The 72,089-nt window shown below is 38.9% G+C and overlaps 1 protein-coding gene across 1 annotated transcript; it reads left to right on the top strand.

The window, feature by feature from the left end:
* The first annotated feature begins 29,984 nt into the window (after positions 1–29,984).
* TRIQK (triple QxxK/R motif containing) lies at positions 29,985–67,573 on the top strand. The gene is made up of 4 exons (XM_008148548.3): positions 29,985–30,109; positions 49,986–50,067; positions 58,567–58,652; positions 66,592–67,573. The coding sequence occupies exons 2-4, from the start codon at positions 50,007–50,009 to the stop codon at positions 66,703–66,705; spliced, it is 261 nt and encodes an 86-aa protein (XP_008146770.1). The 5' UTR covers positions 29,985–30,109; positions 49,986–50,006; the 3' UTR covers positions 66,706–67,573.
* The last annotated feature ends 4,516 nt before the right edge of the window (positions 67,574–72,089 follow it).

Raw genomic sequence — 72,089 nt, 5'->3', positions numbered from 1 at the left:
ATTTTCTCAGTCTTAGAGTAGGTTGTTATTTGAGTCTGCCTCCGCAATAACTTAAAATAAGAAAAAAATTCCTGTCTAGGAGGCTCCTTACTGCGACTGCTCAGAAAATTTTAGAGGTTTTCATAAGTTGTTTTTGACAAAAATCAAAGAAAAAAAATAAGTTAATCATGCAATCCAATAAGGGTTATTATACCGTATTTTTTACTTCATTTCCTAAAGAAAAACAATAATTTTCTATCATCAAGGAGGACTTTATTCTGTCTTTCTGCTTTAAAATGTTGATTACACTCTGGTGTTACCAAAGTTGGGGTGCCTTCTGTTAAGGTTGACCTCATTGAAATCTACTAGGACCTCAACATGGTAAGTGGGATGGGGTCTAATAAAGAGTTGTAGTGGACACTTTAGGATACGGTCAGATGGCCCCTTTAATATATTTTATTGATTTTTTACAGAGAGGAAGGGAGAGGGACAGAGAGTTAGAAACATCGATGAGAGAGAAACAGCCATCAGCTGCCTCCTGTACCTCCCCCCCCCCTACTGGGCATGTGCCCACAACCAAGGTACATGCCCTTGACCGGAATCGAACCTGGGACCCTTCAGTCCGCAGGCTGACGCTCTATCCACTGAGCCAAACCGGTTAGGGCCAGATGGCCCCTTTAGGACTCAGACACTCATTCCCCCTGATGTCAGGGGTGTTGGCCTGAGCTGACAGGTCTCAGCTGATTCTCTCTCCGAATATTGTCCTGAGCAGAAGATCATCTCTCTGTCCAAGGTCACTGCTCCTGCCTGAGGACAGATCACATCCAATGACGGATCTCGGGGTGAGGCGTAAAGGCCCTGTCACCTCGCTGCAGAGCCAGACACCCCTGCAGGACCACCTTGGCTCTAGGGCAGTCCCCGTGGGGTTGGTGGGGGCCTTGGTTGTGAGCGGAGGGCAGTTCAGATGTTTCCTCTGTCCAGCCCGACCCCTCTCACTGCACCGCGGGCGTGGGCCTGAGGAGCACACCCTAGTCAGCTTCTGACATGCAAGTCTCCCTCTCAGAGTTGGTGCTGAAGAGCCAACCTCGAAGGCAACAGTGCCCCGTGTTTGATTTGTAGGATTTGATTCGTCCTAACAGACTACGCACACAGGAGCAACAATAGAAAACTGTGGAGGCATGGGGCATCTATTGAAAAACAAGCAACCATAGATAGGTTTGGAATGCCTGAGATCTTCGGAGCTCAGCCTTTGTAATAGTGACCTCTGGAATCCTCTCCTCCATTCTCTCTCCTGCCACCGACAGAATCTCTCCCTGCCCCCGGTTTGCCCCAATTCCAGCTCAAGCATTCTCCTCACGGCTGGCGAGATGATCTTTCGAAAACGCAGACTTGATATTAGAACTCCCCTGTTTAAAAACCTCTCATGCTTCCCCGTTGTTACAGTTTAAACAGGGTGCTTTATCCCTGAAAACCCTTCTCCTGGCGTTTATGTCACTTCACTGCCTGTAACGTCCCTCCTCTAGTGACTGATCCCGGAGTGCCTAGTATAACCTTTTCACCTGTGTTACAGAGTCTTTGAATGTTTCACTATTTCCAACATACAGCATGTCTTTCTGTGATTCAGTATGTGCTGTTGATCCTTAATACCTTTTCTCTATCCCCTTGTCTTGTTCCATTGACCCTGCAAGACTCCTCAAATCTTCATGATCTACTTAATTGTTCTCTGATTCTTCAATCAAAAAACAGCTGTTTTCCAATTTTATGTGAGAATTCATCTAACACAAAAGCTATGTTGTATTATAATGATCATGTTTACATTTCTTTGTATTTCCACTAACGGGTGCATTTTTCAAGGGCAATGAGATACCATTTAATTTGCACTCCAGTGCCCAGCTCTGCTCATATTAACTAGAGAAATAAGGACATGGGCATGTCTTAACTTAGGTTTCCCCAAAGCTGCACCTAAAACAAGGGCTTGGGTGTAGTTTATGTGAGAAGTGAATTTAACAAGCAAGAGTGAGTGAGAAGGGGGAATGAGACAAGGAGGAGGAGGGCAATTCAGTAATGAGTTGACCAGTTTTTGAGACGGTCACCACTGTGGATAGGGGTCAGAAGCTCTGGGAACTGCCTAAATTCAGTACGGAAAGTATGTCCAAATTGTCACTATGAAAGACAAGATGGTGGAGGCATTTGCCCACTCACTCCATTAGTTATTGGTTGCCCAGGCAATATGAACTCCCCCTCTCTTCCAGATTGTTCCTGTTCCATGGCTGGGTGAGACCTGGGCTTTGGAAACAGTCTGAAGGAGAGATATTAACGATTCTGCAGTGTGTACATAAATGCCCACTGTAGCTGCAGATGAAACCACAGGCAGGCTAAACAGACGTAGTCCAGGGCACCAAAGCATATGCTACAGGGCGTTCTAGAGCTAACGTTTTGAGATTATTAATTTTAAGGAAGCAGTGTTGGATCTGATCAGGTACTCTAATCTAAAGTGGAAAATGTAACTAAATACATTTTCAGTGCAACTAAATATAAACCAACATTTATATTTATGTCAAGGGTTCTTATTCCCTTTAAAGAGTTTTCCTTAGTTAAACCTGGCTTTTTTTCCTTTATCTTCTTTGTTATCTCTTCCATAGATAATGGGGCATATATTAACATGACAATTTAAGCTCTCTGAGCCTCAGTTTTCTTATAGATAATGAGAGTATAAGAATCTGTTTCACAGAATTATTTTTTTTGTCTATCCGTTCACTTATTCATGATACAAATACCTCTTGAGCATCTACTATATGTCAGTCACTATTGTTCTTAGGACTATGGATCTAATGGAGAGTAAAAACAAGACAAAAACAATACAAAGATTCAAATGAACAAATTATTTACCAGTCTTTGACAAAATAAATCTGGTGAAGGAGAGACACTGAACCAAAAATGACACAAATATGTATAACATTAAAAAAAATATTAGTTAATGCCAGAAAAGAAAAGCATAATTTACAGTTTTCACAAGGGTGTATAGTAGGGGTGCAGACTTTACTCAGTGGCCTCAGACTGTCCATCTGTCAAACTAAGAACTGCCTGAAGATTGATCAGGAGTTTGTGAGCTGAGGAGCAGGACATGAAGACTATGAGCACTAAGTGAAGGCTATGACACATGACTTATGCTAATGGAGATGAGGTTTTTCAAAAAAAGTGGAAAAAGTAGAGAGAGTCAGCAAAAAGCCAGGCTGGAGAAGTAAGCAGGGACAAGAACATTTGGGAGGCTGTAGGCCCACCAGTCACCATGAGTGGGAAGCGAAAGGAAGACTGTGAAAGACTTTGAGCGGAAGGGGGATGTGGTATAACATACTTGTAGAAGTTTGCTCTTCCTGGTAGGCATGGATTGAATGTGTGTTGGGGTGCAGGCAGTGTAAATGGTTAGGACCGACCATAGTGCTATTGAAAGGTGACTGACTTTGTAAAGCATCACCTGTGCTGGGCTTATTTAGGACCTACATAAAGTTGATAGGACTTGGTGGCTTTCCGCTTTTATTATCTTCCATTCTTCTTTCTTTGTTTCTTATTCCCTTAATTTCCCCCCTTCTATCCTAATAACTTATTCTTAGCATCTCAAAGAGAACTTCAGGAAGAAAATGAAGTTATGCCATTCATAAGCAATGGCCCATCACACATTTCTTTTCCTGCTCCTGGGTGATTTGTGCTACTGAAAAGGGCAAAAGGGGATATCGAGCCATACTACTCAGGATTTATGGGGCGAGGAGAAGGAGTCACGGTCTTCATGGTGTTGTTAGAAGTGAAGCAAAAGATGTTAGGAATCATTTGGCCGATAAAATTATGCGCAAAGAGAGGTCAAGGGTGTTGGGTAAACGAGAAGTGAATTAGAGGTGTGAGTATCAGAGATATGGTAAGAGACATCTGGACATATTCAGTTCCAAAGAAGCATAATGCAATCCTTTCATGATAGAAAAAGGGAAATGTGAAGAAATTTAGGTAACAAGTATGATGGTAATTTTTGGTATGTTAAACTGGTATATCTATGAATGTATATATAACGTGAGTTTTAATTCTTATAAATAATTTTAATGATAATGAATTACAAATATTTTAAAAGCTTCCAAATAAAAATTAAATATAGTGAATTTATGTTTGATGAGAAATAGCACAGAATCAAGGAAGTTGCTAGGCACAAATGTATACAGGAAACATTACCTAGATTCTTTTTTTTTAAATAATTTTTTATTGTTGAAAGTATCCGTTTTCCCCCATTCACCCCCTCCAGGCAGCCCCCTCCCTCTCCCTGCCCCAGGCCTTTAGCACCCTATTGTCTGTGTCCATGGGTTATGCATCTATGCATACAAGGTCTTTGGTTGATTACCTCCCTCCCACCCACTCTTCCCTGCCTTCCCTCTGAGGTTCTGCACTCTGTTCCACGCTTCCATGCCTCTGGTTTCACTCCATTCATCAGTTTTTTTTGTTACTTAGATTCCACATATGAGTGCGATCATGTGATACTTGTCTTACCCAGATTCTTTATAGAAAAATCGAAGAGCATCTTTCCTTTAGAATATTAAATCTGAGCTTATTAATCATGATGATATCACTTCGTATTTTGTTTTGGTTTTGCAACTGTTTTTTAAAAAATATATTTTATTGATTTTTTACAGAGAGGAAGAGAGAGGGATAGAGAGTTAGAGACATCGATCAGCTGCCTCCTGCACACCCTCCCACTGGGGATGTGCTCGCAACCAATGTACATGCCCTTGACCGGAATCGAACCTGGGACCCTTGAGTTCGCAGGCCGACGCTCTATCCACTGAGCCAAACCAGTTAGGGCGGTTTTGCAACTGTTTTGATGCACACTAAGTTTCACATGCCTGAAGTGTGTATTTTGATGGTTGTGACATATATACATCTGTGGAAACATCACCATAATCAAGCTAACATACAATTCCATCAGCCCCCAAAGTTTGCTCGTGCCCTCTTAATATACTACTTTCTTCCCTGAACCACTCCCATCCCCAGGCAAGCACTGATGTGCTTTCTGGCACTATACATTAGTTTGCATTTCCTACAATTTTATAGAAGCGAAATCATACAGTATAATTCTGAGTTCTTCTACCCAGCATAATTATCTCGAGATTCATCATACTGTTGTATGTATCCTCATTTCATTCTATTCTATTGCTTAGTAGTAGTACATTGTATGAATATACTACAAATTATTCATCAATTTGCCTATTAATAGACAGGTGAGTTATTTCCATGTTCTATCTTTTATCAAGAAAGATCCTATGAATATTGGTGTACAAGTATTAGCGTGGGCATGTGCTTTTATTTCTCTTGAGTAAATACTTAAGAATGTAATGGCCAGATGTATATTTAACTTCAAATACTCTTTCAAGTTGTTTCCCAAAATAGGAGAGCCAGGCAAGATGGTGGAGTAGGTGAATGCTGTACCCACCTCCTCCCATGAGTACTTCGAAATTACAAATAAATTATAGAACAATCAACCTGGATAAACATCTGAAGACTAGTTGATCAGAAGTCTATTATTTTTTATTTTTCTGTTAATCCTCACCCAATTATATTTTGTCATTGATTTTTAGGGAGAGTGGGAGAGAGAGGGAGAGACAAAAATAAACATCGATGTGAGAGAAACACATCGATTGACCCTGGACCTGAATCAAAATTGGGACCCTTTGGTCAGCAGACCGACACTCTATCCACCGAGCCAAACCAGCTAGGGTGCAGAAGTCCTATTATTATGTAAGGAAGAAGCCAGTTGAGACTGGTAGGAAGAGGAGAGATGTGAAACAGGTTGGCTTCACACCCAGGTGTGGTGGTTGAGAATCAGGAGGTATATCCCAGTTGTAGGGGTCTCCCCTGAGAAGCAAGGTGTCCCAGCCCCACACCAGGCCCCCAGGTTGGAGCACCAGGGCCAGGAAGAGAAACTCCCACAACATCTGGCTGTGACAATCAGCAGGGATTTTATCTGTCAGTGTGAGATGGATGGCATCTGGAAACCCAGACATTCTCTTGAAGGGCACGCACATAGACAGACTTGCTCACAGGCTCTCACCCTGAGCTCCAGAAGCGGGGCAGTGGCTGGTGGGTGAGGTGCCAGAGACATACAGGGAGAAACCGAGTTGTGCGCCGTGAGGGAGACCATAGGAGGAACAGCTACCATTGTCCGTGTGGCAAGCCCTCCTCGCACACAGCCAGCAGGTGGGCACCATCTTTTCTGTGTTGAGCCCTCCCCCTGTGACCAAAGCTGAATCTGCATTAGCCTGGAGCAGACCACTTGCCTCCACCCTAATGAAATGCTTACAACCGCCCCACCCAACTCTTATGGGCAACTGGCAGGCAACCGTGCATGAGGGGTTCCTTTTCTCCACACCCTTGCCAACATTTGTTGTTTGTTGATTTATTGGTGATAGCTATTCTGACAGGTGTGAGGTGATATCTCATTTGCATGTCTCTGATGATTAGTGATGTCGAGCAGCCTTCCATAGGTCTATTGGCTATCTGTATGTCCTTTTTAGAGGAGTGTCTATTCAGGTCCTTTGTCCCTTTCTTTTTTCTTTTTCTTTTTTTTCTTCATTGTTCAAAGATTTACATATATCTCCTCCTTCCCCGATTGACACCCGCCCCCCCCCCCCCCCTCAGCCATTCCCACCCCAGGCAAGCCCCCACTGCCCTAGTGTCTGTGTCCATTGGTATGCTAATATGCATGCACACAAGTCCTTTGGTTGCTCTCTAACCACCCCCCCCCCACCTCCCCTGCCATTTGTCTCTGGATCTACCTTTGCCCCTTTCTTAATTAGATTGTTTGTTTGTTTATTTGTTTGGTCTTGTCTCTTCATTTTGTTGATACAGATAATATATTATAGAAATGTATACCTGAAACCTATATAATTTTATTAACCAATGTCACCCTGATAAATTAAGTAATAAATAAATTTAAAAAAAAAGAGCATTCTTGGGATAAGTGGAGAAATTTGAATAATGTCTAAATTAGAAAAAAATATTGTATTATGTTAAATTTCAGGATGTCCTTAGAAAATATACTCTGAAGTGTTTAGAGGTAAAGAGAAAAAAAGAATGATTAAATACGTAAGACAAATGGTCACATTTAAATGGCAAAATTGGGTGATGGGTATCAAAGGGTTCTTTGTAATAGCCCTGTGAAATTTTCTGTAAAATTCAAAGAATTGCATAATAAAACAGTAAAAATAAAAACTAACTAACTAACTAACTAAAATATACAACACGTACAAACACCAAGCATAAGTCTTTCTTGGTGGGACATATGGGCAAACCAAAAAGAGAAAGGTTACCAAAGCAATCATTTCTGGTAATTAGAAAAATAAGATTAAAATGAGGGACAGAAGGAATTTTTTAGTTATCTCGATCACAAATTAAATATGTAAAATATTCATGGAGTACTGGGGAAATAACATGGCAAATTTGACATTTGGAGATTTATTCATTTTTTATTCATTCATTTACTCACTCATTCATTAATTGTTCCATCAGCATTTCTTGAACATTTACTGTCCATTGACTTTATGATTGTACCTTGGATAAAACAGTTGTTTCAAAATATAATCCTTGTCTTTGAAACTAGTAGGCCACAGAAACACGTAAGTTATTACAATACGATTTGGTGAGTGCTCTGTTAAAGGTTTATGCAGTCAGCTTAGAATGCAGAGAGGGAGGCCCCAAACCCATTCTGAGCAGGGAGGAAGAGAGGTCAAAAAGCTGTCCAGAAAACTTTTTTTTCTTTAAATTTAAATAATAATTATAGTAATCTAGAGTGTCAAAGACCAGAATACTTCCTTATCATGAGCACTGCATCGGTTACAATTACCCATTATTTGCACATGCTCACATGCCTTTCCCTTGACTATGTCATCAGTCATATAAAAAAAATGGGGGTCACCACCTTTTCAGACCATTTCCAGAAATGCTCGCCTCCTTCTCCCTTCTCGTGGCCAGTGGGGTTTTCCAGGAATAAATGATGACATGGTCTCATATACTTAATATATGAAACTGAGGGACTATTCCTGGAAATACTGCATTCAGGTATTGACATATAACCAGAAGCCTGAACAGGCAAAAATTTGACTTGTTCTATTCGGACCCCTGAAAATGATCTTTTAAAGCAGACACGGTCTGTGGAGGGAACTTGACCAGACTTCCACAGAGAAGAAATATTTCAACTAGTTTATAGGGTACAGTTGATTGCTACAGTGATTTCCACCTAAAGAGTGGATGAGCATCAATAAAGGCTCATTCACGCTGAACTTTCAGTAATTGACTCATAAGGAGCTTAAATGTAATTTGTTCTTATATAATGCAGGCTCATAAAATGCATCATTTTTCTCACCCAGTGGAAGATTTATCATTAAGAGGTTTTATTCAAGGCTAGACTCTTAAAAAAAAACCTGAACTTCCCCCCCACCCCCATTCTAGCAAAATCCTCCAGTTAAAGAACTGAAGTGCTTCAAGCACCCTAGTAATGGTACAGTAAATTACATTTTCTCATTTGGAACATTGTAAAAGATTTCTCTGCAGAGTGATTTATCACGCAACAATTAGGAACCCAAGGGAATTAGATGACCATTTTAAATTTTATCAGCTTGTTTCAATAAACTGTTAATGTGACCCTAATGTTTGGGAAGCACTTTAATATAATCAGATTTTGGTTGTTCAGTCTACTGACATTAATGGCTACCTCATTAATCATAGCATTCTCACTGAGACCTTGGAGCCTGAGCTAAGTTCAGGGAGCCAATTCTTGCAATAATAAAAACAAGCAATTTTTGATAGGGAAATATTCTCACTTTACCCATGAAATGCATTTTGTTATTTCTTTGGAACTGACAGGGGTAGCTGGAAACTCTAAAAGCTTACAAAATAACAATTAAAAACACTTTAGGCTTAATTCCCAAATTGGTCCATCAAATCAAGGCCTCTTCTAATCATTACCTGCAAAGATTTTCTATTATTGAAAAAGTATAGAGCTTATATAGCAAGACCTAACAACTCCTATCTAATAAAGAGGGAATATGCAAATTGACCATCACACCATCACAAAGATGCCGGCGCCCATAGGATGGTGGCGCCCAGTCCCCACAGTCCTGCTGGAGTCCCCCAGTCCTTTCAGCCCTGCCAGGGGCGGGGGGATGGCAGGCGCCCAGTGTGGCCGGACCTGCCCTCAACCCCCCAGCCACCCAGGGCGGGCCTGAGGTGCAGGCAAGCCTTGGATGGTGGCTGCCCAGCCGCCCAGGGCCAGCCTGAGGCTCAGGTAACCAGGGCCAGCTGAGGCTTGCGCTGCCGTCAGTGGCAGCAGCAGAGGTGTGATTGGGGCGTCGCCTTCCCCTGATCGCCGGGTCACCTCCTGCCCCCGAGGCCTCCCAGACTGTGAGAGGGGTCAGGCCAGGCTGAGGGATCCCCCCTCCAGTGCATGAATTTTCATGCAGCGGGCCTCTAATACATAATAAATGTCCATCTCCCAAGCTTGGGTAGCATCTGATGGTTTGCACAAATCCCGCAGAGCCTTCAGCTTTTAAAACCCTGGAGTTGATTCCTCAGTGGCTTTTCCAGAGAGGTGTGAAAAAAGGTACCGTGGCGTGATTTATAAGATTTCAGGAAGTTCTGTGTAAAAGTAGAGCTTGATTTTAGCACTCCTGGCTTTTTCACATTGTGATTACAGACACTCTCTCAGTCTCTTAAAAGTCTGTAGAAGTGAAAGAAATAAGATTTTTTTAAACCACAGTATCACTAGTTTCCTGCTTGGGTTACTACCATAAAATGCCTTTGTATTATATGTCATGACTGGAAAAGAGGACCAGTGCCATCTGTTTCTCAAGTTATGGTTTTGTTTTATTAATTCTTCTTAGTAAACTTCATATAATATGATCTTACTAGAAACAGAGTGTATAAAACCATACAGGTAGCTGGAAACAGAAAAATCAGATGGGTTTCAGTCAAGCTAAAAAGCCCCCGTGCTTTAAAAATATTTCATTTTGGGGTTCAAGGAAATCTCATTATTAAGCGAGTGGTTTGTATTCTGGGTTTTAGATTATCCTCAAAGATTAAACTATAGAAAATAGAGCCTTAAAATCAAATTTGAAAATTCATAAAAATGCAACCAAACATTTCTTCCCAGAGTAGATTTCTTTTGGGGGGGAAATGTAACATGACTGAATCACTGTTCATAACTATTTCAGTTCCCAATTTGTTATAAACTTAAAATACATGATTTTAAATAAGGATGCTAAGGTAGCAATTATAGGTCATTGTATTGAAAAGGGAGTATGAGACCGCTGAAAAACCGTTCTGGTACAATGTGCCTTCTCAAGGTGACTGAATCGCATCGCACACAATGGTGCCAGTTCGCCCATTTGGTCACCAAACACTTGTGGAGCGTTTTCTAGTAGATGGGATTTTGAAATTAATTTGCTGAGCGCATATTCCGTGCATGAGAATACGTTCAGGGTTGGGAAGAAATCGTGTCTGCTTTGCCTTGCATTCAGTAAGCACTTCCTTCATTACTTTATGATCACCGGATAGATAAACATATTACGAGAATGACCAATTTTGCAAAATGTGAACGACATAATTCTCCATGCAGTCAGAAGGTCCCTCAGTGGAAGGCTCCCTGTTCAGGACAGATTCCTTAACAGGGAGAGATTATGCTGTGACAGCAAAGATAAAGACGCATTTATTTTTTTCAGGTTAATGCAGTCATAAGGGAAGGTAATGTCTGCCAGGGTAGGATTTTTAACAGTTCTCCCCCAATGAAGGGTTTTCCTGTTTGGAAAGTGTGGCAACTAGGAAACACACTGCTCATATCTGCTGCCTGCTGAGGGCGCAGAGCTGACCGACAGCCCCAGCTGGTGCCCCTGGGAACCTATAACCCGTGCGCACCCAGAGCGCTCTTCCTCCAGGCCGCCCCCAGGTGGTAACGTGCAGGGATTGGCGGGGACTAGGACTCCACTGGCTGGCATCTTTGGCTTAGGGACTCCATGGGACTGGCCACAATTTTCTTCAGATTGCATCCCAGTCTGAGGACTTTCTACCTGTCTCCTTTTTTTAAAAAAAAAAGTTATTTAATTTTTTTTATTGATTTCAGAGAGGAAGGGAGAGGGGAGAGAGAGAAACATCAATGATGCGAGAGAGTCATTGATCAGTTGCCTCCTACAGCCACCTACTGGGGATTGAGCCCGCAACCGAGGCATGTGCCCTTGACCGGAATGGAACCCGGGACCTTTCAGTCCACAGAACTACGCTGTTCCATTCACTGAGCAAAACCAGCCGGGGCTACCCGTCTCCTTTCTAGCTCTGTGGTGTGCAGGCTCTCCCTTCCTAGTCCTGCTTCCTGCCCTCATCCTTCACACCAGCTTCCCTCATTAACTCCCTTGTACATCCAATCCTTCCTTGGCTTCTACTTCTCAGAGGACCCAAACAAAGAAAATGTGTTCAGTAATCCTTGCAAGCTCTTTTAACATTTATGACAGGAAACCGGGCACTTATTTTATTTGAAAGAGTATTAGCTGCTACTGGAAGGTTACAGTCATAATGACTGCTCTCTCTCTTCAAACATGTAGAATCTTTTTAAAAGGCCTACCTTAGACCTTTGTATCCGATTTTTATTGGTGCGAGGCATTTTTTACTATAAGCAACCAGTAAATTAATAGCTTGTGTCACGTCACAAGCTTTGACTCTGTGGCTTGGTTTCAACTTATGGATGGGTAATATACATAAGATGCCATGTTTGTAAAACCATGTACTCTTGCATAGTCTGTGGTGCAGATTATGCCTTAAATTATTCCTTAAATTCATCTTGCAGAATGCTGTAAACAGATGAAAGTTTATTCTCAGTAAACACTGCCTTATATTCTGCTAATGCTTTAGTACAGAGATTTTCAAACCCTTTTAAGTATGGATCAAAAGCATAACAACAAATACTTATCCATTAAGCAAATAAAAATGTTAGTATACACTGAGTGGCCAGATTATTATGATCTCTGAATGCATAATAATCTGGCACTGAGTATATACATATATTAGAGGCCAGGTGCATGAATTCATGCATGGGTGGGGTCCGGCCAGCCTGGCCAGGGGGAGGGGACATGGGCCGTTGGCCGGCCTGCCTGCTGGTCGAACTCCTGGTTGAGGGGACAATTTGCATATTAGCCTTTTATTATATAGGATATACACTGAGTGGTCAGATTATTATGCGTTCAGAGATCATCATAATCTGGCCACTCAGTGTATAAGGGCCCAGAGACCCAACTGTTTAACCTCTCTTCCCCAGAGACTCCTAGAATTCTACCTTGAATTTTGAAAACCATCATGCAGATTATTCCAATCTCTGGGATCACAAACTAAATTTATAGCCCCACAAGCTTTAGGAAGGTAGTCACAGATCTTGTTCCATATGGTGTCTTTTTTTATTTTTTTCAACTGTGACAGAACTTTCTATGAATGACAGGGAAAATTACATAGCGGAAGCAGGTGAAAAATTCATCTCAGCTGGCACCAACATTTTTCCTGGGAGATAATCGTCCTTGTTTAGTACAATACTTAGGTATGCCTTTTAGATTTGCACCTGAGACCTTCCAGTCATGAGCTTTGAAGACAAATTTTAAAATGATAACTAAACTGCTCCGCTGAACAAATGTGCAGGAAACAGAGGGCTGGAAAAGAATGAAACGGAAGAATTGGGGGGCGGGGGGAGAAGCAATGAGAGTCAGGCAAGACAGTCAGGGACAGACTCCTGAGTTATATTTTTTAAAAGCCAAAATGTATAACTATATCCCATTATAATTTTTTATTTGTTAATCCTCACCCGATGATATTTTCCCATTGATTTTTAGAAAGGGTGGAAGGGAGAGGGAAAGACAGAGAAACATTGATGTGAGAGAGACACATCAACTGGTTGCTTCCCAAATGCTCCAACCAGGACCAGGGATTGAGCCTGCAACTATAGATGCCCTTGACCAGAATCAAACCCAGGACCCTTCAGTCTGCAGGCTCTATCTATTGAGCCAAACCAGCTAAGACATAGATCCCATTATAGTTTTAATTATCCTCTATAATAAAATGCTAATATGCAAATAGACCGAACAGCAGAACAACTGGAACAACGGAACAACTGAAAAACCGGTCGCTATGATATGCGCTGACCACCAGGGGCCGTGTGCGGAACATGGCAGGCGTTAGCTGCGGCGGGATGGTGGAGCAGGTGAGCCGGGGTGCCAGACCAAGGCGGGGCACTGGTCACTGTCATTGGGGCGAGCCTCAGGCAGTTACTGAAAATTCTTTGCTCCCACGCGTGACAGTCCGCCTGGTGCTTGTACCTGCTGCTGGCGCTGGAGCTGCTGCTCACACCCTCTGCTGGCGCCTGGTGCCGGCCCCGATCACTCAGTGCTGTCAGCGGGTGCGAGCAGTGGCTGCTGGCCTCTATTGCCCCTCAGGGCTTCTCCACCTCCCCCTGCTCCTGAGGGGTGATCGGGGCCGGCAGCTGCCTCTCGCACCTGCTGTCGGCGACAGCCCCGCTTGCACCCGCTGCTGGTGCCAGAGCCGCCGCTTGCACCTGCTGCTGGTACCCGGCACCAGCCCCAATCACTCAGTGCCATCAGCGGGTGCGAGCGGCGGCTGCCAGCCCCCATCGCTCCTCAGGGCTTCTCCACCTCCTCCTGCTCCTGTGGGGCAGCAGCCGCCACTTTCATCCGCTAATGGCGCCAGCCCCGCTTGTACCCACTGTTGGCGCCGGCCCCAATCGCTCTGCGCTAGCAGCAGGTGTGAGTGGGGCTGGCACCATCAGTGCATGGGAGCGGCAGCGGGGACCAGGGGTGCAGAGGACAGGCCGAGACCCACCCCTGTGCCCACTGCAGCCTCGCGGCCCACAGTTCCTTTCAAGGTGCACGAATTCGTGCACTGGGCCCCTAGTATATTATAACTATGTATTGCTCCCACTTTATGGAGCATCAGTTATTGCTACAGATGTTTAGATGCTTTATCTGTTTTGTTTCTAATCCACATAAATCTTCTGTAATGCACAGGATGTTCCCACTTTACGGACAGGGTATTCATTCCATCAGGCAAATACTTATTGACAGCTTACTGGTGGATACACACCATGTTAGAGTCTGTGGTATAGTCGAGAACAACGGAGGTTGGCCTTCGTGGTCTCAGGGAGTTTCACTTATCTGCTTTATGCTGGTGCTGAAAGATCCAATCCCAAGTATATTTTTAAAAATAGAATGCACTCTGGTAAGTCAAGCTCTTTAAACAAGTTAATAATCTTGGCTTTTCCAGTTCTTTGTGTTTTGTAACAGGTCCAAAATGGAGAGATAAACTACTAGAACTACACACCTTACCATGTGTTATTGATTGCTGTAGGCACCTTTCATAGCTACTCACAGGTCTTGGAACAGTACTTGGAATTTAAAATGTCGTCTTCTGTGCTCGATGTGCTTAATTATGTCAGCACCAGCTGGATGGAGACATTGACAAGAGAGTACAACACGGCTGCATTCCCTCCATAACTCAAGTTCCGTGGCAGGCTTCCACCGCGGTCTCCCCTCCCACCTCCATCTGCATAAAGAAGCTTGAGCCTAGTGCTCCATATTTAAATACACACAAAGAAGTGCATGCAGAGACAGGTGTTGCTATGGTTTCAATCTTCAGTATCAAAGGTCTCTAATACAAAAATTACCGTCAATAATTAAATTGCTAATAGCCACAGGAAGTGCATACCATGTTAGGTCCCAAATGATGTTTTAACGCCTTATTAACTTGTTCTCTGGTGACAAATTTTGGTCAACTTCTTTCTCCTTCGAGGGGTTAAACCGCAAAATATCCCATCTGCTTTCATCACCTTTGGAGCGTAATGGCCTTATAAGTCTAATAATAATGTAGGTAGATATTCAGTGGAGGTATTTGGTTTCTGCCATAAGCTTAGAAGGAAATGTATCATTTGCAGTCCTTTAAAAGGTGTTTTTTTTCCCCCTACTTATGTAATTGTACAAATATTTATTGAATGACTGCTATGTGCCTGATGATGGAGCTATAAGATACAGAAGATACAGTTCTTCTCTAGAAGTTTATCAGTTAGCAACGGACACTGGCAAGCAGGCAAGAATTCAATAGATAGAAATTCATAGAATACTCGGGAGGACAACCAGTATTATAGTGGCTTATTTTGCTATTTAAAAATAAAAGGTTTACATACTCTCCATATAGGAAAATCATCAATACCTAGAAAATAATTTTAAGTAAATGAACAAAAACTCAATCCGTGACTGCCTAATGCAACGTGTAAAATACACTGAGTGGCCAGATTATGATGATTTCTGAACGCATAATAATCTGGCCACTCAGTGTACTTCTCTTGAGTACCTCATTTACTTGATCTCAAAGATACTATAAATCGTGCACCTGATCAGTTTTCCCCTTTGCACTGGCTGATAGAAAGCTCAGGGCAAATAGGTGGTTGATCTCCAGCAAAAGTCTAGAATACTTTTGGTACCCATTTGAGATACAAATACACTGAGTGGCCAGATTATTATGCGTTCAGAAATCATAATAATCTGGCCACTCAGTGTATATATTTTATAATAGCTGAGGAGACTAATCACTTTTTTATAAGTTAAAGCACAATAGATTTTTTCAGAAATTCTATATCCTTAAAATTCTATAATATGAACAATGTAAATAAAATAGTCATATTTTAAAATCCTATATAATAAAACCCTAATATGCAAATCAACTGAACAGTAGAACAACCGATTGCTATGATGCGTACTGACCACCAGGGGGCAGACGCTCAACGCAGGAGCTGCCCCCGGGTGGTCAGTGTGCTCCCACAGGGGGAGCACCGCTCAGGCAGAAGCCTGGCTCACAGCAGCGCTAAGGACCCCTCGGTGGATGTCCGACTGCCCCGCAAGAAGGTACAGGCTGAGGGACACCCCCCTCTCAGTGCATGAATGTCGTGCACTGGGCCTGTAGTATGACTATAATAATGATTGTAATATTGCTATATAAAATGAATATAAGTAGCTAATTTGTTATATCTTATATAAATGCTTAAAATATGGACCAATTAGGAAATATACTCAGAAATTCCTCCATGAAAAGCAAACAAAAAGATTTCGCTATAATATGTAAAGGATTGCCTAGTATTAAAATACTGTAAATGAATTTTTTTCCATAATTGATCATAGGTACACAAATAAATCTCACTAGTGTGATGCATATGTTAAGTCTCAAAGTTAACCACTTTTAGTGTTCTGTTTGTTCTTACGTAGGTTTTTTTATTTATAAGGAACAGAGATTTATTCAGGTTTCCTCATACAGGGAATCCTATAAAAATAAGAAAAACTGGAATTTTAGCCAATCATCAAGGAAAGCCAATCAACCAACCAACCAACCAACAACAAACAAACAAACAAACTGTTTTAAGTAAGAACAAGAAACCATGAACAGCCAGGCCTTGTGGCAAAGGGGATTCAGCCTTTGAGAGCCAATGCAATCCTCAAGTTACCTCATTGCCTTCTCCCTGTGCAGGCCCCATTCTCCCTCAGTCAGCATCTAATTTCCAGCTATCGGGGCTTCCCTTGCTGTGTTTTCACTTCTGCTCCCGCCACCCATGAGCTATTCTACGCGCCTCCCAATCCAATCCCACCCGGGAGGAAGATCTGATTAGTGGGGGTATCAGTATCGTGACTATGTGGGTATCAATATGTCACGCATGCTCTCTCAGGAGCCGGTGGATGCCTTGGAGTTCGCTGCCCTCCCCAGTGAAATCGCTGTGGCCAAGACGGCAGGGTCCGGTGGTGGATAACTCGACCACCTACGACTGAGCTGCCACCTGGAGACCTCTGGAAAGACGTTCACTAAAGGAATAGCACTTGCTTCTGATACGTGCAGTGTGTGACACAGCTGCTCTGCCGCATGCTGACATGAGCACTCTTCCTGCGACAAGCTGGATTCTCCTCAAAGTGCTTCAGTTTTCTCTAGAAACACGAGAAGCATGTAGACCCATGGTCAGCAAACTGCGGCTCCCGAGCCACATGCGGCTCTTTGGCCCCTTGAGTGTGGCTCTTCCACAAAATACCACGGCCTGGGCGAGTCTGTTTTGAAGAAGTGGCGTTAGAAAGAAGTTTAAGTTTAAAAAATGTGTCTCTCAAAAGAAATTTCAATCGTTGTACTGTTGATATTTGGGTCTGTTGACTAATGAGTTTGCTGACCACTGATGTAGACAAAATGGAACACCAGAAGCACGTGTGTTATTTTGCAGTAGACAAGAAAATTTGAAACAATCCTCAGCATCGGGCATGATAGAAAGTAGATGAAATACAAATAGGACTTAAGGAGCTAGGGATGTTCCAGGTGAAGCTTTATCAAGACAAAATAAAACAGTTAGTGGCCTGACTGAGTTAACTAGAAGCGGAGGTCAAGAACCGTGCACTCAAATCATCGTTTCCATCATTCCCATGTGTTTTGATTTTACATACCTATCACGTAGAATAGATATGCCATAAGGGTGCAGAGTCATGTCGCTTCCTATTAATAATTTAAAATGTTACCCGCCCGTTTGTTAACAGTTATTAACTGCTTATTATGTGTTACCTACAAAATAATGTATCAAGTTATTTTGATAAGGTAACTTGTCAAACAATAACCCAACCCAGTGATTTAACAAATCTCAATTCATCCTGGAAATGGACTTCAGGCTCATCAAGTTCAAAAGCGGTGTGTCTTCCATCAATTTTTGTCATGTGTCCCACCTACATTGTACCACCTACAAGGTATTCCAGTGGCTGAGATCTGTTCCTAGCCTACCTTCACCGCTAAGATTATGTCTAGCCTCATGCTTTGTGTACAGATATATTCTAAACTTAAAGAAAAATAAAGCAAGTCACACTGAAGAATTTTTCATTAGGATGGAATTATGTGTACTGACATAAAATCTCTCAATGAAATCAATACTGCAGGATACAGTGGAAAGCAAGACATTTGTCTTTTTGAATTCTCAAGTGGACAGTATTTTGTCTTAAATTTAGAAGGGACATTGCTTTGTAAAGTGTATTATGTTTGTTTGTTGTGTACTTTGTTTACTTAAACTCTAGTTTAAATTATTTATGGTGATGCTTTATACCTGATTTTATAGTCTGAATAAAAGGAGGCCACACTGATGTTCTTTGCTATTAACTCTTTGCTAAGAAGCATTCATGATCACTATTATCAGAGAGGCTTTCCAGAATAAGTAAAAGAATTAGCATGCTTTTAGCATACATTATACATACTGAATTCAGTGCTAAGGAATATGAATCTCTATGCATAGCCCATGGAAGTTTTGTTTTATTTTGTTATTTTATTCTTTGAGAAACAATGTTTTTGTTTTCTGATGCACAAGGTGTTTTGTGGATAACGCTCATTAGGGTTAATGGCGTTAAGATGCAAAAATCTCCCCTGCTTTGTGAGAAGAGCAGGCCCCATAATATTTCCAGGAGGAATACTCTGAAACCTTCATAAAACATTTATATCATTTGGATAAAAAAAAAAATAAAAGAACAGAGAAACCTCCTTTAATAAAACATTTGCCCCTATTACACTATGCTGCCATGAGCATTTTACTGAAGAATCATACAATACATTTACATTACATGTACATTTTGCAAACAATGCGAGCACACCAATACCTTCATGTTAAAGAAAATTGCCTCTGCACAATGAAAGTGAGGATTTTGGTAAAAACTTGCATGTTTCTCCATTGTCCTGATTTATGTGTATGCCATTCCTAGTTTGGGTTCTAAAACCGATGTTAAGCTATGAATCTCCAATGAACATGATAAAGAAGAAGAGAAAGCTTATTTTTATTTAATTTTCTGAGTGCAGGGGAAGTAAAACTATAAAACTAAAAATTTATAATGGGTAGAAAGCAAAACACTCACAGAATAACCACACACTAAATTTATTTTGCAGTATGATTTTTATTATATGTTAAATGTGACTTAGCTGAAATTTAAGCGATATGAAAAGAATTTTCAAATAATATTACGTACTTTTTGGAGTCTCTAAATAAAAAAATAAAATTTAAAATATTACAACACACTTTATGTATTACTGCATATACATATATGCATAATTTCATAAATTCTAACAAAATATTTCTGGTCAGTTTTGAGTAGAAGAGTATTCAGTTAATATTTATATACCTTGAGTGAAATATTTCACTCTTCTTGAGGAAATGTTAAAGTGTTAAACATCTATGTTCTCCACAAGTAAATAACACATTATATGGTTACATTATGACCAGATTATATCTATTAGTTACTGCTGTGTACCATGTAAATCTCTAGACTCCCCTGGGAAATGAGAAAATCACTTCAGACTTCAATAACTAACCATCAGTTATTGCTCTGGGCAATAATAAAGCTGAATGCAATTACCTAAAGTGAAGTTAGCAGTGTAACAAATGAAACACAGATTTTTCTTCCCCTCAAAATAAATGTGGCATCTCCTCACCCCACACTATTGTGCATTATAATAGGATCTTCTAAACAGTGCATTATCCGAATAGTCTATTTGATATTTGAAATATATGGCATTAAAATTATTAAACTACTTTTCATGGCATCAGTGGATTGGTGCTCAAAACAGCAACAGAATCACCAATAAATAAACAAACAAATAAATAAATAAATAATAGCCAGTGAGTTCCACAAAATTGCAAAATGTAAAACATTTCTTTTACATAATAGACTCGTGTCTTTAAAAATATTGAATTTTCCCAATAAAAATGTTAAGACTTTTTACTGGTCTGTTTACGTAGCACAGTGACTAGGATGACAAATGATAAAATCATTTTCAGAGCTAGCTATACATGGGCTTCCACGGTTAAAGTGTTTATTGAAACGAACGTTAAAAAGAAAGAAGTGGTTCAGAATAATTGCTAATTTATAAATTTTACTCAGACTTTATTTTTTTCTATAGCACCATTTATCCAAAATTGATTTTTAATTTATTATTTGTATGTATTTCCTATTTGTCACAACAGAATGCAATTATACTGAAAGAGATTTCCCAGTAGAAAGTTAATCGTGCTGTTTCACATTTTGTTTAACCATTTTTTATGGATAATTGTAGTCTGTGTTTTGGCATAGACCATTCCGAAACAGTAGAGGTCCTGGCAATTTGGCTGTTAGCATACATTTGGTGGTGAATATAGCCTTTCATTAGCTCTGTATTCAAATAGCACTGCCAAAGTATTTTTCATGTTCTTTGCTCATTTCTGTTTATAATAAATCCTTGGAAGCTTGAAGCTGACATCTGTTTTCTGAAGTAATCCTTTCTCTTTCCTCTATATGGGCACATACTAACTTATTATTGTAGGGCTGTTTATTAGAGTTGGGCTGCTAGCAATTATTATTATTAAAGAAAAATGGATTGTTTTGTGGGGGGAAAACACACAGGAAAACTGCATGAATACTGTTACAAAAGGATATGTAAAAATTGGCACCTACACACACTGACAGCATCTGCTTAACTGCATATTTATATTCTGTAGTTTTATTATATGTTGAGTAATTTGAGGGATGTTTAATTTCATGGACCACACACGATTTGAGAATAAAATTCATGTAACAGAGTAAAATCTTTATTGAATTTGCTTGTCTGAAAACCCTCTGTTAATTCCTTTATCTCATTCAAATTGGTTCCTCTTTCTCTCCCTCCTTCCCAATCTCTCTTCCTCGGGTCCTTCTTCCTATCATCAACATGTATTGACCACATACTGTACTGTGCTCCAGACTCTGTAAGCTGACAAAGGCAGTTCAAAGGTCAGTAAGACATGGTCCCTAACCACAAGAAGCTCACCATCTACACACACACACACACACACACACACACACACACACACACACACACACACACAGATGGTAATCATTTTAATGCGTGAAGTTCAAATGATCTTTACCCTCTCACCAAATTCTTGACTCAAGATGTACAGGATATGATCCAATTACAAGAGTCCAAAATCAGTCTATATTTCCTCCCACTCATTCTTCCTCTTTTTTTAATTGATTTGAGAGAGAGAGAGAGAGAGAGAGAGAGAGAGAGAGAGAGAGAGAGAGGTCGATTTGTTGTCCCACTTATTTATGCATTCATTGCTTGATTCTTGTATGTGCCCTGACCAGGGATTGAACCTGCCAACTTGGTGTATCCAGATGATACTCCAACCAACTGAGCTACCTGGCCAGGGCCCTCCCACTCATTTCTGATTCCTATCTCATTCCCCTGGCTTAGAATAAAATTCTTGCCTTCATAATAGTTCTGCAGTAGATAGTTACTTGGTCCCTCTCCAGATACTTTTCTGAAGGCTTACAAATACTTCCTCTTTCTCCTCCTCAACTTTCCATTGTACACTTTTCTCTTCTGCTCTTAGCATTTTCCTGTATTTGGTTTGGATGTATTTGTAGTGTCAAGTAGAAGGATAGTTGGAAGAGAATGGGCTTTCTATTCAGATTAAATTTGAATCCTATCCCTTCTAATTAGTAGTGTGCTACTTGAGTCAAGCTTTCTAACCTCTCAGTTCTCAGTTGCTTCATCTATACATAGGGTTATTTCCCACTATACAGTTTTGGGATAATGGTTCAATGATCCATGTTTGTAAAGTACAGCCCAGTGTTAGGCACATAGTAAATGCTTAATTGATGATGTTGCTCTTTCTTCTCTTCTCTCCCACAACTTGTGTCCACACTAGACCTACATTGCTAGAATCTCCACTACCCCATCCCTTCCACTGTACTTATATACTTACTAGAGGCTCAGTGCACGGATTCGTGCACCAGTGGGGTCCCTTGGCCTGACCTGTGCCCTCTCACAATCCGGGACCCCTTGGGGGATGTTAGAGAGCTGGTTTCGGTTTGATCCCTACAGGCCAGGCTGAAGGACCCCACTGGTGCACGAATCTGTGCACCGGGCCTCTAGTATGCATATAAGATCTTTGGTTAATCTCTTCCCGCCCTCCCCCTTCCTCCCTTCCCTCTGAGATTCATCAGTCTGTTCCATGTTCCCAGGCCTGTGTTTTCTGCTCCTGTGTCTGCCCCCTGGTGGTCAGTGCATGTCATAGCTACCGGCCGGTTGACCAGTCGCTTAGGCTTTTATATACATAGATTTACAACTCATCTTATGTTACACATAAAATACCTGCCCGTTTCACAAAATAAAGATTTTTTAATCTTATAGTAGTTCTCAAGTTTCTTGACAGTTTTTGATGAATTATCAAGAACAGAAGTTTAAAAAGTATTGATCTAGTTTTATTTTCTACCTTCCTACTGTGCTAACACTAACTCCTTAGAACTTTCCCAGTCTCTATCAGTAGAATGCCTTCTTATCCAACAACCTTATCCACCAATTGTCTTTCTTAAACTACATATAAATACTCACAATGAAGCTTAAAACTATTTCTCTTTCTCACAACATTTTTATTATAACACTAAAAAATTAATAGAGAGATTAAAATTAATATGGAAAGGGAATTACAATATATCAATATTAAGTAGGATAAATATTTAATATTTGATTACATAATGTAATTATTAATCATTCATTCTTTATCTTACAAACTCCAATTTTTAACTGTGCTGAAGAGCTTTATTCAGTATCAAAGCATATCAGAGGCAAAAAGCAAACTAGTCTTCTGGTTTCTATATTGAAATATATTGCTGTAATACATTCTTTAAATACGACAAAAGATAGATGGGCCCACAAAAGATTTGTTTTCAATTATTCTTATTTATAACTAGAGGCCCGATGCACGAAATTCGTGCAGGAGTAGGCCTTCCTTCCCCAGGCTGCCAGCACTGACTTCCCTCTGGCACTTGGGAACCGGCTTCCCTTGCAGCCCCAGCTTCGGACATCTTGTCTAATTAGCATGTTACACTTTTATTATTATAAATTATTTTCCATCATATCTTCCTAGTGTTGACATATACAAGATAGTTGGCCAGGAGAGAGGGTAGGGATGATAACACAATGTTCAAAAATCAAAATAAAAAGACTAAAATCACGAATAATATTCTTTGTTAAAATAAATGTTTATTTTTAAATTAGAGTTAATATACAATATTACTTTTAGGTGTACATCATTGTGATTAGACATTTATATAACTTATGAAGTGATTACCCCAATAAATCTGTTACCCATCTGACACCATACATAGTTATTACAATATTATTGGCTTTATTCTACATGTTATATTTTACATCTCCATGACTATTTTGTAACTGCCAATTTGTACTTCTTAACCCATTCCACTTTTTTACCCAGCCCCTCAACCCCCCTCTCATGTGGTAAACATCAAAATGTTCTCTGTGTCTATGGTTGTTTCTGTTTCATTTATTTATTTTGGTTTATAGATTCCACATATAAGTGAACTTGGTACTCGTCTTTCTCTCCTTATTTCACTAAGCACAATACCCTCTAGGTCCATCTATGTTGTTGTACGTGGCAAGATTTCATCCTTTGGATGGCTGAGTCATATTCCATTGTATATATGCACCACTTCTTCCTTAACCATCTATCTACTGATGGGCACATAGGTTGCTTCCATAACTTGGCTATCCTATATAATAAAAGGCTAATATGCAAATAGACTGAAGGGTGGAACAACCGGTCGCTATGATGTGTGCTGACCATCAGGGGGTACACACGGAACATGGCAGGCATCGGCCGTAGTGGGATGGTGGAGCAGGTGAGCGGGGGCACCAGACCAAGGTGGGGCACCAGTTGCTGTCATCGGGGCGAGCCTCTGATGGTTACTGAAAATTCTTTGCTCCCACGTGCCATGGTCCTGCCCGATGCTCACGCCTGTTGCTGGCACTGGCCCTGCTTGCACTCGCTGCCAGCGCCTGACACCAGCCCCGATCATTCGGCGTCATCAGTGAGTGCAAGCAGCAGCTGCTGGCCCCAGTTGCTCCTCAGGGCTTCTCCACCTCCTCCTGCTCCTGAGGGGCAATCGGGACCAGCAGCTGCCTCTTGTACCCACTGCCAGCGACGGTCCCACTCACACCCGCTGCTGGTGCCAGCCCCAATCGCTTTGCACCGTCAGCAGGTGCGAGTGGGGCCGGTGCCATCAGCACATGGGAGCAGTGGTGGCGGGAGCGGGGCTGCTGCTAGACAGGGGCCTGCGGCCACGGAGGGAGGGGCCAGGCAGGGGTGTGGAGGATGGGCCAAGACCCACCTCTGTGCCCACCACAGCCTCGTGGCCCACAGTTCCTTTGAAGGTGCACGAATTCGTGCACTGGGCCCCTAGTAAGAAAATAATATAGGGTATAATCAATGGACCAGGAATTTTAAAGAATTTTGGTAGAATCCTATATAATAAAAGCCTAATATGCAAATTGTCCCCTCGACCAGGAGTTCAACCGGAAGTTCGACCACTCACTATGACATGCACTGACCACCAGGGGGCGGTGCGGAACCTGGCAGGTGTTGGCGATGCGGTGCTGGCAGCAGGCGGCAGTGGAGGTGCTGCTGGCCCTGATGGGCCCTGATGAGAGTGGGACCATGGCGGGATGGTGGAGCAGGTGAGTAGGCAGCACCAGGCAAAGGCATGGGTGAGTGGAGCTAATCGGCCCACTGATCGCCCTACAGATGGCAACCAGCGGCGGCAGTGGGGGGGTGGGGCTGCCGCCCGGCTCCCAGACAGTGAGGGAGCTGGGCAGGGGCTGATGACTCAGGCGGAGGGGGGCATGCAGGGGTCCGGGGGCCCAGGTGCTGCCCAGGGCCCAGAGGTCAGCTGGGACCTGCCCTTCCACACCAGATGCTCACACTTCAATCACCAGCCAGGCCTAGGGACTGCACCTGTGCATGAATTTCATGCACCGGGCCTCTAGTAGAAAAATAGAACAGGAAGACAAAGTACAGGCATGGTACACACTAAGGCTGGGGAAGTAGACAGCACCTAAATCAGGCAAACTCTGCAGGCTATGGAAAGGACTTCATATTTAGTTCCAAGTGCAATGGAAAGTCATTGAACAATTTTAATCAGGGAAGTGATATAATCTGATTTATATTGTTATAAGCTCATTCAGGGAGATTCTTGGAAAATGACATTCTGAACTCAAGTTCAGGACACCCGCATTCCCAATATCCTACCAACTAAATGCTTTCTAAAATGCAGGAAACAGGACAAGTAGCTCAACAGAGTGGCAACACTATGTGTCTGTTCAAACACTTGTTCAAAACTTTTGGAGGAGGAAATATGTGAAATCCTACAGGTGGGAGTAGGGCCACACAATTCAGGATCTTCCTGGACCCAGAAGTACTGCAAAGAAAGACACACAGATGAACTAAGATAATTCTTATGCCCAAGACTGGAATTGCATTAAGACTTTGAACTGAACATAGATCGGAGAACCCTCCTTCTGGTGCCTCCTCACAGTTGATAGTTACACATCACCTGTTCACGGGAAGCCAATCTGTGTACCTACTATTTAGATTTTCAATCACATGAATAATTCAGGAAGCCTGGCCTCGCCGGCAGAGTTGAATAAAGACATGCGTAGGTGAGGGAACACATGTGTGCTCTCAGAGACCAAACAGAACCTTTAAAGTAGATGGGCCCTATGAACTAAAATGGCAACATGTAAATATTAGGACTTCTAAATTAACAAAGGCAAAAACAGGAATAAGTGATCTAGGAAAAAAATAAGAAAAAGGAAAGAAAAGAAGCAATCAAGTAAGCATTTATTCTTCTAAATACCAGCCTGGGAAGAAAAAGATGTTTTGTAATTATTTTATATGAAACAATAGAAACAAAGGGATTGAAAAAAAAGGTGAAAACAAAGGAGTGAGCAAATAGATACCAGGGATATATAGACACAGCAAGGGCAGTCACGCCTACAAGAGACTCAGTTGAGATCCAAGGACACAAAATGTTTGAAAGGGAAAGATTGGGGAAAATGTTTATTGCTTTAAAAACCTTTAAATATGAAAAAAATTAAATAAGAATAAAGGAACATTCATCTCAGTAAATTAGAAAAAATAAGACTGAAATGAGAAAACTGTAGGCAGAGATTAATAATTTAAAAAATTGAAAGCAAGTTATACAGAAAGACCACTAAAATAGCTAAACCCCTAATGAGCCTGATTTAAAAAGTTATCAGAGTGAAAATACATATGATTTGAATATTAAAAACAGCATCTGAGATATGTAAGCAATCAAAGATTTAAAAGAAAAAAATTGCAATTTTTGGCAACAAATTAGAGAAATTAGAAGAAATGCATGTTTTTCTAGCAAAATTTAAGTTAATAATATCAACCCAAGAGTTAGAAAGTATCAGTAGACCAGTGACAATGAAATAAATTGGAAACCATATATAAAAGGGCATCACACTCAAAAGAACTTCAATATGCTATGTAACTTTTATGTGCTTATGTTTTCTCATCCGTAAAATATGGGTAATTATGTGTCTCTTATAGAGTTGCTGTGATAATTAAGTTAATATACATAAAGTGCTTATAACAGTCTGTAATATATTACTCTTCATATAAATGTTGGCTACTCCTGTATTAAAGATATAATCTAAAGCTATTTAAATGATTCATGCTTTAGATTAAGAAAAAAGATGGAAAACTCTTCATTGAAGTAATTCTTAAATTTGATCACTATAAGACAAACAAAAATGTAGGTCAATTTTACTCATAAATAAAGCTATAATTCAAGAATATTAGCAAATTGAGTATAGCAAATTAAAAATAATCACACATTATTACAAAATATAGTTTGTCAGGAAAGTTAGGATGAACTTATATCCATAAATTAATTTCATTAATGAATTAAACGAGGAAATCCTTATGAATATATAATTACATGCTTTAAAAAATTTGATCAAATTTAGCTGCCCTTCTTAATTTTTAAAAACTAAAGTTGAAAGAAAATAAATATAAAAAAGGAAAACTTACTTCCAGCAACAACTAATATTCATTCTAAATAGTGAGAATCTATATTCTAAAATGAGTAATAAAATAGGTATTCTCCTTGTTATCATTCTTTTTAGCTACCAACAGCATTGTCCATGAACCTCTATGTTTTATTTTTATCATCAGCACTTAAAACTGTATAGCACTAGCTCTGGCCAGTGTGCTCAGTGGTTAGAGCGTTGGCCAGTGCACCAAAGGATTTCGGGTTCAATTCCTGGTCAAGGGCATATACCTGGGTTGCAGGTTTGATCCCTGGCCACCTAGTTGGGGCTCATGCTGGAGACAACCAATTGATGTGTCTCTCTCATATCAGTGTTTCTCTCTCCCCTCCCCTCTCCCGTCCTTCCTTCCACTCTCTCTAAAAATCAATGGAAAAATATAGTGGGGTGATGATTAACAACAACACTAAAAGAAACTATATAGCACCCTGTATATTTTTCTTTTTTTTTTTTGTTTTTTTTTTGTTTATTGTCTGTCATATTGACTTCCAAAATCTAAACTCCATTAGAAGAAATTTTTTCTTGTTCTCTGCTAACTCCTCTGAGCCTTGTACAGTGCCTGGCATAAGAATTAAGTAAGCAGAAGAATTAAATAAATTTGAAATTTAATTTAAGTAATTTATTTCATTATACTTTTGAGGTAATAACTAATGCAATAAGAAAACTGGGTTAGCATTCTTAGAGACACAGATGTTCTGGTTAATTTAATTTTGTTATTGACAAATATAAGAGAAGTTTCCAACATTTGAGAAAATCTTTATGAAATATATTTCATTTTATTGTTTTAATAAGCAATGTAAAAAGCATAATATCTGGTTTCTTTAGTAATTCCAGCATTGTTTCAATCTTACCACATTTTGACCAATATTGAATATTGTTATACCAATATTCTATTTTTAACCTATGTTAATTTAAACATTATTTTTTGGAGTGTAATTATTTAGAAAGATGCAGGAAGACTACTTTGCAATACTCATATTCCTATGACTAGCTGGCTAGTGTCCATTTTACAGATCAGTAAACTGTTTTCAGAACAACTTGCTAGGACAAGCTATTTCATAAGGATCTGTTCAGTGGCAGAAATCCATTATTCACTATTTTCAGCTTGGTTTTTTTCTTCCACTCTTGATAGAGTTTTAGGATGTATTCCTGTGCATATTCAGCACAGTATTTTCTACTGGATGATTAACCAGATACCAAGGTGTCGAGTTCCAGAATTCTGAATGTATGCTTCAAACATCTGGAGCTATACATATGGGAATGTACAGCTGTGTTTATTTCAATGATTATGCATTTACATGACTATAATACATTTATTTAAGTGTATAATCTCATATATGTGAGAATATTCAAACAAATGTATTTGATGTACTTATTTAATATGCAGTTGAAAAATAATTCAAATAAATAATTCACTTTTATTTAATCTTACAGTATTTATTTATATAATGTACTTCTTAATATATATTATAGCTTTTTATTTTTAGTATAAAGCCAAATATTTTTTAAAGAAACAATGGGGTTACAAGTCATACAAATAAAAAAAAATTTCGGATAGAGGTATTCATAGTTAGCAAGCTTTCAGAAGAATTTGGAATGTTTCTTTTACTCCAATAATTTTATAGTATGGTTAATATTTAAATCTCAAAGCAATTCTCCAAAGGTATTTTTTGTTTTTCTTTCTTTCTTACTACCACTGTATCTAACAAGGTAAACACTTTTGGGTATTGGTTTAATATAGTTGGAAAAGGGTTTTACTATTTTAACTCCACACCCCCCAATCTGGTGATCACTAAGATGATCTCATTTAACTGTACCTTTATTTCTGTGAGAGGAACTGGAGACCAGCAAATGATTTAAAAGGAGAGAAGATAAACCTCTTACTCGGATTCAATTCCTGGCCTTGATTTCAGAGAACCTTCTAGTTAGTCTATTTGTTCTTTTGTATAGTATTTCCTTTCTTAAGGCATTTTTTTTTTTTTAAAGCTATACTGGACTGGCCTAAAGGAAAGTGACATTTGAGCGAGAGAAAAATTAAATTGGAAATTGTATAAGTTTTTGAAATAATTTTAAATTCAATGTACCACAAGTATGACTACAGGCACTTTTTCGTTAGTTAAATTATTGAATACATGTGACTTTTCTGAACCTCAATTTCATCATTTGTAGCCTGTGGATAATAATATGTCTCGTTGGGTGTTGTGAGGAGGACATGAGTAAAACGTATAAATTATTCAATTGTCACATGTTTTCCAACTGATTTTGTAAATGTCAAACTGGACTCCTGGACCTTCCTGCAAACCTCAGCTGTTGGTCATGTTTCAGGAATCACCTTTCCTCTGGTGATGCATCTTTATGGCTTGGACTGGCAAACAACATCGTTTCCCGAGAGTGTGCATATTTGCATCCAGGATATTGGTTTAATATAGTTGGAAAAGGGCTTTACTATTTTAAAAGGGCTCCTTGGAGACAGTGGATAGGTTCTGTGTGTGGTAACAAGCGTCCAATAATTGAAGGAACGGTACTTTCGTGTTTTATATTTATAAAACAAGTAGGTGTCCTTATTTTATTTTGTAAATTATATTTTTATTGATTTCAGAGAGGAAGAGAGAGTGAGAGAGAGAGAGAGAGGGAAACATCAATGATGAGAGAGAATCATGGATTGGCTGCTTCCTGCACGCCACACCCTGGGGATGGAGCCCGCAACCCAGGCACGTGCCCTGACCGGGAATCCATGGTGACCGCCTGGTTCATAGGTCGATGCCTAACCACTGAGCTACACGGGCTGGGCGGTGTCCTTATTTTAAATGTCTTATTTCCAGGTAGGAATCTGAACCTAGGGGTTCAAGTCCAAGGTAAGTTCAGGCCTCAGGGAAGATGCATTGGCGTCCTCCAGGTCATCCCGGAGGCGGGAGAGAGACCGGCCAATCGGAACTCGGGCTGAGGCCTGGCCCCGCCCCTTCCCTGGAGCCCCGCCCCCTTCCGTCCCGCTCTCTGGGGTTGGAAGTGTGCCGGCCGGCCGCCCGCTCGTCCAGCCACTGCCTCGCAGTGACAGGCCCCTGTGCACCGTTTGCAGCCGGCCCCGAAGTTTGTCGGCCCTCGCCTCGGCCGAGCTGAGGTGTGTGTGTGTCCGGCGAGGGCGACGCTGGGAGGCGGGGAGGCCCTGCCCGGAAGCTCGGGATCCGGGACTGCAGGCGGGCGCACCCCCAAAGCGTCTTCGAGACCATCTCTCCGCTCCTGGGGGCGGCGCTGGGGCGGGCTGGGCTGAGGGGGGCTCTGGGAGAGGAGGAACCCGGGCCTCGGGACACCCCGTGGGCATGGCAGCGACTTAGGGACCGCGGGTGGGAATAGCCGGCGCGGACTTGGGGCTGAGGTGGGCGTGGCCGCCACGGTTGCTAAGGAACGCGCGGTTTCCGCTCTGCCTGCGTGGAGGGGCGGGGCCTGCCGGGCTCTGGAAGCTGGCCCCGCCCACCTCCCCAGACAGGCAGGCAGGCAGGCTGGCTCCTTTGTGCTGTCTGGGAATTGGCGTCGGTTTCTTTTATTTTTCAGCTCTCTGCGTTCCGTAGTTCAAGCTCAGGCCTTGATTTGCCATTTTACGTCCCCTCCACACTCTCCCCCCGCCTTCCTTTCTTAATCAACAAGTATCTGCAGACCAAGACATGTGCAGAGAAGAGCTGTAGGGTGGTTTTATTAGGGGGTGGTGGTGGTGATGGGGGGGCGGGGGGGGGAGGGCGGTCTGTTCCCGGTGCTGGATGAACCCCTGAGCCCACAAGGTGTTGGTGTCCACGTGGGTGACTAGGAGTAGGAGCAGAGGAGATCTGGTTTCTACTCTCCCGAATTCTCTCTCTTGCTGCTGCCCCTTTGTCTCAGAGAGCTTTTCAGGAAGTTGAGGCAATGCATTATTGGACAATATATGTGTGATCTCCCCCTTTCAGTTCCTACGGTGGGGAGGGGGGATAGTAGCGTTTGACTCCCCCCCCCCTTTTCTTTTTGTTTTGCTTCATTGGCCCATATTAAATAATTAACTCTGAGATGGTAACCACAAATAACGATCTCTTCTTTGCGCACATCACCTGGTCCCCCGTGATTCGGCAGAATAAACATTCCCCGAGAGAAAACGAAGGCGCTGAAAGTCTGCTTCTACTTCCTTCTGCGAGGCTTACTGTCTGCATGGCCAAGAAGGAAGCTTTTCCAGCGTGTTAACACTGGGAAGGACTGGGGCCTAGAAATCAGGAAACGGGCAGGGTTAGGGAATGTTGGTCCTTGGGCAATACGCCGCATGATGGTTATCTATAAAGTGAGGATGCTGACGTGCCCTTTGTTCCTAGGTAAGGAGGAGGATTGGTTGTGAAAGTAGTTTTAAAGCAATCATCTCCACAGATGTCAAGTGTTACTGATTACACTTTTAACCTCTCCTTTTGTCTATATGATCTGAATTTGCAAACACACGTGATTATGATCCATCTGCTTATAGTTATTTTTTCAAACTTCATCTGCGAGTTATTTAGAAATGGGGAAGAAACCCATTCATCAATGGGTTAGTTCTGGTTAGGTAGCACCAGAAATGTTCTGCATGATACCTTTTCCCCCCTTGACATCACTAGTTTTTTTATTCAAGAATATACATACCCTGAAAGTATTGGAACAGAGTACTTTGCAATCCAATGATGAATGATCTTTTTAGTATCATATGTACCACTTGGAGATGCCAAGGAAAGCTATTGACTCTACTCTTAGAAAAAGACACAGTCCTCTTAGAAAAAGACACAATTTGAACAGTAAGTGGAAGCTAGATTAAGAACATGTGTTTTCTATCAACTTCTGAAAACATAAGGAAATTACTCTTTCCTTAACCCCACAGAGAGGCTGGGTAACTTATATCCAAAGCTACATAGCCAGGAGCAGAATTGGGTATTTTTTTTCTCTACCATAGTTTACCTTAGTTCAAGGTCTTCAGCCAATCCCCAGTCTGTTTTCTTTTTTTAAATCTTTTAACAGCCCTAGCTGGTTTGGCTCAGTGGATAGAGTTTAGGCTCCTCCCCGGCCCAGGCCCTGGTCAGGGCTCTTGCAGGAGGCAACCAATCAATGTGTTTCTCTCACATTGATATTTCTCTCTGTCTCTCCCTCTCTCTCCACTCTCTCTAAAAATGAATGGAAAAATATCCTTGGGTGAGGACTAAAAAACAAACAAGACAAAAAAAAAAAAAAACATTTAACAAACAGGAACTACCAATGTTCAATAAATTGTTACTGTCTTTCAAAACCATGTCAGCTGTATTTTATCCCAAATGCCCTTTGATCATTCTCTTAAACCATATTTCTATATTTAAGGAAGTGAAGAGAGAATTTATCAAATATTTTGGGAAAAGATTAAATTGTATTTTTGAAGTAAACATTAAATACATAAATTTTTCTCTTTAATCAAAGTCCATTCTGGACAAAGGAAAGTTGGTTACATTTAGTATTTGCCACTGGAATATCATTACCTGACTCCTAAACCTCTTTTCTTAAATTTAAGTGAACAATCTTCTATAACATTTTGATTTCCTGTGCCTAAAAACATATTAGGGATGGTTCCATTGTGGCTCTTTTCCTGATTTCTGTTTTAAAATAAAAGGCTAAAAATAGTTTTTTTTTTCTTTGCTCCAAGTTCCTTTATCCAGCTTTATCAATAAAAGTGGGCATCAGTAAACATGTCATTAAATATTGTTTCTTTAACACGTAATTTTATTCAAACTGTTAAGTTCGTTAAAAGATAAACTGAGAAATACTGAAAATTTTGAGAGTTTATTTGAACAAAAATTGGTTTGACTTGGGCAGCATTCAGTCTAGCTGCTCAGAGGGGTTGTACAAAATGAGAAGCTTCTAAGTAGAAGGGAGTGGGAAGAAGGAATTTATACAGGCCAAAACGTGGGTTGGTTATTGCAAGTTACTTTCCTCTAGGTCTGATTCTCAACCTTCCCTAATGCCGCGACCCTTTATACAGTTCCTCATGTTGTGGTGACCCCCAACCATAAAATTATTTTCGTTGCTACTTCATAACTGTAATTTTGCTATTGTTAATGAATCATAATGTAAATATCTGTGTTTTCCGATGGTCTTAGGCGACCCTGCTAGCCGTTCTCAACCTGTGGGTCTCGACCCCTTTCACAGGGTGGAGGCATTAGGAAGGTTGAGAACCCCTGGGAGATGGCAGGGGCCTAAGAGGCAGATTACCTAACTAGTTAGTGCTGATCAGGTGATTCCTGATAAGGGTGGTTTAAGATTCCATTTCTGGGAGAGCTGAAATTGTATTTGTCTTGGTTTGGTGATGTGGATCCTAGCATGAGCAACCGAATTTTGGGCCTGTTGTCTTGTTTTTAACAAGTATTTAACTATTCCTTTCTTTACTCCATTTCTGGTGGAGAAATTGGAATAGGGACAAATAGATTAGAGAATTACAGTTTTCAGGGGATTAGTAAATAATAGCTCTTTTCTTCTCTTGGGTTTGTGAACGAACAGGTGGAGTTTGCCATATCAATTTTGTTAGCAAAGAGCTGATTGGGCATATTGTTGTAGATGGGAGACCAGAAGTGAGAACTAGTAACTCCTGCCCTCTACTGCTTCCAGTCCCTTTCTCAGGACCTAGACTTTAGTGCAGCTGAGAGAAAATGTCATTGTGCAGAACAGATACACTTACCTAGAGTTTTGCTCTGAATGGTCGGGGGGTGGGGGTGGGAGGGTGGGCGGGGAGGGTGGGGGGAAGAGAGAGAGAGAGAGACAAAGACAGAGAGAGAGCAAATGAGAGAGCAAACCTTTAGTGTTTGCAGGTTTATATTAGGTTATCTCTACCTATTGGAATAATATGGACCAGTGGATTTCTGCCATCAATCTGATAATTCTTATTGGGAAGCAGTGAATAAGGAGTGGAAGGCCAGGACTGCTAATCTGGTGCTCCAGTTTGCCATCCTGGGTGATACCTCTGGGCCATTCGAAATATATGGAGGTGATCTTAAATGACAACAATGTCTTCAAAAAACTTTACTGGCTTTGAGACCCTACAGTTTAGGGATGCTACATATTTATGTAGAGATCCACCAGCTCAAAGACTTTCCTTCTACTTCAAGGCCAAAAACATCTCCATTAAGGACCACAATTCTAGTGGAATTCACGTAGAAACACAAAGCAAATCTTTCGCCCTAGTCTGTCTGTCTGTCTCTGTCTCTGTCTCTCTGTCTCTCTGTCTCTCTCTCTCTCTCTCTCTCTCTCTCTCTCTCTCTCTCTATATATATATATATATATATATATATCTATATATATATATATATATCCATGTTTTTGATATCAGTAGACTTGGCTCTAAGTGTGAAGGTCTTAGTGAACATTCTGCTTAGAATATAGTTATTTTTATTCTTTCAGAATGGCTAAAATGATAATTGAAAATAGTGATACACATTTTATCGTATTTGATATCCTCAGGACACTTTTTACTTAACAGATAAGGATCATAGAGCCTTAGAGCCAAGTTTTTAAATACAGAGTACATACATTTAATCCTCTTGTATACGATAGAAATGTTAAGTCTGTTTACAACAATAGAGTGAGATAGATGTATGTTTTCATGAAAAAGAAAAGGTGATTTCTTAGCTTACCTCTTACTTTTGAAATGTTAAGCTGCAATAATAGAAAGGTAATACTCTGTACTGGGAGGTTTAACTAATACTGTTTTGTTGAATCAGAAGGTGGAAACCGTTTGATAAATGATAGGATCTTGTCAGTTTTATGGTTTTCAAGCCACTGAACATGTAGGGTGATGGTAAGAATAAAAAGTTTGGTTCTTCTGTAGTAGTATTATGTAGTGACATAGCTGCAAAAATAGCAGACCAATTAAGTGGAACAACTTAAAATGTAGGCAAAGACAAAAGGAAGATCGTTTAATCCAAAGAACATTTTTTTACATACTTTTAATATTAAAAAATTTAAATATCAGAGGATGTAGAATAGTAAATTATATGAATACTTGTAGCAAAATCCTTATTGTGTATTACAGTTTATAACCTACTCCAGGTAGAAAGGACACTGGATTGAAAGTTTTAGACTTGGCTCCAGTGTAGATGTGTCTTTTTTTTTTTTTTTTTTTATGGACCCATGTTTCCATTTCTCTTGGGTATATATATAGGATGGAGTTGCTAGGTTATATGGTCATTCTATTAGTATTTTTTTGAGGAACTGCCATTTTCTAAAATGGCTCTTCCATTTTACTTTCCCACCAGTCATGTATGAAGATTCCAGTTTCTTCACAGCTTCACCAACCACTTCTTATATTGTATGTCTAGTGGATGTGAATTGGTTTCTCACAGAGGTTTTGATTTTAATTTCTAATGACTAATGATATCGAGCATCTTTTCATCTGCTTATTGGCAATTCATGTTTCTTTTTTGAAGAAATGTTTGTTTAGATTCTTTGCCCATCTTTTCATTGGATTTCGTAGTATTTTTACTATTGTGTTGTAAGAGTTCTTCATATATTCTGAGTACCCTTATCAGATCTATGATTTGCAAATATTTTCTCCCATTCTGTGGCATGTCTTTTCCTTTCTGTTAAATCATGTACAGTAGAGCACAAAAGTGTCCCCCCCACACTTTGATGAAGTTCATTTTATCTATTTTTCACTTTTGTTGCTTGTGCTTTAGGTGTTGTGTCTAATAAACTGTTGCCTAACCTAAGGTCATGACATTTTATACTCTGTTTGCTTCTAAGCCTTTAATATGTTCAGCCTTTGGATCTAGGTCTCTGATTTTCTTTTTTGAGTTGATATTTTGTGCTAAATTTTGTAGATGCTGTGAAATAGGAGTTCAACTTCATTCTTTTGCAGCACATTTTAAAAGAAAACTATGCTTTTATATTCTGATGCTTGACCTGGATTATTATCACTATTTAACATTAGTCTACAAAAGATAAGCTATTATTTAATGATACGATTAGAATGAGTAAAACTTGTGCTTTCAAATATTTGGGGTCATGTTTTGAGTTGGTATTACCATTATTACATAGTGTTTGGAACCATTTAAATTTGATATTCAACTATATGAGAGCAGATGTAGCATAAACAAGAGATAATTTCAGTGGCTGGCACATGATCGTTACTTAGTCAATATTCATTGAACAAAAATGAGTAAATCATACATTATTTGATTAATTTCCTTGTTGCTCTTTAAATGAACATTTAGTTTAAAAATTAACATATACTGAAAAGTTTTTGTTTGAATAAATATAGTTATTTTTATAGCTCAACTCTGTACACATTGCAATACAGAAAATAAATTTGTATCGATCTCTTTACATTCATATTCACCTTTAAAATACTGTGGAAGCATCTTTCTCTACCTTTCAGATATTTGCTATACAATGTACCATTCGTAAAGTATAGTGTGAAAAAATAACATTACTATTTATTACAGTAGAATCACTTAAATAAATTTGGGGCACACTGGATTACGTAAATTTAAATAGGGTTTTCTCTTCTTGCACTTCTCAAAGCCTTTTTATGAAAGCGTGTCTTGTGAAAAAAGGGGCATATTATGCAGCATTTTCCAAGTATATTTGGCCGTAGTAACTTAATTCAATTGAACATGGATCAGAATTAGCACACCTTAAAAGAGCTTTTGGAAAATGCTACCATGGTGATTTTATTTTGTGGACAATTAGGGAACTGCAGATGATCCGTTTAATGTTCATATTATATTTTGAATTCCAGTAAGAGAAGGCAGCTAAGAGTAGTAACATTGGTATCTGGAAGTGAATTTGCGAGGAATGGGAGCGCAGCTTCCTCCGTAGAAATCCTGCCTCTGGAAACACCTCACCCCTTGGCAGCTTCCCGCAGCTCAGACCTGGCAGTGTCAACAGCACAACGCAAGGTGTGTTTGTTTGATTTACGTTTGGCAAAAGGTCTTTGGACTTGTGGTTTGTTTTACTTGACTTCGTTTTTCTTGTTTTGGTTTGTTTGCTTCTGGCAATGAACCTGGGTTCAGAATGTTGTTGTTTTCTTATGAAAAGCAGTATAACAATGTGAAAATGATTTTACTTGTATTATTTTGTGGTCTTTGGCCATAAGAAAAGATGAAATACTGCCATTTGTGACAACATAGATGGATCTTGAGAATATCATGCTAAGCAAAATAAATCAGAACAAAAGCGTAAGAACCATCAAATTTCACTCCTGTGGATATAAACCTGAGAGCAACAAATGAGTAAACAAGAAAAACAAACAAAAGCTCATGGACACAGACAGTATGGTGGTTGCCAGAGGGAAAGGAAGTGGGTGTAGTAAAGGGTAAAGGGGGTCGAATATATGATAACAGAAGATGATTTGACTTTGGGTGGTGGGCACACAATGCAGTATTCATATTATTATCAGAAATGTATTATAGAAACCTATGTAATCTTATTAACCAATGTTACCCCAATAAATTTAATTAAAAAAAAATAAAAAATAAAAAGTGACAGAACCAGAGAGGAAAAGAGTTAATTAGGCTTATATTCTCATAAAAGCAAGTTTATGGTAATATATTAAAACTAAAATTGTTCTTATTTTTTACTAGAGGCCCGGTGCACGAAAATTCGTGCCCTTGGAGGGGTCTCTCAGCCCAGCCTGCGCCCTCACGCAGTCTGGGATCCCTCAGGGGATGTCTACCTGCTGGCTCAGGCCCATCCCCAGGGGATCGGGCCTAAGCTGGCAGTCAGAAATCCCTCTGGGAGCCCTGGGGGGGATGTCTAACAGCTTGGGAGCCTGGGAGCCCTCAGGGGATGTCCACCTGCTGGCTCAGGCCCGCTCCTCCTAAAGGGAGCGGGCCTAAGCCATTAGTCGCACATCCTTAGTGCTGCCGCGGAGGCGGGAGAGGCTCCCACCACTGTCGCTGCACTGGCCAGTCATGAACAGGCTTCTGACTGAGCGGCGCTCCCCCTGTGGAAGCACACTGACCACCAGGAGGCAGCTTCTGCATTGAGCATCTGCCCCCTGGTGGTCTGTGCACGTCATAGCTACCGGTCGTTCCTGGTCATTCCACATTAGGATCAATTTGCACATTACCCTTTTATTATATAGGATAATAATTAAGCATAACATGGATGTTTAAGTTAACATAACTGTCTTAAGGAGAATATTTACTTAAAATTGAGTATCCTACCTAATAATAGACAAATATGCAAATTGACCACACCATCGCTACGCCCAAGCCACGCCCACCAGCCAAGCCACGCCCAGCAACCCAATCAGGATGGGTATGCAAATTACCCCAACAAAGATGGCAGCTAATTTGCATATCAAGACAGCGTAGAAAGAAGCCAAGAGCTGCAGAAGGGAGCAAAGCTGCAGAGAAGCAAGCAAGCCGGGGGGAGGAGAAGGGAGGAGCGGAGGCGGGGCCGGGGGAGAAGGGAAAAGCAGGCTGGCTGGTGGAGAAGGCGGGGCGGGGGAGAAGGGAGGAGCAGAGGCGGGGCCGGGGGAGAAGGGAAAAGCAGGCGGGCTGGCGGAGAAGGCGGGGCGGGGGAGAAGGGAGGAGCACAGGTGGGGCCGGGGGAGAAGGGAGGAGCGGAGGTGGGGCCAGGGGAGAAGGAAGGAGAGCGGGCTGGTGGAGAGGGGAGAAAAGCAGGGGGGCTGTCGGAGAAGGCGGGGGGGGGGACAAGGGAGGAGAGCAGGCGGGGCGGGGTAGAGTGCAGCAGGAAACCCTATTGCAGGATTTTTCCTGCAACGGGAACGCTACTCTACTATATACTGTATTGCTTGGATTTTTCAGTGAATGAAACAAAGATCCCCGCTCTTGTGTTACTACACTCTAGTGGAGGGAAGTTAGAAAATAAACAGTAGACTTAATGTGATACGAAAAAAGCCTTTTACTTTTAAACTAATAGTTGATAGGTCTAAGGTAAAATAGCTTTTCTATTGTAACACCGATAACCTAACTCTTCAGTCATTTGTAGTGCCTACATCAAATTACAAAAAAATATGAAATATTGATTGCTGTAAAATGGTTATTTTAAATAATTAATTTGAGATTAAATATTATTGACCATTACATTGAAGAAATCTCCTTCTTTCCTCCCTCACACCCTGAAGTTTCAGCATTCCAAGAAAGCAATTAAATGTCATTTATCATTTGTAAAATAACATATATATAATTACAGGCCTAGGTGGTCCATAGTTAAAACAGAATGAAATTGAATTTAAAACATGTCTTAGGACATATTTTTCCTATGAAGGACACACTGAAGTGCGGCCTTAGCACTTTAAAATAACTGCAAATGCTCATGATTAAGTGATTTGATTGTTTTGTTTTGTTTGTTAGTTTGCAATATAGAGGTGTGTCTTTGTGTGTGAGTGGGAAAAAGCGGCAGGGGGAGAAGGAGGAGGAAATAGTCCGGGCTCCCTACGTGCCTTTGTTTCAGGAGCTTTTCAGAGTCCTGCCCCTGGAATTGAGAACATGGACTAAACATTTTCATGTATTTTAAACATAGAGGATGTTATTTTTCTCTACCGTATGCTTCTTCTCCTTTCTTTAAGCTATCCAAGTGTTACCACACTGGATATTCCTTTATGTAGGCATAGCTAGTATACTAGTCGGAACACCTCTTCTTGGATAACCCATCTCGCATTAATCCATTTTTTTTTTGTGTGGTTTTTTTTTTTTGGTGAATGCTTTTAGGAGTTAAATAATGAATATGGTTTTGGACTTAATTATTGAAGTAGTAATGATGTGGTAGAGAAAAAATTAAAATGTTCACTCACAAGGTCGTTAACAAAGAATGAAAAATAATTAAGGGCAAAAGAAGAAAGAAGGTTTTAAGATAAAATCCACACTCGAGTATTAGAACCCACTTTGTTGAGTGAGGCATAGGAATGATTTTTGCAGAGGATAGAATCTGTATGAACGGAAGAGTCCAGTTCTGTTAGTAACATTTTTTTGTACTAAATACAGTGACATGAACATATTTGAGTGGGCTGTAATAAAATTTTGGAAAAAGTAGATATAAGAAAAGTCACACAATTGTAGTTAAAACATCAACAGTGGTGTGCATGGCACATGACAGAGAAGACTCTTTTTGGTCTTTGTTCATTACTTCAGGCAGGTTTTTCATGGAATTAAGAGTTGTTTACTTTCATGAAACCCATTTTCTGATTTGAGGTAAACAGGACAGTTTTAAAGACAGGGCCTCAGAGTCATTCATAGCCTTTTTACTGCATTCATTTTTAAATGCCTTATTTCAAGCAATGTTCTGGTTTATGATTTTCATATGTTTTCCCTTTTAAAAAGAGGCAGATGGCATGAAAACTGGACTCCCTTATTTAAAGGGAGTGTTGATATTTATAACAGGCTTATCTCCAACAAGATTTATTTTTTTGCAGCTGTTTTAGGTTGGAAAGAAATATTGCATTAAAGCCATGGCTTGTTTTTCTTTCTGTAGTTGGGGAGGTGGGGATTGTCAGAATGCGAAAGAGTGATGTTTGATTTTTAATGTGAATACAGTGTAAACAGTTTTTTCCTTTGCTTCTGTGTGTGAGTTTTTCTGTTTGTATGCTGTTTTCTCACTGAGCTATTTCCTAGATATATCACACTTGAGAAATAATTTACTCATCATTTTCATTTTATCAGTGTATTCTAGGTATTGCAGGAGATTTTCATTAAGAGTCAGCCTATGTTATTAAATAAACCACTTCCTAATTTTCCATTTTGATAACTTAGACATTTTCATTCTCCCCTGAGCATCTGTTTCATTGGGAAATTAACTTTTTCTGTTCTCTTATATAATTACATTATTTACTATAAGATATAATTTTCTTCTTTTTATTTTCTGTTCTTTGCCTCTATTTTTATTTTTATCACAAATGATGCTATTTTTCTCTGGATATATTTTAGAAACTTTATTTTATTATTTAATTGAAAATTAATTATACTTTATGCTCTAAACTTAATGCATGGAGCTATTTCTTTGGGCACAAGATAACACTAGGATGAATATCACACATACTATCTTTGTACTTGTATGTTCTGTATATGTACTTACACATAAAAAATTTTCCAGAGTATTTTTATAATAAATATATTGATTTATTGTGAATAAATGTGATTATGGATTTATGTAGAGATAACTTTTATAGCTTGCTTATCAAATTAAATAAAGTTTCACTATTTACATAGACATTACCTTCCTGAATATGAAATATGATTATGTCAGACTTGTATATTTTTCCTTTTTAATAATTGAAACCAAAAAACTATTATTTAAAAGTTTGTATTGCTTTTTAGCACTCACATCTAAATTATTTACAGTATCATCATGAAGACCAGAATATTGCTTAAATCTGTGAAACCTACCATTAGGTTTCAGGTGTGTATTAGCTTCTATTGCTGCATAACAAATTACCATAAACTTAGTGGCTTACAACAACAACCACTTATTAAGCTCACAGTTTTATAGATCAGCAGGCCAACATAATGTCTTCTGCTCAGGGTCTTACAGACCTGAAATCAAATGCCAACCAGGCTGTTCACGGCTCTCTGGAAGAATCCACTTCTAAGCTCATGTAGGTTGGAGGCTGGATTTATTTCCTTGTGGTTGTACGACTGGTGTCCTCATTTTCTCCTTGTCTGACTAACCTTTTCCAGGCCACACACATTTCTGGCAGTGTGGCCCCAATCAGCAGTAGAGAATTTCTTGTGCATCATATCCCTTTCACTTTGAATTTCTCTGACTTCTCTGACTCTGACCTCTAGATTTAAAGTGCTGATATTAGATCAGTCCCACTTGGATAATATCCCTATTTTATTTTATTTCTTTAAATATGTTCTCTTTCCCACACTTACTATTGTTTAATTTCTTAAAATTTTTATTGGATTTATTGGGGTAACATTGGTAAATAAAATTATATAGGTTTCAGGTATACAGTTCTATAATACATTATGTGTATACTAGGGGCCCAGTGCATGGATTCGTGTACCTTTAAAGGAACTGTGGTCCACGAGGCTGTGGTGGGCACAGGGGCGGGTCTCGGCCCATCCTCTGTGCCCCCGCATGGCCCCCAGTCCTGTCTGCCGGCAGCGGGTGCGATTGGGGCTGGCGCCTGCAGCAGGTGCAAGCAGGGCTGGCGCCAGCAGCAGGTGCAAGCGGCGGCTGTTGCCCCGATCGCCCCTCAGGAGCAGGAGGAGGTGGAGAAGCCCTGAGGGGCAATCAGGGCCAGCAGCCGCCACTTGCACCTGCTGATGGCGCTGAGCGATCGGAGAGCAGCGCCGGCAGCAGGTGTGAGCGCTGGGCGGGACCGCGGCATGTGGGAGAATTTTCAAAAACCACCAGCGGCTTGCCCCGATGACAGTGACCAGCACCCTGCCTTGGTCTGGCACCCCTCCCCCCCCCACCTGCTCCACCATCCTGCTGCAGTCAACACCTGCCATGTTCCGCACGTGCCCCCTGGTGGTCAGTACACGTCATAGCAACCAGTTGTTTGGTTGTTCCTCTGTTTGGTCTATTTGCATATTAGGGTTTTATATATATAGATATAGATTGTATTGTATATTCACCACCCAAAGTCAAGTCTCCTTCCATCACCATTTATATCCCCTTTACCCTCTGCTACCTCCTTACCACCTTTCCCTCTGGTAATCCCTGTACTGTTGTCCATGTCTAGGAGGATTTTTTTTTTTTTTTGCTTAATCTCTACCTTTTCACCTAACCCCCCAAACTCCCTTCTGAAAGCTGTCAGACTATTCTCTGTATTTATGAGTCTGTTTCTATTTTGTTTGTTTATTTTGCTCATTAGATGCCACATATAAGTGAAATCATATGGTATTTGTCTTTCTCTGACTGGCTTATTTCACTTAGCATAATACCCTACAGGTCCATCCATGCTGTCGCAAAAGGTAAGATTTTCTTCTTTTTTATGGCTGAGTAGAATTCTGTTGTCTAAATGTACCACAGCTTTTTTATCAACTCATCTGATGGGCACTTGGGCTGCTTCCAAATCTTGACTATTGTAAATAATGCTGCAGTGAACATAGGGGTGCATATGTTCTTTTGAATCAGTGCTTCTGGTTTCTTTGGATCTATTCCCAGAAATGGAATCTCTGGGTCATAGGAAATTTCATTTTTTAATTTTTTCTTTTCTTTTATTATTTTTTAAAATAATGTATCAGAGTTTCAGTTGTTTTACATCCTTCCAATTATTTTGTGTCTAGTTAATCTTTATTTGGACCATTCTAGTGGGTGTGTAGTGGTACCTAAATTTTAATTTTAATTTGCATTTTGCTGATTACCAATGGTGTTAACAACTTTTTAATGTGCAAAACCAGTTTAAGAAAGGGTATTAAAAACAAAAACACTTTCTTTTATTCCTCAACCGAGGACATGTTTATGGATTTATTTTGAGAAAGAGAGAGAAACATTGATGCAAGAGAGAAATATCATTTACCTCCCATATTTGCCCCATCAGGGGAGTAAACATACAACCTCTTGGTGTTTGGGATGATACTCCAAAAAACTGAACATCTAAATGATACTCTAAAATACTGAACCACCCAGCCAGGGCAAAACAAAAACACTTTTTAATCTTAAAAGTTCTAAAGAGTAGGAAGTTTTAATTACATAAGAAATTATGATTGTATTTTAATATGCAATTTTAGATATTAAATAAAATTGGTATCTCCTTCCTTAATAATGTGTTAAGTTTCAAAAATGTTAAAATCTCTGATGATTTAATCAAATTATTCCTACAGCAAAGTCCATAAATAATAAATACTTTCTTATTCATATTTTAGTCGTTTTAGGCATCAGAGCAAGTTAGTTCCTCAGGGAATGTAGTGTTCTTTGTAAAAGAAGGTGATGAGATGTCCTCTCCCAGGAATCAGATTGTGAAAGCAATCTTGGTATTGTACATGCTAATATAAATCTGTTATTCCCTTTCCACATCTATCAGAGCACATTTTAAATTGTGCTGATGCTGTATGCAAATAGATGTCTTATTAGAAACTGGGGCTGTATGTGCTAATGTCTCCCTGGATTTCTTGGGAGTTTGCTATCTAACCATCAAAGCAATAGAAAAGAATGGTGATTACTGTAAGGCTTTGAAGAACAAAGAAAAGTCAGAATATTTTAGAGGTTGTAGATGTCTGAGGCACTGACAGTTGTCACCATACACATGAATGGGTATCTCTTTAGATCATTTAAAATAGCCTCAGTGTTTTTATTAGGAAAGTAAAATATTTTCTAACTTCTTGTGTTTGTTGTAGCTAATAAATTGTGAATCCTTTGTGCATGCCTGCATTCTCTAGGCACTTTCGTCTTAAAATTTGGTAGAATGTCATTTTGCTCAAAGAATCCATAATAATAAAAGCGAAATATGCTAATTAGACTGGACAGCCAAACCACCTTCTGGACGTCATTCCGGACGTCCTTGTGGATGAAGCCATGGCAGCAGGGGCCAAAGCAGAGGTGGCTGCCACGGCAGATGGGGGACGAGGCAGAGGCGGTTAGGGGTGATCAGGCAGGCAGGGGAGCTGTTAGGGGTGACCAGGCAGGCAGAATGGATAGGAGCGATTAGGCAGGCAGGGGAGCAGTTAGGGTCGATCAGGCAGGCAGGCCAGCGGTTAGGGGCGATGAGTCAGGCAGGCGAGTGGTTAAGGGCAATGAGGTAGGTAGGCAGGCAGGCAGGCAAAAGTGGTTAGGAGCCAGTGGTCCCAGATTGTGAGAGGGTGCAGGTCGGGCTGAAGGGACCGCCCCCCCCCCCCCCCCCCCTTTTCGTGCATGAATTTCTTCCACCGGGCCCCTAGTAGACTATAATAATTTCAAAGACAAGATGAAGATTTTACATTTTTGACATTTTGATTAGGGATTACCAACCACTAAAAAAATAGGAACAAAAATTTAAAATTTGTTTCTCTTGAATTAATTTCCTAGGTTGAAATTCTTTTAAAGTTTTAATATTCACATAATATAAAATGTGTTTGTTCATAAATGATATGTCCTTATAAAAATTTAGGTTCTTGAGATTTTTTCTGTATAATTTTTAAAGTGCATTTTAAAATAAATAAAACTCAGTTTACTTTGATGAAAAGATATTGTCTGTGGGTCCCTTATTTTATTGTTTATTATGTGTAATGAATCAATAAAATAGCGGCCTCTAAATGTTATCTCTGGTAGGAATGTTGGTTTAAATGACCAGGTAGGAATCGGAGGAAAAATAGTGAGTGACTGTTTTAGTAGATAGTGTGAGTAATTATTAAAAATTTAAGTTATTCTATAAAGGTGAAAAGCAAAACTAAATTGAAGAGGAAGTAATGTTTTCTGTGTTTTATTAATTTATCCTAACTTTTAAAATGAAGTGATATATTTTTTAGCCCCACACAATTAAAATAAAAATAACTTGACTCCTCTTTACAATTAAGAAATACAAAACACTATGCAAATAGTTTCTATATGAAATAAATATATATTTTGATATTTTTATGGTTTTTATATTAACAGTATTAATTTTTAATGTTCTGAATTATTAAAAGTGAGACTATAGGGTTAGGTGATGTCCTGGTTTCATTTCTGGAATTTTAAGGATGTGTTAGCTTATATTTAATAACTACATGGTTTATGAGGAATGAAAATGTAATTTATTTGACTTTTGTCTTCCTTTGTATATTCTTAAATATTACCATAATATTAAATCTGAAGATTTTATGAATAGAAAATGGATTTTTGCTGAGTTTATAATTTTCTTAACACACATGTAAAAATTATTAATTTGGGGATGCCTTTTACTGTACTAGGTGGGATCATTGTTAACATTGCTCTTTGTGACCATATACATATGTGAACAGTACAGTTTGGTCTGAACGTATTCAAATTCATTTGGCATTTGAGAACCTTAATACTTATTAGTAGAACTATACCTTGACAATTATATCAGTTTATATGGAGACATCTAAACGTAATTGTTTTAATTAGGGTGATACTACTTACTATAATTAATAGATACAAAAAAGGACAGAGGCCCATATGCTACAATTTATTTCTTGTTCTCATGTCAGCATGAAAGAGGAAAACAAGTTGGTTGAATAGCCCTTTTTTATGCAGTCACTCCGGAGCCAGGATGTAATGTCTGCCATCTTCATCACATTTTTTTCAGTGTCACTCTGGAGGCCACCTCCATTTTAGCCAGATGAATGAGTAACATATGGAAAGTTCTTATAGGTTAGTTCTAGAAGTTGCAGACATTAATTTACTCATATTTCATTGGCTGAAACTCAGTCACATGCCCACAGCTAGCCTCAAAAGAGGCTGGAAAATGTGGTCCAGTGTGCTCAGTAAACAAAAGAGAGAACATGTGCTTCATTGAGAAGCCAACAGTTTTCCCTATACTCCATCTTTCTTGTCATGAAATAGCCATGCACATCATCCTTCCTGCCTTCCCAGAAGGGAAATCCTGAAGTTCCCATCTGTTGCATCCAGTAGAAAGTCAAGGATCTAAAGCCAATGCAGTCTCCCCTCTCAAACTGGAATGCGGTTCCTTGAAGTTTACAGACTATGAAATTTACCTACTCTTTTCCACTCTCACCAATCTATCTATATAAAAGGCTAATATGCTAAGTGTCCTCCCCTCCATCCGGGTAATGACATCACATAGCAACGCCCGGCTTCCTCTCCCTAGCAACAACTAGCCTCCTTGCAGTTTCTTCATAGCCAAGTGCAAACATTTCACACTTGAACCAAATGTCTGTGAAGCGTTTTTCATACCTCATTTCATTTGATCCTCACAGAAGTCCTGGAGTAGGGAGATAGGAGGCTCGGTGGAATCCTATTTTCTTTTCATTAGCCGGAAAACCGAGATTTAAAAAGCTTAGAAACTTGACCTGACTGAGAAGAATTAAGAAACGGTGGACCTTGAAAATGACTTCAGGTTTCTCACTGCCCAGAATGTAGTCAAACACTGCTGCAGTTAAATATTTTACCCTTTGTTCTCCCTGCGTGATCTACAATAATAATCTGCTTTGTGTTGATATTTACTGCTGTGTTGCTGACAATTACCTAAAGAGAAGTTGTGGTGCTTCACTGGGCTGGAAAAGTTTAGCTACATCATAAAGCAGGTCTAATTAAGCAAGTTTATCTCTCTCTCTCTCTCTCTCTATATCTATATATATATATATATATATGCACATATATAAAAGTCTAAGTTGACTCGTGCATGTGCGATACATATAAAGCTCTCGCTAGTGCCAGTCGCACGCATGTCTTTCCATCTGTCATTGTTGATGGTGAATTTGGTTGACACTTCTATTATAGAGAAAGGGCGAGTAGCAATATTAAAATATTTCTTTTAATTAATTTCCTGGCAATGTGCATGAATCCATGCACCAGGCCACTAGTCCCCTAACAAACAATGGTAAAGCAGAGGATAACTGCATCTTACCTCCAATAATTACTGCTGTTTTGAAAGAGAAGAATGGGAAACACACAGGAGTCCTTGATCCATCATGATGCTGAAACCTGCTGTACAGGAGACCACTAAGAAGGCCCATTATACTGACAGTAGAAGTTATTTGCTTGTGTTACGGAACAGAGAGTTTGCCTACTCAGCACTACAAGAGCCAAACACTAGACATGGAGAATTTCAGTGGAGAAATTAGAGTCACTTTATTTGCAGAGCTCTAAGCAAGGAGAATGGGAAAGCTAGGGCTCAAAAGCCTGAGCTTCCCAGTCAGGCATTCAAGTGAGTTTCTAGGGGGTTAAGGGGAACAGGTATGTGGAAGTGCTGGTGGGGTAGGGGGGAGGTTTTTGTTTTGTTTTTATCCTAACCCAAAGATATGCTTTTATTGATTTTTATAGAAAGGAGTGCGGAGAGAGATAGAGAGAATCAATGTGAGAGAGAAACATCCACTGGTTGCTTCCTGTATGTGCCCTGACCAAGGATTGAATCTGCAATATAGGTTTGTGCCCAGACCGGGGAATCGAACCCACAACCTTTTGGTATAGGGGATGACGCTCCAACGAGTCACCTGGACAGGGCTGGTGGGACAGACTTTAATTGGGAGGACCTTGGAGCTGAGCCATTTATGGTAAAGGCGCATCAGCACCTGTCTTCCTGGAAAATGGACCCTTTGCTTCTGAAAGGGTTCCGGTGTTGTGGGGTGGGGAGGAGATTGGGTGAGACTTTGGTTCCGCGTGTAGCTGGAGGTCAGAGTTCTCTCCTCTGTTTATGCCTCGGCTGCATGACCTGTGGTTTGGGTCTGTTGTCTGAAAAGCTACTCAGTGTCTTGTTAAGTAAGATAGGACCATTTTGAGCTGGTTCTGTGTTTACACTTAGACCCTAATTCTGTGTGTGTGTTTTTTAGAGAAATTTTCTTGTCTGTTCTTCTCCATGGCTCTGCCTTCTGGATGGTTCTCCTTCCTCGTCAGGTGTGAAGTGGATGCTACAGATGTGCAATGTTTGCCTTGTTTGAGGGCTGCACTTGGCTGCTCTAAGTTTAGAGGCCCAAGGATTGGTTTTTCACTCACAGAGATTTTTAGACAGAATTTCTGGTTTCCTTGTAAATACAGTTTCCTCAGATTTTAGTAGCCTTCTTGGCCTTTCTCCTTAGTTCCATGTACCAGTAGTCACACTGCAATATCTCTCCTAGACACGGTTCTCTTGTCTTCTTCCTTTCTGTACTTCAGGACTTCTGTTCTTTTCTCCTTCCACCCAGCAGTGGCTGCCTCCAGGTGATCTGAAAGGATAGGATAAGGTGAGAGAGGAATATCCTTAATCTACTCTTTGTCTCTCTGTCTCTTTCTTTTTTTAACTAAGAAGTCTTAATAGGCCTTTGTTCTTCAACACCTTTTTCACTTTTATTTCCTAGTATTTGGCTTTTAGAAGTTGGCTTTTCCAGCCTTGTTAGTCTCCAAATTATTTGGCTCTGTATTCCCTTGCTTAAATACAGGTCAGTTATTGTCAGACCTCATCTTTATCTAGAAGCAGCACAACAACCTACAGGCCACTCGGGAACTCTTAGGTCTGTAATAAGATCCCACCAATGTACATAATATGCTCAACCGTAATAGAAGTCCATTCCGTTTTCAGCAGAGCACCATGATGGTAAGCAAGTTAGAACTGCCCTCCAGCCCAGGCGGACCCAGGTCCTCTGTTCCTGTAAATGTACCCTTAGGGTTTTTCTGGGGATCATTTCCATTCTAGCTAATTAGATGGGGAAGGAAAACTCAGGACTCAACAAAGGTGATCTTTAATGCTCACGTCTGCAAGTGACACATCACTTCCATTTATACTCTATTAACAACAACTCAGTTACGTGTTTGAACGGAGGTTAGGAAGTACAGTTAACTCTGTGCCAGGAAGAAAAGGAGAATATGGATTTTGGTGAGTAGCTTGTCTCTGCCACAATATTTAAACTCAATAAAAATAATAGGATTTGAAAGATGTGTGGTAGATTGAATCAAACAGGGCTTATAATGTACTAAGGATAAGAATATTAGTAAACGGTAGTAGTTTAAACTGTTTACTGAAGAAAGGCAGAACTAGAGTTCAAATTCATGTACTTTTGTTACCTATGTCATGTTTTATAAAACAAAATTTGAAGTACCTGGGATTCAAACTTTAGCCTTGTTGTGTAGCATAGTAGGTAATTGGAAAGAATCACACTGTCCAGAGCATGCCTACAGCTTCAAACCATGTGAATAAATACAGTACTACATTATTTTCACATTCACAGACAGTGCCCTCTCCGTGTGGTTTAATTGAGCATTGATAGTTCTTGATAAAACGAGTGTTACCAAGAACAAATGATTGGGAAATTTAATTATCAGCAATTGTATCCTTGATAATGTATTTGAAATAATTTTGTGTTCTTTACTAATATCTAATGGGAATGAGTCAAAGGCACTTTTACCCATTGCTTTAAAAATGAATTCTATGGAATAAATTATTCCTGAAGTTTGTGGACAGTGCTTTTGATTTTTTAGGATTTCATCCTAATTTATTTTTTTCTTTGCAGAAGGCATTTTGGAGATCAAAGATGGGTAGAAAAGATGCCTCCACTGTAAAACTTCCTGTTGATCAGTACAGAAAGCAAATTGGTAAGCAGTAAATTTCCCTTTGATACATTTCTGCAAATTAAGATAAAGAAAAAAAGCAATTATATGTTGTATTAAGAAAATAACTTTCCCCTAATACATATAACATACAGAATATGGTTAATAAAAGACTGTATAGAGTTTTTAAGGAGCAAAAATGTGCAGTCCTGCCTACCAATGGAGAAATACATTTTGTGTAACTGTAATTTTTTCCAAGCTTTAATAGTTTTTATTAATTTAATAAAAGCAAAAAATATGTTTATTCTTAAGGCTAGATGCTTTTATATAGGCAATATTTTTAATATTATCATCTATTAAATCTTTTTTATCCATGTAACAACTTGTAATTCTCTTGTTTATTAATGGTAATAATTTGATAACCTCCAAATTCTCCATTAAACGTTTACCTTAGTAAAATGGTAGACTGCCACTCATAAGCATAGGAAGATAAGAAGCTTATCTGTTTTAGACTATACTCTATGTAGGATTTTCTACCCATTCTTTTCAAGGATGCGTGGAGTAATTATAAAAAATTACTTACGTACTAGTTACAAACCAAGACCCCCAATTTTAAAGAATCAATATACTACAACCACAACTCTGAACAAATTGTGATAAACTAGTAGTCAGAAGCAAAAAAGGTAACTTCTCCTTACCTAACCCCCACTCTCTTTCACATTTCTTCCTATTCCACTTTTTTTTTTAATTAAAAAAAGTTAATAAAAAGCCTTCTAAATAACTAAAGGATAAACAAGAGGTTGCAATGTGAACATGTTTTGGCTAAGTGCAAAGTAAACGTTGATATATTTTATACCATCTTCTACTTAAGTTACATTTCCCTGTGTACATAATAAGTTGTTGCTTGGTTAACATTTTTAATGTGATTATTTTGGAAAGTAATTTATATCTCATGAACAACTTGTTGCTTTACCTTTGTAGCGAACTAAAGCATAGTACTTGTTTCTTAGTACTTAATGTGGTATTAAGTGATGGTGTATCCTTTGCAATGCATGACTAATATTAAGCTGTTCTGACCAAGCATTGAAAAATTATTAATTTGAGTTGCCTCTATAACATAATATTAAAAAGTCTGCATGAGATTTTTATTTGTAAGGGTTAATTTACCAGCTTCCTCTCATGTCCAGGCATTTCTAAATAATTTTGAGAAAAATACTTTTTGCAAGTTTTACTTCTATAGATAACACCCCCCCCCTTTTTTTTAAGTGACCATGTGGCATCATTTTGTATGTCTTGCTGACAATAAAAGTATACTATGAATTTTTTATTGTGTTTCTGGTTTTATTACTTTCTTTCTATCAACTTGACTAACATTTTCATTATTTTTTTTTTTTTAAATATATTTTTATTGATTTTTACAGTGAGGAAGGGAGAGGGATAGAGAGCTAGAAACGTCGATGAGAGAGAAACATTGACCAGCTGCCTCCTGCACACCCCCTACTGGGGATGTGCCCGCAACCAAGGTATATGCCCTTGACCGGAATCGAACCTGGGACCCTTCAGTCCGCAGGCCGACGCTCTATCCACTGAGCCAAACCGGTTTCAGCTTGACTAACATTTTCATTATTTTTTGCCTGTGACCATGCCATTTATGATTTTATTCATCTTGTAGCTATCAAAAAGCAGACCCTTTGTTTATTGACATAGCTACTGAGTTTGCTATGGGACTCCATAAGAAAGACTATTGACCCTTGCTTTTGTAAAGAGTTTTCTACAGTTACTTGTAGTATTTATTTATTTATTTTAATATAATTTTATTGATTTTAGAGAGGAAGGGAAAGGTAGAGCGAGATAGAAACATCAATGATGAGAGAGAATTATTGGTAGGCTGCCTCCTGCACGCCCCCTACTGGGGATCGAGCCTACAACCCAGCCATGTGCCCTGACTGGGAATTGAACCGTAACATTCTGGTTCATAGGTTGATACTCAACCACTGAGCCACACCGGCCGGGCTATTTGTAGTTTTTAATGTAGTAACTAAAATTGTATTCATATGGCAGTTGAGAAATTACTTTATATGCCAAATTATTCTGCCCTTTCATAAGTAATTTTGGTAACATGAGAAAAATAAGATGCCAAATAGTGTTTTGCTTTTTTAGGAAGGGGGTAGGGATTTGGAGCAGTTGATGAGAAACTATTCTAAAAACGTTGAAGGAAATATAAAAGTTTTTACTGTTGATTACCAAATTTTATTTTTTTAAATATTTATGGCATGCTGTAAATAACTCATCTTCCAGTAATTTCTTTGAGCCATTAAATTTAGACTGCAATTTTTTTTCCAAATATTTTGACTCATCTCTGCTTTTCTATTGTATCTTAATTGGTGTGGTCTATATAAATGGACAATAAATTATATATCTTTGTTATAGCGATCAGGCAGTGAATAGAACTTGGTATTCATCCCAAACAGAATGATGATTGAATGTATTTGCAAGATTAAGGCACTGAGTTTACTTTTTTCTAATTAAAGGCAATTAAAGATTTCCAGGCACAAATAAAAGACAATGAATTGAGGAATAAGTGTAGGAGCAAGTCCATTTGCAGGTGAAAAGATGTGCCTTTGAAGCAGAACCAGCTGTATTTTCATGGAAAGAATAACAGTTTAGGAAGCTTTTCTGCATGTGCTCGCTTGATAGCATAATGTCCTCATAAGCAGCTTATGTAGAATTCAGAAATAACCGTGCATTAATGTTTAAAGCGGCCAAGGCAGAGGAAGAGCCCCGCTGCCTCAGGATGATAATGAGTGTGGTTAGCATCAAGTCCACTGACGAGAAAGAAAAAACTGCTCTTCTGAAAGATGGACATTTATAGAGCAATAACCAGACACTCCCCTGATAATGAACTTAGGTAGCCATACCAACCAGGGGCAAAGATGCAGCCTTATATGTGGGCAAAGCTAAGGAATTGGAGAGCAAATGCAAAAAGCAATTAAGTAATCTATTTTTTCATTAAGCAGTGGCATAGGTGTAAGTGAGTATTGCATTAAATATCAAATAATGACATAAACATAGGTTTTTAATTTGTATCAAATAGAGCATATAAATTATTCTATCCTTTTCTAAATGTAACATACGGATAGTAAATGATAATATTAAGGTACCAACTTATTTATGATCTTTATTAACTATATGTTTTTATAGCTACTTGTGATTCTTTATAGAAACAGTGCCTATGCTAAAGTTAAATATATTAATTATACTGAATAAGAAAGGACTTTTAACACAGACAATACTTACTTATTAGAAATTATTACTGAAAATGGCATGTTAAAATATTGCTTGAAAAGCAGATACTACATAGATTGTCTGCAAAGTATATATAAATAAAAAATACGAACATGGGTAGTATCATCTTTGCTATAAAAAAATCCAAGCATAATTTGAAAATTCTTATGCATCAGTGTTTTCTTTTTAGTTATGATTTTGCTTTTAGTTGATACTCATACTCCCTGTTTAGGACTTGAAGCTGAAAATTCTCTTGATTATGTACGATGAGTTTTCAAGTATATCTTTTCAATCTATGTTTAACAGGAACAATTAGAGACAAACTACTTTGATTTGTTAAAGTTGGTTGCAGTGGGAACTAGACACATTATCTTAGTCTTCTGTAATTGGAAGAAACTTGATAATCGTTTTGGGTATAAGAATAATTAAAATGATTCCAAGGAAAAGTATCCATTACACTTTGGTCTTAGTTTTAAAGGGGTGTGAGCCAGAGCTGGATATAGCCATGATTCCAGAGTGAAGCAAGAAATAGAAACTGGTGGTGGAAAGAGAAAGTTCTGCATAGTCAGTCAAGACTTGAACTCATGTCAATCGCAACTAAACTCCTATGCTTAACTCCTGGAATCAGTCAATAATCAGTTAATCTTTTCATCTCTCTCTCTCCTCTTTTCCCTCCTCTCCCTCATTTTCATGCTATTTCAATTTGGATTTTTGTCTTTCTTTTATCATGAAAACTAGAGGCCCGGTGCATGACATTTGTGCACTCAGGGTAGCGGGTGTTCCTCAGCCCGGCCTGTGCCCTTTTGGCTTAGGGGGAGCGGGCCTAAGCCTGCAGTGGGACATCCTTAGCACTGCTGTGCCACCACTGCTGCACTCACTAGCTGTCAGACTGGATTCTGGCTGAGCAGCGCTCCCCCTGTGGGAGCACTGACCACCAGGGGGCAGCTCCTGCGTTGAGTGTTTGCACCCTGGTGGTCATTGCGTGTCATAGTGACCGGTCATTCCACCGTTTGGTCGATTTGCATGTTAGCCTTTTATTATATAGGATAAACCCGAAGAGGATCTAAGAAGAGCCTCAACAATACCCAGGTGTTTCCCAACCAAGCCTGGGACTGCTGTTCTGTAAGGCTAGGATCTTGAATGATACTGAGTGATACCCTTCTTCCCTCCCTCCCTCCTTCTTTCCTTCCTTCCCTTCCCTTCTTTTCTTCCTTCCTTCCTTCCTTTCTTCCATTTTTTCCATTGTGACCCAGCCTAAAGGAAGAAGAAGAAATATTTTTTAAAATTTGAAAATGCTGATTTTACAGAGTACTTGGTTGTGTGGGGAAACGGGCATTACACTCTAGGAGCAAGCAAATAAATGCAGGTTCAGGTTATCATCAGTTCTCTGGTTGGTCATCATAGTTGTAATTTATGACCTGTCTCCTCCAATATTCATTCTAGATCTTCTTGTCTCTATTAAGTATCTTGGTTTGATGAGCCTTTTGCCTTTAGTGAGTAATCCAAATCTTTATTTCTGAACATTGTGCTTTATAAAAGCAAAACGAACAGTGGCAACAAATTCTTAAAAACAACTTTTTTCAGATATTTGGAAATTAACAAAAGTCTTACAGCAATCCATAGAATGTTTATTCAAGAAAAACAGCTGAATTTCAGTAGGAATACTGTGCTTTGTTTCGTTTAACTTGTTGTAATTCCATTTTCCTCTCCTTTGTCTTGCAACTATAGTGGTTGTGAAAAACCACATCCTGCAGGCACTGGAGAAGGCAGCAATCCTCTGAGGACTGTCTCTGTCTGACCTGCCTGGCAGCCCACGGAGAAGCCCATTCTCAGAACGTGTCTTTATTTGAGCTGATTTAGAGCTCAGTCTTTGTGAAAAGCCCTTTTCCCATGTCATTTGACCAAAACAATGAGTGTGAGGTATTTAACATTACAACTACCTGAGTCAGCATTACTAGTTGGGGCTAGTATGTGGCTGACCTAAAGAACCTAAAACAAAACAAAACTGGGCAATAAGATGTCCACAGAGTCTTTAAAAATCTTTGACATACGTTCCTGGGAATCATAGAAGTCAGAAGGCTATGCACAACTATACCACGTCCAAGAAAGACAGAAAGGGCTATAATCTCTCTTGATGATCTTGAGGAAGCTAGCGGGAAGTGAAGGCTAAGGCAGATCTGTAACTCCGTCAGATCCAGGAAAATATATACCCCTCCCCACCCCACACACACAGCCCCTCAGTGAAGCCAGAAGACTTACTGTTCAAGGTATTTATGAAAACTGTCGGTCCGTCAGATGAAAATTAAGCTAAGTGCCTGTATATGACAAAGAATATAAACTTTACAGAGTTAGACCATAAAAGTAATTAAATAAACAAACACTAACACCAACAAAAGAAGATGAATAGCAGCAAGAAAAAAATCCTAGGGTGATGTGATTTGCAGAGTTGCCCCCGATTGGCTTCATAGGCTTGGATTATCTAGGTTTTCCCTCAGATAAAATGTAATGAACAATTGCTAAGTAGTTACTTTGGTTATTGCATTATTAATATAACCAAAATCAGACACAATGTAGCCAAGAAACCATCTATATCTAAAATCTAGATTGTGTAAGTGTATATTTTCTAAATGTAAGTACTTAGAAGAAGGTAGGGCCTTCTATATTTTATATATATATTTTTACAATCGTGAACATATGGCATCCTTTATTTTTTTAATCCTCATGAGGATATATTTTTATTGATTTTAGAAAGAGAGGAAGGAAGAGGGAGAGGCAGAGTGGGGGGAGAGAGAGAGAGCGAGAGCGAGAGAGAGAGAGAGAGAGAGCGAGAGAGAGAGAGGAACATCGGTGTGAGAGAGAATATTGAAACATTGATCAGTTGCCTCCCATATGTGCCCAAACCAGGCATTGAACCCATGACCTTTCTGTGCACAGGACGACGCTCCAACCAACTGAGCCACATGGGCCAGGTGGTTTCCTTCTTGAAGCCATAACAAAAATAACATGTTGAAAACCTCTTTGGATATAATGGAAAGATCTGGTTTTAGTTATAAATAACTTAATAGATGGCTGCTGTAAATGTTTTCACTGAGCAGACTGAAACCATGTGTTGCAGTATATACTTTTGGATATCATAGTCAGCAAGGAGAATGCTGAATTAATGACAGATTCACTATGTGGAGTAGTGCCAGATGTACAATAATTTTAAAAATCATCTACTTATAATACAGTTTCAAATGTTCATGTTAAATGTAATGTACATCTGCAATATTATTCTCTGAGATTATAGGATTTGAATCGGAATAGAACACATTTAACCAATGGTTATATGGGATGTGAAGTAGAGGGATAAATTCTCACTTTAACATTTACTCTTTGAGGTATATTTGAATGTGTTTTATGGCAGACACACCATCCAGAATATTGCATATGTGTATGAAAAGCGTGCCGGTTAATATAAGATAATCTCTTTTCATTTGCTTATTTTCCCCCCTTGCACCTAGAGATTATTATAGGGCACATATGAGATAGAACACGAATGCCTGCTTAACCTCAAATCTATAATCTGTTAAACTTGTTTGAAGATTCTCATTAGAAACTTGCTTTGTAACCATGAGTGTCCGAGGCAGCTGATGTGTCACCATTTTCATTGTTCTGGAAAGCTTCATATCTCAGCAGGAATGATGGCATGAATAGTTTGACCATTGAGATGTGAAATCAGAGTGAATATTAGTCAGTGAATATTACTCTTTTTAAAAACAGACCTCCAGCCAAACAAACACGTTTATGTGTCTAATGGACACAGCTAGAGCATTTCTTCAGCGCTCCCATCCATTTGACTCCTCTCTGCCATTTCTGATTTTTAAAAATGTTATTTAGTTACATGTTTATTTTTTTCCTTTTTATTGAATTTATTGGGAAGACACTAGTTAGCAGAGTTATGCAGGTTTCAGGTGCACAGTTCCACAACACATCATCTCTACACTGTGTTGTGTGTTCATCACCCCAAGTCAAGTCTCCATCCATCACCACTTATCTCCCCTGTGCCCCCCTCCATCTCTCCCCAACCCCCTTCCCCTGCAGTCACCATGCTGTTGTCCATACTAGTATCCATGAGTTTTTTTCTTTTCTTTTTTTTTTTTTTGCTCATTCCCTCTACTCGCTCACACAGATACATTAAGAAATATATCATGCATTGCATGCTCAGGATGTATTTTAGTTTAGATCAACTGCTTTCAAATTTATTTTAGTGTGTGGAAGAAGTGGAAATTAAAGAAAAAAAAGAGGTGATTTTTGGAAAGAACTGATCACTGAAAGGGAAGAGAGTAAGATGGAAACAACAAGGCCGAATAGCAGAATATAAAATAGCTGAAGGGATTATGTGGTCAAATGTTAAGTCCCACTCAGAATAACATATTATTATGTTTGAGACTCATTTGACCCAGTTCTTAGTTAAGAGTGTGGTTAACAAAAATACATATTATTCTAGTCAGTGCTTTTGTTGTTATTGTTGTTAAATCTATTTTCTTTACAGACTAATAGCTTTTATTACTCAGTGGGGTCATGCGATGGTACACAAAAGAGATATTTGGTGCCACTAAGTTTTCATTTTTGGCTGTGAAATGTGGTAGAGAAAATTGAAACTAATATCTAAATGTAGCTATCCCATATCTTTTATCTGGCCATATTTATTCTGTTTTCTATTAAAAGAACCCAAAGTTAAATACATATGTTCTCTAAAAGATTCAGTGACTAAAAGTTATTTATCTTTTTGAGTTTCTTACTTGGAAAACCTTGACAATATTTCTCAAGTTAATTACTTCAATACTTAAAACATCCATAATAAGATAATAAAGTAAATTTATAATGAATGTTATTCTTCAATTATGAAGACAAAGCTAGCTTTACCTATTAATGGGACCTTATGTATACTCATTTATTTACACATTTGTTTCCAAATGTTTCCACCAGGTTTACTCTCTGTACTTTAAACATCTTATTCTCTAAAAGAAGTTTTTGTCTTTTCTTATAATCACTGCTTAGCAAATCAAAGATGCCTGTCAAATCTTCTTCCTGAGAAAGTAAAGGAGGAGGAAAAGTTGATCTTAGGGAGACAAGTTTATGGTTTCCATAACTGGGAACTACTTTGCAACTGTGTCCCAATTTTACTCTATTTAAACATTCTTTGACATTTCAGACGGCTGTTAAACTTGAAGTATATATAAGCATAACTCATTGTCTGAAATTATTTCTTTCTAGGTAAACAGGATTATAAAAAAACCAAACCTATTTTACGAGCAACCAAATTAAAAGCAGAAGCAAAGAAAACAGCAATAGGCATTAAGGTACCTATATTTGATTACTTTAAAATGTGATCTATTCATGCCACTTTATTTTCTAACACTGGATTGCATAAATGTTGAGTTCTAAATGTTTTATGACATTTCAAAATCTAAGTCGAATGCCAGAATCGAAGGTTTTTATAAAGAATTTACTTAATGGGAAACATCCTTCTTATCCTGAGATTTTACCAGTCTTAAAATAAAACACTGTGTCACTTGCAAGAACCAGTTATACTTAAAGTTGCAATTTATTTTTCCAACTACTAAATGCACATTTCAGTGATTTATGTGGCCTAAATAAAAAATTCTCATTTTCAGTAAATTTCATTTGACAGTTGTTTAAATTTTAGTTGTAATTATATATTCTTAGATCATTAATATATGTAAATTTACTCTTTGAATTGTTATTGTTGTTAGTACTCTCTATGATGGAATTCTAATCATGTTCCCAAACTTGTTCTCTCAAAAAAGCAACTGAGAATGATATTAGAAGATATTAATCCATTGTGCTAGCACAATGAAATTCAACAAAATTACATTTCCATTATTACCCATGTCAATTCTTTGCCAAGTATTTATACTCAAATTAAACTACTAATAGAAAAATTAATTTGGTGGCTTTACTGCCAAGTGTGTCAAATTAGAATCACTAGTACATATATTTTATTTAAATGTTAAAATGTTAAAAGGAGATTTTGGGTTTTATCTGGCAGATGAAAAATCAATTTTTCAAAGTTATAGCTTATAGCAAATGCCAAGGTATTACTACCAAGCTTTAACAGCTGTTGAACTGCCAGATGATATATTTGGTTGTCTTCCAGAATTTGCTATTATGATGAAACACTGCTTCTTTTTACTCCTGATTGCTGATTTTGATCAAGCATTGCTGTATGATGCGATATGTTTTTATAATACAGTCTCCTCAGTTAGTGCTGTGTCAGTTTTTAATGAAAATAAAAAAGTAGATTGCCTTTTTGTGTAAAAGAGAGATGATTAATCTTTTGAAGTTTTCTTCTAATTTCATATGAAATTTCATTCATTTTAAAAATTATTTCCATAACATAATCTTTCTAAAAGTAGTGCTTAGTTTTTTCTTTTACAATTAGTTTACCTGATGGTTGTCTTTTGTAATGAGAACATTACAAAAGTCATTTTTCACCAAGGTACTATGACATGTACTTTGACCTTTCACAATGTTGTGTTTTTGTTTTTAGAAAATATTGGGGCAGCTCACTCCACATGTGGCACAATACAATGAACAACTGTAACGTAAAATTTGAGAAATACTGCAGCCATTTATCTACATTTATATGCCACTTTCTCATACACAGCCTCCTTTGTATTTGCTCTTATAATCTTTTTAGTCCTCACCCAAGTATATGTTTACTGATTTTAGAGAGAGGGAGAGAGAGAGAGAGAGAGAGAGAGAGAGAGAGGAGAGAGAGAGAGAGAGGAGAGAGAGAAACATCATGTGAGAGAGAAACATTGATCTGTTGCCTCCTGTATGCACCCCCAATGGGGATCAAACCTGAAACCTAGGTATGTGCCTGACTGGGAATGAACCTGCAGTGTTTTTGTTGTATGGGAGGATGCTCCAACCAACTGAGCCACCAGGCTGGGCTGCTCTTATAACTTTTGTTGTTTTAATTTAAGGAAATAACTGTGTTCCCAGTGTGAGATGAGTCTACCTTATAGTGCAATTATTTGTCTTTTTAAAAAGCAATGTGGAATTTGTTTATCTATTTATGAGAAAATTTTTTCTTAGATTTCATTTAGAATTTGAAGTATGTGCATAAGAGTTTCTGACATCAGAACATAACTTTTTAAAAATAAGCTAGCATATCATTTTGGTTTATGAGCGTATGGGAGAAAAGCCTTAACTTTAAACATTGTTTACTTTGCTTGCAAATTTATGTAAAGAGCTCATTAAATAATATGAAACTTTTTAGAATCAGAACCGTGGAGGTGTTTTACATTTCAAATCTGGCATACCAATTAGTTTGCCCTGTCAAAGTTTGATTACATTGTCATTTTAGCATAGGATTTTAAATAACAAAGTTTCTTTTAGCAGTTGCTATTTAATGCTATTAATTTCCCCAGTGAGTCATTTTATCCATATTGATAATGTCAGAGAAGCAACTAGGGACTAATGAACATCAAACATGTTTGACTCTTATCTGGTTGATACAGGATGGCCATAATATTACAATAGTTTACCACTTCACGACTTATTCTTTAAAATGAATTATCGTATGGTCTTAAAATAATTTAAATCTACAGAAACTATGAATAGTTGAATGGCATAGAAAAATCACAGAAATGACAACTGTGAACACAAAATAAAGAGGCCCAGGACCAGATCCCTCTTGCCTCTTGCTCTTACCATGGTCCAGCTGAATTCAGGCTGGCACATTTGTAAGTGGAGATTATGCCATTTACTTCATGGTGTTGTTAGGAGAGTTTAATTTTAAAGGAAAATACTTAACATTGAACCTAGCACATAGAAGTCATTTATGAATTGTTAGCAGATTGAAAAAGTATTATTTGTGTTAGTTATTACTGGTTTGTATAATAAGATTTTCCTTGGATGTTTGTCACTGGCCTGATGATCCCCTATTTCAACTAAGTCTGCATTGTGTGACTACATTATAGATCACCAAATGTTCTCAGTTGTGCTGTGGAAATAGTGTTATGTAATAGTATTATTACTGTTGTAAAGTTTCCAAAGCATTATGTAATTTTAATATACTTTACATATAAATTGTATAAATCTTAATTCTTTGTTATTAACTTAAAAATTACTATAAGTACCATGATGTTGTAGAACCTGTAGAAAGATTATTAAGACATGATAATCTTACAGGAATGTATACAAAAAATCATTTTCAGATTTTAGTACCATGTAAAGTCATCAGTATTTCTTGAGAAATCATGAACTGGAAATATAAAGAATTTTACAATAGGGTCCTTAACTTCAGAGGCTCTAGCACTTTCTGTAAGTGTATGTTTAGAAATAGAAAATGTTTTGAGGAAACAGTCATGATTTAGAATAAGATGTGATATGGCAGTCAGAATCTAGGATTAATTTCTATTGAGAAGCTATTTTTATTTCCTGTATCTTATCAATGTAAACAAAATGCCCTAGTATATGACCCACTAATGCAATGAGTACCACCTAAAATATATCTGCACCGTAATAATGTGCTATTTGGCTGCTGTTCAATTAAAAGATTATATTTCAAAAATTACAAAATCACTAAAAATATTTATAGAATGAAAATACCTATGTTTCCTAGTATTTAAAAGAAAAAAGATAAGCTGAATTTGTTAAATAAATAATTAGTTTATTAAAATGTTTAGTTGAAAGGTATCCTATCTAATAAAGAGGGAATATGCTAATTGACCCTCACACCATCGCAAAGATGGCGGCACCCATAGCCAATAAGGAGGGACTATGCTAATTGACTGCCCCACCCTCAAAGATGGCGGCTCCCACAGCCACAAGATGGCGGCACCCAGTCCCCTCAGCCCCACCGGGGCAGCAGGTGTGTCGCCTCTGGAGTCCCTCAGTCCCCTCAGCCCCCCAGCTGCCCAGGGCTGGCCCGAGGCGCAGGCAAGCCTCGGATGCCAGCTGCCCAGCTGCACAGTGCCTCCCGAGACCAGGGCCTGCTGAGGCTTGCACTGCCGGCAGTGGCAGCAGCAGAAGTGTGATGGGGCATTGCCTTCCCCTGATCACCGGGTAACCTCCAGCCCCTGAGGGCTCACGGACTGTGAGGGGGCAGGTTTGGCTGAGGGACCCCTGCAGTGCATGGATTTTTCATGCACTGGGTCTCTAGTCTATATTTATAAAAGGCTAAGTTGACTCGCACATGCGCGATGCATATAAAGCTTTTGCTGGCACCAATTGCACGCGTGTGTTTCCATCTGTTATTGTCGATCATGAATTTAGTTGACACTTCTATTATAAAGGGCGAATAATGGTATTAAAATATTTCTTCTAGTTAATTTCCTTTCAGTGTGCACGAATTTGTGCACCGGGCTACTAGTAATCATAATGAAAGAATAAAAATAAAAAATTTAGTATCAAAAAATTCTCTTTTATGTAAACAAAAATATTCAAGTATCAACCAGATCCTTCTAACAACCCCTTCAAATGAGCCAGCTGGAAACATTTTATTATTTTTTTATTTTTGTTATTTCTGATTTAAAACTAAAAATTGCCAGGGGGGTGGAGCCATAAATGCATACAGGTTTCTAAGTTATAGTTAGTGTCACCAGCATCCTGAAAGAAGTATTTTCTAACTTTACCGTGTTTTAACTCTCTAAACATGCAGTTCCTATATTATGCATCTTCTTAACAGAATAGGACATTATGAAAAAAATTATTTGATATACTTCCCCATCCAATACTTTTTAAGCCCCACTTCCCACACCATATATTGAATAGACTTAATTGAATTAATGGGTCCTCTGACCTTGTATCCTATGAATGTTCTCTGTTTCCTACCCTTAAGACCTTTTTCCATGCCTCTGGATATTCTGACAATGTACAGTAAGTTAATATAGAGTTATTTGAAAGGACAAGATGAGGTTGAAAAGCACCAATTAGAGGCGATTATCAATGAGATGAGAATCATGGCCTCCAATCAAGAGCACAAAAGTTATTCTTGCGTTAAATACGTGTGAATGGTCATCACTGCTGATGGGTAGTTTTGTTGTCCACTCTAGGGAACAGATAGGCTTTGCAGATGTGTGCCACTTGTTTATACATCCTTTTAGAATTGGTCGCTGTGTAACCAGATGGGTCTGGGAGCACAGCTGTGGCTGTAAGAAAATAAATGAAACCTGTCTGATGCTACCATGCCCTTTGGAGATGCCAAAACGTTCCAAACTGTAGCAAAGAAAAATTCGCTTTCATTTGACATTATATATCAGAGCAAAGAAATCAAATCGTAGAAAAATAGTTGACACTGAACCTTCCAACCCCCATGGCTTTTATTAGTATTTATTCTTATAGTTTGGAAATCTAAGTAAATGTAATTATGAAGTTAATCTGTATAAGGTGTCAATTTATAATTTCAACAATCAGGTAAACATTAAATGTTGATTATAAACCATGTTTGTTAGCATAGGCAGCTAGTTAGATATGAATGAAAGAAAACGGAACAAAATTGGCCATGCCTAAGCCTGATTAAGTCTGGAAGTTATAGCTTCAGATACCATTGCTGAATCTCTGCCAAGGGGACTAACACCTCCCCTCCCCTATACTCTTCCCGCACATCCACCCGTACCCCAGTGGGTAGCGGGGGAGGGACTGGCTTTCCAGTCTCCCTGGGGGATGATCAGTTCCCTCCTGGGAAATTCTTTGCTAGGCACATGGGCAATAGAAACCAAGATGGCACAGGGGAGGAAGCACATGTGCAGCGGGAACCAGATGAGGGGCCAAAACTCTGAGGCATGCACCGTAGTAGCCAAAATAGCCACATAAAGAGCAGAGTCTAACCTGGGAAACCTCAGAAGAGGATCTGATTGGATAAGGGACAGGAAACCCAGAAGATCCTGAAGAAGGATTGGTTAGGGGAGGACCCAGCATAAACCTGGGAAGGATTAGGAAAGAGATTGGTTAGTTTGAAAGAAAGCCTGCTCTCTCCCAAAAGCAATGTAATATAAGTAAAGCTTAACAAAGGCCCTTGGGAATAGCACATGTGCCTTCATTTGTTCATGTGCTTGCTCTCTCTCTCTAGTACTCACGTGGCCCAAGCTGAGGCCCAAGTGTGGCCCCAGTGCAGCACTGGTGGGGGGTGAGCAGATGGAGAAATGAGACCTAGAGAATTCGGCATTAGTGGGCCCTGGCCCTCCTGGGCTTGGGGAGCACAGGTGCGGGTCTGAGACCCCACAGCGGGACTTCCACAGAACAGAGCTGTGAGTGAAACACCGACACCTGGGCACAGTTTGTTTTTGCTCCAGTAAATCTTGACATTGCACCTTATCCGCCCGCCGATGTGTGGTTCCCGAAATGCTTTTCTCATGACCCCCTTTCCACCAGCAACGTACTCATTTTAGTGTTTTTAACGTTTATTAGTTGGCATATGTTGAATTATTGCTTTTGCATTCTAATGAAATGTAAAGTGCACTCATGTGAGTGCAAATAAATTACTGCTTCGTAAAATAATGCCAGGAAGGGGTGTGAGAAATGAGTGAAAATTAGAAGGCAATGGTAGGTCCTTTAGGATACTGAGCTGGCAATATTTGCTCTTTTTTGTATTTAGCCAAGTGATCTATTACTGTTGAGAAAATTCCTTGATGGTGTGTATATATTTTAAAATTTTATATACTTTTTGAGAAAGAGTATGAATATTGCCATTTATATGTGATAAATTTTTTTTACTATTATTTCAACATAATTGATTAATATGACCCACATTCAATCACCAAGGAAAAATCCAGGGCCATTCTTCACAGTTGTGATAAATTATACTGTATCATGCTTCATGAGCCGAGTGTTCAGTTTTGTCCTACCACATTATATAAGCTATAGAATTTATAATAAAAATTAAAGGTTCAACAAAATAATGTATCCTATATAATAAAAGGCTAATATGCAAATCAACCGAATGGTGGAACGACCGGTCGCTATGACATACACTGACCACCATGTGGCAGACGCTCAATGCAGGAGCTGCCCTTATTGGTCAGTGCACTCCCACAGGGGAGTGCCACTCAGCCAGAAGCCCTGAGCCGGGCTCACAGCTGGTGAGCACAGTGGTGGTGGCAGGAGCCTCTCCCGCCTCCTCAGCAGCACTAAGGATGTCCAACTGCCCCTGAGGGCTCCCGATCTGTGAGAGGGCACAGGCCAGCTAAGGGACCACCCCCCCCCCCCACAAGTGCACGAATCTCGTGCACTGGGCTCTAGTCCTATATAATAAAGAGCTAATATACTAATTAGACTGGACGATGGAACGACCTTCCAGATGACCTTCTGGAACAACCAGTGGACTGGGCTGCAGGGCCACGAGGCAGCTGGGGCTATGAGGGCCGAGGCAGCTGGGGCAGTCAGAGCTGCGAGGGCCGAGCCCCTTGCACTAATTTTGTGCATCGGGCCTCTAGTATATATATAAAAACCTAAGAGACCATTTGACCATTTGACTGGTAGCTAGGACATGCACTGACCACCAGGGGCAGACGCTTAATGCACAGGCATGGAAACATGGAACAGACTGATGAATCTCAGAGGATAGGGGTAAAGGGGAAGGGCGGGAAGAGATTAACCAAAGATCTTATATGCATACTAGAGGCCCGGTGCACGGATTCATGCACCAACGGGTTCCCTTGGCCAGGCCTGCGGGGATCTGGCTGAAACCAGAGAGGTCCCAGATTGCGAGAGAGCACAGGCCAGGCCGAGGGACCCCACCATTCGTGCACCGGGCCTCTAGTATTTAATAAAGATCTTAAAGAGGCATAATCTAGATACTGTTACAATGGCTTTTTCCCATTAGAAAAGAAATGATCATTTTTTTTAAAGATCTGTGACTCAGTGCTATAACTAATAATACATTTATTGAAACAAGAAATAAAATTAAACATAACCAAATAGAGAACAGATAAACTTTGTAGGCACAAACAACATTTCTTGTCCCCAACATTTTGATATCCAAACTATGAAAATATATTTAAAAGTAAAATGTTAATTTTACTATTAGTGAAACACAAACAAATTAAATAAAAATAATATAGAATGACGCATCCACTGATGTACTTGCCATTGAAATGGATATTGTCAAAATATGCTCCTTAATGGCAAAAGTGTTCAAATGAAAGTGATGATTAGTTTCAAAATGTTCATTCGAGACTGGAATTATGTGGATATTTTATCTGATGAAACTGATAACCTTAACCAACCTCATTTTATCAATTTCAAGTCTACTTTCTCTTTCCTCCTCAGGAAGTTGGCCTTGTCCTCGCAGCTCTGTTGGCCCTCCTCCTGGCTTTCTATGCTTTCTTTTATCTCAGACTGTCCACAGATGTTGACCCTCATCTGGAACCTGATGAAAATTAGCTCAGCAGCAATCAATGCATCATAAGAAAACATTTTATAAAAGGACCTTTTGGGAGCAATGCTTTCTGAACACTGAGACTACATCATCTTGAGTTCTTCCTGCTAGTATTTTCATTTCGGAGAAATATTTTTTTTAAAATAGTTGCGTAGTATATCAAGAAAAGAACCTTAACCTAGCAATGTAGTGTAATGTATGCTACCGAATACTTTCATAAATCCTTCTACTTACACAGGAAACCTGTTCATGGTGCATTTAGATAAAATGGGAAACAGATCCCAAATCCTTCAGATGTTTTACCAGTCTACGTGGATAACTCCATCACTTGCAGATTACTAAACCTATTTTTGTTCCATGCATATATCAGAAGCCAAAGTATATATCCTTATTTACAGAAACATACTCAAATCACATCCAGAGCCGAAGAAGGAACGAAAAGTCATGGGAAATTTGTCATTTTACAAAGAAGTCTTGCTTTCTATCCAGACATATTTTGTATCATTAGAGAGACTCTGCACAGACAGCTACAGTAATCTTTTTCCTTCTTTGCCAACTGTTCAGTGCACATGTGCTCCCTCAGAAATGGCACCTGGATGACAGAAGCGCAACGAGCCACATATGTCTCTAAAATAGAGTTCCTTTCCTCCTAGGCCGTCTAAGCTGGTGTAAACAGAAAGTTCAGTTGATCTTGAATTTAATTAACTTATGAGACTATTAATATAAACTTGGAATTCTATTTTAATTATGTTGTTCTGGCTGCTTGCGGTATCAGTTTGCTTCTCTTGTTAGGGGTTTATGCGGCAATCTGTCACATGATTGTGCAGTCTTTTTCACATAACGGTAGTAGGAGAAGTCCTACCTATTCAGAGTAATTTTCATGGGTTATCTTTTAAAGCTGAACGATACAAAGTATTTTTCAAAATTACATTTTTTTCTCTTGACAGATAACCAGTTAGAACTCTTTTATGAAAAACAAGTAGGAAATATATGTCTCATTACTGGCATATACAGTTTTTTGTTTATATAATTTTTTCAAGTATTTTGCATTTGTTACACTATAATGACAAATATATTCAATATTTTTACTGATAATGGAATTTCTTCATATTTTTAGAACACATGAATACATAAAGGTTAGAAAATGGAAGAATATGTGTTTACTGTTATATAAAGATTTATAGAAAAGGAATAGTTTGAAACATGTGCACAAAATGTTTTATAGTATATGCATTCTATTTATGAAGAATAAATAAAATGTTAAGATTGTTTTCTTACTTGCCAAGGGAAGAAAGCTTTCATAAATACCCTACATATTCTTTGAGATTTTTGCAAATAGTGGATGTGACTATAGCATTATGTTCTGCAGAATGTTTTTGAGTTGCATAATTATTCATCAGTGTGAAAACAGCCAAAATTTCCAATATTCTCACAAATCATTTATGCCAAACATCTGAGGGCAAAATTCAGACAGTGTTATTTACTGGATTCTTCCCCTTGAAATCACTAACTCAAGAGAGACCAAGAGTTCTTATACACTCACCACAGCAGACCAATCCAAATGGCATTTTTTAGGAAAGGTTATAGCATTTAGTGCCATGTGGTATGTCTGTCTGTGGAGTGGGTGGCAAGGGAATATCCAAGCTGGCATTTTGGATATGATGGGCCTTTTACTTTCCCAAGTGACAGGCCACATGTCAAGAAATACTTTTTTCCCCACTCCTACTCCATTTACGTGAACAGTTTTCATTTAGTTATTTCCCCTCCCATATGGCATTAAAAACAGTCTTACTAAAGTTATTGCTAATTTCGGTGATAATTTAAATGAGGGGATATGTGGTAATTGTTTATTAAATACCAATCCAAGTGACATATAACAGAATTCATAGTATATAAAATAGATGATTATACTCTTGGAAATGTTTGAATATTATCGTGGAAAAAAAACACACAAAACACCCCACTAGGTAATAATAAAGTTTCATTACCTAGTTTTCTGATACCCTGAACCTGTGGCTAGTCCATTTGTATGACTGATTGACTTATGATAGCCCCAGACAACCGTTAAGTCCCGAAGGCTAAACTCTGATTTTAATAAATAGCAGGTGAAGTGAGACAATATACTAGTATGCTTATATAATACTGTTTTTGTGAAGTGCAAATATTTCATACTCACGTTAACTGGGAAGCAGCCAGTCCTCTGTAGAGAAATCCCAGATCGTAGTCTGGTTTCAGTCTCTGAAGAGGTGGGAGTCAGCCTGCAGTTCCAGGGGACCACACGTTTGAGTAGTAATTGGTGTTTGGCATAAATCTGCGACTGGCACCAGATACTAACTTTAAGCACGGGGTTTTTCCCCTCCAATAATCGACTCCTCAGAGTAACTCGGAAGACAAAAACAGAAAAATTATAATGACTTTTCAGAATGTTAGAATCTGTTCACATATTCTGCAGAATAAATTGCAACTAATGCAGCAGACTTAACGGATCGCCTACGTGAATGAAGCTTGGATATAAAATAAAGACTATAAAATGCATTTGAGAAGAAATGTTGTAAAAAGATAACCTCATCTAGAATTTCTTTTAAAACAAATGAACAAAAAGCCTATCTTACTAGTAGTAGCAGCATGGGGTTTGTTATTGTCTTAAGGTGGCAAAACACTTGAAGATTTCCTATCTTTTCAATATTTCATAAAGATGGAAGGAGTACTCCCATCCCAACCAATGATTGTAAGATACTGATAATATGTTCTTATTCGTTTTTATAATTTCAATAATATAATGATCTACACGTATTTAGTAAATGCATGTTAAAATTTCAGTTAATATTTTATAGTCCTCTCAGAGTCTGGCACAGTTTTTGTATGTATTGGATGATCAAACTTATTTGCACCTAATAAATAAAACTTAAAAATCACAATATTCATCAACTCTTAACACTTAGCATTTATGGTCATTGGTTGAATTGGGTCGTATATATGTTTCATCCTGGTTCTCTTTAATATCAGGAAACCAGCATTGCATTTACTGTGGAAAAGACAAATTGCTGTTTTCTAGGAAACCAAATACGCTGTTTTTATCTCAGTATTGTTAAAAACCGTACTCAAATGTTTTCAATATGACTTAGTATGCATCTTCATTCCTAATGAAAGTAAAGCTTCATTTCCACTATGGTGTTTATATTTATATGAATGCGAAAGCACTATATTTTCCAGATTCTAAAATATATAGTTAATGATAATTCAGTAGTGCAAATTATGCTTTAGATAAATAAACTTCAAAAGTAAACTCTATACACGGAAATTTTAAATTTTAATGTGTTTTGGTTTTTTTTTCTTTCATAATAGAAGGTTGTCAAGCCAGAGACTATCTAAAATAAGTTTGTTTTCTTTTTACCAACCATTAGTTGACACTTATCTGAGGCTCCTCTGGGGAGATTTCTACCCTTCGTTTGCCCTTAGCCGCACTGCCTTCTTCTATCTGACTGGCTCCCACGCGCCTCTGTAGAATGCTGTTTGCTAGAGTTTGTTCTGTTGACACCATACCTGGATTCACTACAACCCACAGTAAACAAACAAACAAACAGCTGTAACAGATGCACTCGGTACCTACATACACGTTCTTACTATTTTGTACAGGGTTTAGCTTATACAGGTAAATATAGAGGGAACAGGGGGAGTCACTTAAATAACTCTAGCAGTGTGGAAATACCCATAGTGAGTCAGTAATTTCATGTAAAAAACATGGAACTGCTGCTGTATTCTGCATTTTCCTCCTTGTTAATTTTTTTTTTTTTTATCACCAGCAACAGACTTGAGATCCTTATTTCTAGAAAAATAAGATACTTGAAATGCCAGAAGATTTTTTGATGACAGCACCTCCCTCTATTCTTTATTTTTTAAAAACAACAACCAATTTGGTGGGGAGGCAGCCAAAATTTGAGGTACCAGTGCCTCTCGAACAGATGTCACACCATTATTTTTTAGCTCGTTGGAATGAATAAACATGTGAAACTGTGAAGTATTACATTTTAGGTTTTTTTCATTAAAGAAAAAAGAGACAGTCTGTTTACTGTCCTAATTGAGACAACAATCCTGTAGTTGCCAGTTTTGGCAGTCATAACAATGAACTGTAAATATTTGGACCAACCAAGGAAATGGTGACTATAAGGCTATAGCGTGTGGAAAGTTCTGTTTTTACGGACACCCATCTTAGCACGGCATTTTCCCGCTGACTTCTTTCAATGCAATCATTTGTGTAAATCTGAAATTTCCTGGGACGCCTGAAAGAAATATATTTCAATATCTAATTTCATTCTAGTTTATCGTCCATTTTAGTGTTCAGCTATCCGTCTGCTTGTCACAGATTGCTTCTGCTGCTGTTGTATGGAATGTGACAAGGCAGGTCTTCATCGGTGTGCCCAACCTGTACACACTAGGATAACGTGACATTCAGAGGATTCTTCTTCCGTCTTCATATTTATAAAGTGAGATTAAACACATTCGAAAGTCTCTTAAATTTCAGCAATCCATTTGTTTTTTTAATATACGTAATTTATTACAAAACTTTAAAAATGCAAGTCTAGAAAACCCAGAATTTACTACTGATACTAATTCCTATGAGTTTGCTGTGCTACCATACACAAGTCAAGAAAGCAAAGAAACCATTAAATATTTATTTTTTATTTTATTTTTTTTAAAAAATATATTTTTATTGATTTTTTACAGAGAGGAAGGGAGAGGGATAGAGAGCTAGGAACATCGATGCTCTATCCACTGAGCCAAACCGGTTTCGGCCGAAACCATTAAATATTTAGAAACATTTAACAGCAGAAGCCTTAAAGTCTAACTATATGGAGTAGCCCCTCAAAAAGCTACAACCTGTAGCTTTTTTATGTTTTCATAATCATAAATGGCCTGGCATCAGGTTGTTCCTAGTAATGAGCAGATCAAGAGGTGGCACTTTTTTTGAAATTCTAATAAACTATTCCATGAGCCCTCTTCTGGGACCATGGTGACCCCCTAGAAACGTTTTGAAAAGCAGAGCTGACATGATTTAAAAACCTCACAAGAAGGTTTTTAAGGTTGAAATAGAAAGCCACGCTTGGCTTCATGGCTAGATCTGAACACTAAAGAAGTAATTTCAGATCAATCTGGAAAGATTTTACCTCTGATCATGAGCAAACAGAGGCCTCTCCAGTAGGTGTCAGGAGTCATGTGATGGACACTAATGATGTCTGCGGCCTTTTATCATGGTCAGGGATAAGGCATGTCTGTTGCCACACAGGCGGGGAGGACATTTAATGAAACAAAACAGCATTATTGAGCTCCGTGTCTCCCAGACTTCTTTGGTCCTCGAAATGAGGCTCCAGGTTCATTAAATTGCAGCTCG

Source organism: Eptesicus fuscus, chromosome 19 (assembly GCF_027574615.1).
Source record: "Eptesicus fuscus isolate TK198812 chromosome 19, DD_ASM_mEF_20220401, whole genome shotgun sequence".
In the NCBI taxonomy this organism is placed as follows: Eukaryota; Metazoa; Chordata; class Mammalia; order Chiroptera; family Vespertilionidae; genus Eptesicus; species Eptesicus fuscus.
The sequence above is the reverse complement of the archived record's forward strand: the minus strand, read 5'-3'. Positions and strand labels throughout refer to the sequence as shown.

Bases quoted from the DNA above. Each gene is read 5' to 3' on its own strand.
- TRIQK (XM_008148548.3), top strand. From the start codon at position 50,007: ATGGGTAGAAAAGATGCCTCCACTGTAAAACTTCCTGTTGATCAGTAC. The intron at 50,068-58,566 runs GTAAGCAGTAAA...ATTTCTTTCTAG, and splicing joins TCAGTACAGAAAGCAAATTG to GTAAACAGGATTATAAAAAA. The intron at 58,653-66,591 runs GTACCTATATTT...TTTCCTCCTCAG, and splicing joins AAACAGCAATAGGCATTAAG to GAAGTTGGCCTTGTCCTCGC.